This window comes from Carlito syrichta, unplaced genomic scaffold (genome assembly GCF_000164805.1).
Source record: "Carlito syrichta isolate Samal-C Ts95f unplaced genomic scaffold, Tarsius_syrichta-2.0.1 Scaffold304825, whole genome shotgun sequence".
Classification (NCBI taxonomy): Eukaryota; Metazoa; Chordata; class Mammalia; order Primates; family Tarsiidae; genus Carlito; species Carlito syrichta.
Window position 1 is genome coordinate 734,942 of NW_007248921.1, and position 72,089 is coordinate 807,030.

General features: G+C 38.6%; 1 protein-coding gene and 1 pseudogene across 1 annotated transcript; one reads left to right on the forward strand and one right to left on the reverse strand.

Annotated features, from left to right (window-relative positions):
• Window positions 1-1,524: 1,524 nt before the first annotated feature.
• LOC103263316 (putative neuropeptide Y receptor type 6) lies at window positions 1,525-2,574 on the forward strand. The gene is given in 2 exon segments (XM_008060996.2): window positions 1,525-2,531; window positions 2,533-2,574. Coding segments are annotated over 2 exon segments (933 nt in total). The 5' UTR covers window positions 1,525-1,640.
• A 37,385-nt stretch (window positions 2,575-39,959) lies between these two features.
• Window positions 39,960-41,187, reverse strand: LOC103263317 (annotated as a pseudogene).
• Between the last annotated feature and the right edge of the window lie 30,902 nt (window positions 41,188-72,089).

The following is a 72,089-nucleotide window of genomic DNA, read 5'->3' on the forward strand; positions in this document are numbered from 1 at the left end:
GAAGTTAGAAGAATGATCTGGAGGAAGAAAGAATTAGAGGAATGCTTTCTAAATAAAGTTAATTCTGTGTAACAGATCACTAGACACTGGCTGCCTTCCTTCCTTGCCCTGATCCCCAGAATCTGAGTAATGTACCCAAAAACTGCCTATGCAGAGTATGGTTTCAGCACCAGAGAGTGGCAGAAGTGAGAAGAGAAGGCACATGCTATTCCACAGCAGGCGTGTTCTGTTATTCTGGCACCCAGATAAAAGGTCAGACTTGCTCAGACCAGTAGAGCTGACAAACTATATACAACATACATGCACTGAGTACCCACTGTATGCTCTGTGTTGATGCTGAGGGACAAATTCTGTTGCATGTTCTTATTTAATCCTCACAACAACTTAGACAGATAGATATTATTTATCTCCATTTTACATATAAGAAAATTGAGGAAGGGTAATTGGCTTATGTCAAAGTCATAGAAATACCAAGTAGTGATATTCCAATTAGAACCTGTCTTAGTCCATTCGTGATACTATAAAAAAAACACCACAGGGTAATTTATAAACAATGGAAAGTTATTTCTCACAGTTTGGGAAGATGGGAAGTATAAGATCAAGATGCCAGCAGGTTCAGTGTCTGGTGAGGCTGTCATCTTCCAGAATGGCACCTTGTTGCTATATACTCACATGGTAAAAGAGACAGAAGGGATGAACTCACCTTTTCAAGACTTTTTATAAGGCACCAATCCATTCATGAGAGCAGAGCCCTCATGACCTAATCATCTCCTAAACGCCCCATCTCCTTTTTTTTTTTTGAGTTGGAGTCTCATTCTGTCACCCAGGCTGGACTGTAGCATCAACTTGCTGGTCTCTGGCGATCCTTCCACCTCAGCTTTCCAATTAGCCGGAATTACAGGCGCACGCTACCACACCCGGCTAATTTTTTATTTATTGTACAGATGAGGTCTCCCCAAGTTGCCTGGGTTGGTCTCGAACCCACGGGCTCAGGCAATCCACTTGCCCCAGCCTCCCAAAATGCTGGGATTACAGGCTGAGCCACCAAGCCCGGCTGGCCCCATCTCTTAATACTGTTGCTTTGGGGCTTAGGTTTCAACATGAATTTTAGAGGGGACACAAACATTCAAACAAACCATAGAAGGACCCAACTTCAAACATAGACTCTGGCCTCCGTAGCACAATCCCTATCCTTATGACTTTTAACGTCTTTTGGAAGAAGTAGGAGTGTACCCAGATGTTCCTAAAGAGAAAGAAAAGATAGACCTGGTAGGGGTAGAAACGTATATTGGGGCTGCTTGTATAGTTAAAAGGACACTGTTATATTTCCCTTCCTCACTGACTCTAAAGACTATACTGATGGGACAAATAAAGCACCCTGAGATGACCGGAGGGTAAGGGTACACAGAACTCCTGGATATTTCTCCTATATCCTTTCAAGGGCATTGTTCTATCCACAGAATTATCCATATTATAAAGAACTTGCATTGATATTCCTGGTTCTGTTTAATTTTTTAGGGTCTCAAGAGTGTGCTCAAGCCATTCATGTGTTTCTATCAAAAATAAGACAAAGATCAGGGAAGATTAGACCCTACTAGTTTCTCATTTGAAGCCTGAGAACAAAGTGCTTTCAAGAATTGATGGCAAAAATATCCACCCATAACACAAGTAAGCTTAGAAAATCTCCTTACAATCCTGACATAATGGACGTTTCCCTAAACCACCCAGCATCTGATAAAACCAACACAAAGAACAACAACTCTGCATTTTTTTACTTTGAGTCCTGTCAACCGCCTTCTCTGGCCTTACTCCTATTGCTCATAGCCTACGCTGTGGTCTTAATTGTGGGTCTTTTTGGAAATCTCTCTCTCATCATCATCATCTTTAAGAAGAGAGAAGCTCAGAATGTCACCAACATACTGATTGCCAATCTCTCCCTCTCTGACATTTTGGTGTGTGTCATGTGCATTCCTTTTACTGCCATCTACACCATGATGGACCACTGGATATTTGGGGATACCATGTGCAAACTCACCTCCTATGTGCAAAGTGTCTCCATCTCTGTGTCCATATTCTCACTTGTATTAATTGCTGTTGAAAGATATCAGCTAATTGTGAACCCCCGTGGCTGGAAGCCCAGTGTATCTTATGCCTACTGGGGAATCACACTCATTTGGCTGTTTTCCCTCCTGCTGTCTACCCCCTTCTTCCTGTCCTACCATCTCACCGATGAGCCCTTCCGCAACCTCTCTCTCCTCACTGACCTCTACACCCACCGGGTGGCCTGTGTAGAGAACTAGCCCTCCAGAATGAATCAGCTCCTCTTTACAACCTCCCTGTTTATGCTCCAGTACTTTTTCCCTCTGGGCTTCATCCTCATCTGCTACCTGAAGATTGTTGTCTGTCTCCACAGAAGAAATGGGAAAGTAGACAGGAAGAGGGAACATGAGAACAGGCTCAGTGAGAACAAGAGGATCAACGCAATGTTGATTTCCATCGTGGTGGCCTTTGGAGTCTGCTGGCTGCCCTTGAACGTCTTCAATGTCATCTTTGACTGGTATCATGAGGTGCTGATGAGCTGCCACCATGACCTGGTATTTGTAGTTTGCCACTTAGTTGCTATGGTTTCTACATGTATAAACCCTCTCTTTTATGGCTTTCTCAACAAAAATTTCCAAAAGGATCTGATGGTACTTATTCACCACTGTTTTGCACCTCAAAAAAGATATGAAAATATTGCCCTCTCCACTATGCACACAGAATCTAAAGGATCTTTAAGACTAGCCCATATACCAACGGGTATATAAAAGTTGACAACACAATGCTGAAGTCCTTCTTGAATGGGAGATGGAGACGTAATGACTGAGGTCAGGGCAAGATGCAGAAAGAAGAAGCCAGAACCAAAAACCTACAACTTTATGCCCAGTTTTGCTTTAGACTAAGACCATCTCCAACACATCCTCCAACACACACAGACACACACATCACCCTCTTTCCTTTTTCTTAGAAGAATAACTCTAATAATTCAAACAACCTGGTTGCCATCATTTGTGGCAGAGAATGAGAATGGGAAAGCAGACAGTGAGGCAAACAGCAGTGATGTCTAGAAAACAAAGTTCATGGATCTTTCTATTAAATGGACTAGCCACAAAAAGTATTACTTTTTTTATATACCTTGTAATAACCAAGGCTATACCTCCCTAACATTGAAGCAATTCTAATTTCAGATATGAAAACTACAACTTTCAATCATATAACTATTCAACTAATTAGCCAAGTCAGAAAATCTCCCATTATAATTTATTATAATTTAATAATTACATTTGGATTAAAGCTGAAGGAATGGTTTAACTTAACATTTCAACTAAGTATTGTAATTACAATTAGCTCCCATATCTGAATCAACTTCTCTAGTTTATGATAACCATACATTTTCTTCACTAACAATGCTATTAGAACTGGCCACAAATTCTTTAGCACTCCAATTACACTAGAAATCACTCTAACAAACTTATTAATGGCCAATGTAGATAGAGCTTTCCTCACAAAATGGCTTTTTTCCCCTAATTCTTTATGTATATTAGTAGAGGTCATTATGACTTTGTCATTGGGTCTGAGGAATTTTGTCAGTAGCACTTTTATAATTAGCTCTTGATTTTTAAAACCTCTCATATGTTTTATGACTTAAACATTTTTAAAATATCTAATCCTCACAAAGCCACTTAACGTAGGGAAGTCCGCTAGATTGTTCTCAAAAGATACTGACTGCTTAAATAGCCATTAACTCAGTGACTTTTATTAAATCATGACAGGCTTTATTGCTTCCTTGAACAAGCCTCTCTTATATCTATTAAATATGAACTGCAGCTTATTTGCATGTTAAAAATGTATTCTCTTTTGAATAAAAAGTAATGTTTCTGAATACCTGTGGTTTTAAGTTTTTTTTTTCTTCTTGCAATGAGCTTCATGTTATCCCCCTTCTGAAATTCTCTCTCCCTCCCCCCTCCCTCCCTAATCCTCTCTTTTTTCTTTCTCTTCAGAATTTTTCTTCTCTATTATATCATTTTGGGGATAAATGAACAACAAAAGCACTGCAAGACACCTAAATGAAAGAAAATGTAACAGTCTCACAGTAATAATTGCAAATAATATTTTGTTTACTTGGTAAAGAAATACTGACTTTTGTTTCCATTGCTAAAATGATTCTGATCAAACCACTGAAAGCAGAAAAGGGCATCAAACTCTAATACCCCTCCCTGGTTTCACCCACACATCCAGTCTTCTCTAACCTAGACTCCCACCCTGAGTATGCTGAAGAGATTGGCTGTATAGGTATGATTAGATATTATGGTGCTTTTCTGGTTCCAAGAACAATTTTCTTCCATAAAGTTGTTTTGTTTTTTTTCTTTTAAACTTTTCTTGAGCACTAATAAAACAAAAGTCATTAATGGTATAGCTACCAATAATAGTCTTTCTTATGTTTATATTTATCTCAAAAAGGTAGTGAAGCAAATACATTTTTTCATTGCATGCCTTTACCTTTAAGGGATTTCCATTCTGACAGGTAGGAGAACACAGGTCTGTGAGTAGCTACTTAAGAAAAGTATAATGGAAAGATAAACCAAGTGTCATGGGGGCCCAGCAGAGCTAAAACTTATATATAAGAGGAAACATTTCAGAAAATCAGCCTTCATATCCTCTGTTTTGGCAATATTCTTGCAGAGTTCACACCAATTTGCTCTACTGTTGAGTCAACTGGTAAATGAAATACATCCTCATCTTCTCATTTGCCTCTCCCCAGTTGCCAGTTCGGCCTGTATTCTCTCTTTTAGGAGACTAGAACTTCATGATGTTTGCCAGATAGCCCTGGAAACAGATTCCTCTAGTCAGTACTCCAAAAATCTTCTATCCTCTGACCATTTTGAATTGAGAGTAATTTCTCATATCTTTAAAATTGTGTCAAAAAGTCTATAAGTGGAACAAATAAGTGTTTATCTATGCCCTCAAAGAATTAGTAAATTATTCTGAATGTGTCTGTCCAATGAACCAGAGCTGAATGAGAAAATGCTAAAGCATCCCTACAAAAAGTCCCCTAAGTTTTTCTCTCTACCTGAACAGCATAGTTCATTAACCTAATGAAGAGTCAATCTCTCTTCCTATAAGTTTTGTTTTTTGTAGCATAATAAATCAAGAAAAATATATTAAGCCCTTACTATGTACTAAGCACTGTGTTAGGTATAAAGAAAGTAAAAGACCCAGCTTTTAAGACTTTACAATCTAGCTAAGGTTTTAAAAGGTTTACATATACCAGAGGAATATAAATGTCCTAGATTTGAAGACTTTCTTTGTTTTTTTAATTTACTTTTTTAAAGTTACAGTAAAGTTGGCAAATAAAAATCTTATATATTTATGGCAAACAATATTTTTTGACATTTCTACACATAATGAAATTGTTAGATCCTATCCATTATCTCACATACTTATTTTTTGTTGTGAGAACATTTACGATCTACCGTCTTAGCAATTTTGAAGAATATAATACATCATTATTTACTTATTTACTATAGTCACCATGATTATCAATAGATCTCTTCAATTTATTTCTCTCGACTGAAATTTTGAATCCTTTGACCCATATCTACCCAATTCCACCATCATCCCCCAACTCCTGGTAACCACCATTCTACTCTCTGCTTCTATGAGTTCAACATTTTTATATTCCACATAAAAGTGAGATCATGCAATATTTGTCTTTCTGTACCTGGCTTATTTCACTTAGTATAATGTCCTCCAGATGCATCCCCACTGCAAATATCAGAATTTCCTTCTTTTTAAGGTCAAATAGTATTCCACTGTATATATAAACCACGTTTGCTTTATTCATCTGTCAGTGAACACTTCGGTTGATTCTCTATCTTGGCTATTGCAAATAGTGCTGTAATAAACATGGGAGTTAATTACAGGCATCTCTTTGACATATTGATTTTAATTCCTTTGATTGTATACCCAGTAATGGGATTGTTATTTCTTAATTTTTTTAATTTTGAGGAAACGCCATACTATTTTCCATAATGGCTGTACTAATTTACATTCCCACCAATAGTGTTCAAAAATTCTGAAGAGTTTTCTTCTGGCTAGGTTGAAAGCTACCTAAGAGAAAGTTAACTCTAAAGGCAGAGTTAATATCAAAGGACTCAACTTACCTTTATATCCATAAGTGAGAATATGCTGGGGAAGAGAAGAGGAAGCCCACTAGATAAGGGGGAAAGTAGGAGTATTTCAAGATGTGATAGGTCCAGGAATCAGGAAAATCCTCCTTGAAGTCACCCATGCAATAAATGTGCTCATGCAATAAACTGGAGAAAAAGAAGATGAATATTTCCAGTGGGTTAAGGAAGCAAGGCAGGTCTCTTTCCCCTGTTTCTATGCCCAAATCAAGCTCCCTGTTGAGGTTAGAATAGTGTTTCACCTGAGGAAGAAGTGAAGAGATGTATGGTGCTGGTGACAGGAACGGTCATTGACTATTTTCCATTATTCTCTATTTTAGGTAAATAAGTCTGTTATTCTCACCTAGACTGAATTTTCAGAGATCTTGTCCCACATCTTTTATTCAGTCTATACCAACCTCCTCACTGTGCACCAGAGTGTTTAAAATAGAAGTAGGTAGGAAAAAAACATTTCATACATATAGATCTTGAAAGTTATTTCTTAAAAAAAAAACAAGTTATAAAGTAATTACTTATTGAATACTTGAGTGTTTTCAAACTTATGTTTTGCTAATTATGCAATGAGAGCACAAAGACATAATCCTAACTACACAGAGATTATAGTAATGTCAACAAGCCGTGAAATCTTGAGTCCTTGAGGATTCTGCTTAAACATTTCTCAACATTCCCCAGGGCTATTAGGATCCCCTACTCACTGCTCCAGAGTACCCTTTGTATACATAGCATGTAGTACTATGAAGACCTGTCTACATATGTACCTCTCCCACAAGACATGAGTTCCTTGAAGGCAGGAGTGTTTCTTATTCATTGCAGTGACTCCAGCACCAAGCAAGTATAGCATCTGGCACAAAGTGGATGCGGGGAGGCTCAACAAATATTTGTAAACTATAGGTGTAGAATAACATCTGGGGATTACAAATCTTTGTTTGAAAGCAGTACATGGATCTGAATAGTAAACGGGGCCTACACTCTCTAGATCTAGTGAATGCAAAAGTTCTATCTGAAATACAAGAGCTCAGATCTGCACTGGCAGGAGGACAAATGAAATCACACCTTGGTAAAGGGAGGCTCGAATATCATTTGCCAATAAGAATTGTGCAGTGAGATAGCTGGGCAGGTCCTGGGACTGGAAGAAAATGCTTTATTAACTTCTAAATAGCAGGTTCTTGGAAAAAACAGCTTTTAGAAATGAAAGACCTTCTAGGGAAACCAGCCTCCAGGAGAGTGGGCCCTTAAGATTCTATTAGAGAAATCATACTCTCTAAAAGACTAGTGCATGGCAGAACTTCAACCTTTTCAGTGAGCCAAAGTCTTCTCTAATAAGGGAACAGCCTAAAAGTAAAAGCTACTGAGTTATTGACTTGGAGGCCATTTTCTGCATCCTAAGATCCCCGAAGATGCTTTCTGCTTCTCTGTAGCAGCAGTGTACCTTTCTTCTAGACATTGTCATTAGACAGCTCTGTTTCCTAATGATTCAAGTTATACAACTTTCTATTTTCTATGAAGTTTCTCAACTTATAAATAAAGACAAATATTTTAATTGTGTGTGTGTGTGCAAGTGTGTTCAGCACCTAGGAAAATGTCTGAAAGGAAATATTCCAAAACATTAACAATCTTTATCTACAGGTGATAGGACTTTTGGATAACCTTTCTTTATTTCTTTCTTCCTCATTCCATTCTGCCTTCTTTTTAAAAATAAAATAAAATGTGATGGATATTAATCATTTTCTAATTATTTGTTGCTGGTATATAACAATGCTAGTAATTTTTATGTTGACTTGTAATCTGAACTCTTGCTACATTCACATCCTAATTCTCCTTATTCTATTTACCTATAGCTTCTGTTGCATTTTCTTTTGACATAATCACATCATTTGTAATTAATGACAGTTCTATATTCCTTTTCTATTTATTATTCTCGTCTCATCATCTAAAAGGGGTCAACAAACAACTTATTTGTCTGAAAATGAGTGTGCTTTTTTTTATTTTAGTTTTTATCTTGAAAAAAATATGTTCACTGGATATAGAATTATAAGTTAGCAGTTACTGATTTCTTTTCTTTTCCTTTTCTTTTCTTTTTTTTAAGTTGGAGTCTCACTCTTTCGCCCATGCTGGAGGATAGTGGCACATTCACAGCCACCCCAGTATCAACCTGCTGGGCTCCGGTGATCCCTCCACCTCCACCTTCCAAGTAACCGGAACTACAGGTGTGTGCTACCCAGCTAATTTTTGATTTATTGCAGAGACGAGGTCTCACCAAGTTGCCCGGGCTGGTCTCCAACCCGCGGGCTCAGGCAATCCATTCGCCTCGGCCTCCCAAAGTGCTGGGATTACCGGCTGAGCCACTGAACTCAGCTATATTATAAATGACACTATAATGAACACCATTATCCCTAAAACTGTGACTGCATTTTGGATTATTTCCTTAGGTTAGATTTCCAAAACTGAATCTATCAGGTCACTGGTAATGAACATTTTTACTATGCCTAATATGTATTATACATTACATAATGAATTTGTAAATACCTTTCGGCTCAAGGATATTATAATTCTGCTATTAAGAAATGGGATCCTCTCTGTCCAAACATTTTTTAAAGTAGGTTGGATAGTATAATTGTCAAGAAAACAGACTCTGGAATCAGACTGCTTAGGTTCAAATCCCAGTTCTATTACTTGCTGTCTGTACAGATTTATACAAGTTACTAAATACTCCTAAGACAATATACATAAAGCACAAGGTTTGACATATGGTAAGAAATCAGTAAGTGTTAATCATTATTATTGCCTTTAGATTACAAAAAAAATTAGCAAATATTTTTTCCCATTCTGTGGGCTGTCTCCCTGCTCTCTTGATGGCTTCTTTTGCTATGCAAAAGCTTTTCAGTTTGATGAGGTTGTCTATCTTAACTTTTTATGGCATTCGCTTTTGGGGATTTGGTTGCTTACTACAATATGCATAAGAGTGTTTCCTGTATTTTCTACTAGGATTTTTTTTTGAGCTGGAGTCTCAGTCTGTCACCTAGGCTGGAGTGCAGTGGCACACACACAGCCACCACAGTCTCAACCTGCTGGACTTAGGTGACCCTTCCGTCTCAGTCTTCCAAGTAGCTGGAACTACAAGCATGTGCCACCATGCCCAGCTAATTTTTTTTTTATTGTAGAGATGAGGTTTCACCAAGTTGCCCAGACTGGTCTTGAACCTGTAGGCTTAGCCAATCCTCTCACCTCGGCCTCCCAAAGTGCTGGGATTATAGATGTGAGCCACCACGCCTGACTTCTAGGTTTCTTATAGTTTGAGGTTTTATATCCAGGTCTTTGATCCATTTTGAGTTGATTTTTTAATATGGTGATAGGTAGGGGTCCTGTTTCATTCTTCTGCATGTGATCAACCAGTTTTCCCAGCACCATTTGCTACATAAGGTCTCCTCTCACCAGTGGTTGTTATTGATGACTTTGTTGAAGATGAGTTGGTTGAGAGATCGAATTTCTCCTTCCAGAATCTCTGTCCTGTTCTATTGGTCGATATGCCTGTACTTGTACCAGTACCAGGCTGTTTTTTTGTTTGTTTGTTTGTTTTGAGTTGGAGTCTCACTCTGTCGCCCAGACTAGAATGCAGTGGCACACCCTGGCCACCACAGTCTCGATCTGCTGGGTTCCGATGATCCTTCTGCCTCAGCTGTAACTACAGGTGCACACTATCACACCTGGCTAATTTTTGATCAGTTGTAGAGATGAGGTCTCGCCACGTTGCCCAGGATGGTCTCAAACCTGCGGGGTAGGGCAATCCACTCACCCCGGCCTCCCAAAGTGCTGGGATTACAGGCTGAGCCACCAAGCCCAGACAGGCTATTTTGATTATTGTAGCCTTATAGTTGATTTTAAAGTCTGGAAATGTGATACCTACTGCTTTGTTCCTTTTGCTGAGGATTGTTTTGGCTATTTGTGCTTTGTTTTGTTTGTTTGTTTATTTGTTTCCATATGAATTTCTGTATTGTTGTTTCCAGGTCTGAGAAGAATGATGCTGATAATTTGATGGGTATTGTGTTGCATCTGTAGATTGCCTTGGATAGGATGGACATTTTGACAATATTGATTCTTCCAATTCATGAACAAAGGATGTTTCTCCATTTGTTTGTGTCATCTTTGATTTCTTTGAGTAGTGTTTTGTAATTCTCGTTGTAAAGGTCTTTCACTTCTCTGATTAGGTAGATGGCAAGATATTTATTTCTTTTCTTTTGTTTTTTGTGGTTATTGTGAATGGGATTGTGCTTTTTATTTGACTCTCTTCATGTTTGTTGCAGTCTTTTACATGTTGATTTTGTACCCAAAACTTTACCAAAGTCATTTATCAGTGCAAGGACGTTTCTGATAGACTCTTGGGTTTTTGGGGATTTTTGGTTTTTTTTTTTGAGTCAGAGTCTCATTGTCACCCAAGCTAGAGTGTAGTGACACACCTACAGCCACCATAGCCTCGACCTTCTGGGCTCAGGCGATCCTTCCGCCTCAGCCTTTCAAGTAGCTGGAACTACAAGTGTGCTCTACCACGCCCGGCTAACTTTTGATTTATTGTAGAGACAAGGGCTCACCAAGTTGCCCGGGCTGATCTCAAACCCGCAGGCTCAGGCAATCCACTTGCCTCGGCCTCCCAAAGTGCTGGGATTACAGGCTGAGCCACCGAGCCTGGCCCTCTCTTGGGTTTTCAAGATACAGGATCATATCATCTGCAAAGAGGGATAGCTTAACTTCTTCTTTTCCTATTTGAATACCCTTAATTTTCTTCTCTTGCCTGATTGCACTGCAAGGACTTCCAGCACTATGTTAAACAGGAGGGGTGAGAGTGGACAGCCTTGTCTTATTCCTGTTTTTAAGGGGAATGCTTTCTTCCAACTTCTGTCCATTGAGCAATTTGTTGACTGTGGGTTTAAGATGAATCTATGATTTTAAAAAGTCAATAATGACCCTCAAGTAATAGAGTAAGACAAAAACTCCTGTACTTAAATCATAAGTAAGCAGTATCATTCACAGTGAATACTATTGATATCACTGTGGTTGTTAATTACATATATTTAAAAATAAAAACCATTTTATTGAGTACCTACTAAATTTTTTTTTTTTTTGAGTCAGGGTCTCACTTTGTGGCCCAGTCTAGGGTGCAGTGGCACAATCATGGCTCACTGCAACCTCAACCTCCTGGGCTCAGGCGATCCTTCCGAGTAGGAATTACAGATGTGTACCATGCCCAGCTAATTTTTAAATTTTTGTAGAGACATGGTCTTTCTATATTGCCCAGGTTGGTCTCAAACTCGTGGGCTCACACAATCTTCCCGCCTCAGCCTCCCAAAGTGCTGGAATTACAGGCATAAGCTACTGCGCCCAAACCTCCTACTTTCTTTAAAACTTTTACATACACCATCTCATTTAATCCTCACAACAACCTTCTATATAGTGGTAATGATAATAATACCAAAAACAACGCTAGCTCTTAGCAAGTGCTTATTATATGTCATTTACAGTTCTATGTAACAACCTATTTTCAAAACAATATGTAGTTTTATCATTATAATCATTATAAAATCCTTTGTAGTAAGACTTTTCATTTGATTAGTATCCTCATTATACAGACAACATAACTGAGTTACACAAAGTTAAATCACTTATCCAAATTTACACAGCTAACAAAGTAGACCTTAATATACCCATTTTATAGATAGGAAAACTGAAACCTATGAAAATTGCCTACAAAAATAAATAACTGGGGCAGGCTTTGGTCCAATATTTGTTGGACTCTCAAGTCCACATTCTTCTATTTTTGCCACTCGACCACCTTTATGTAAATTATCGGTAGCAGATGTTTAAGGTTGACGTCTCTCATTCATGTCTTCTTTTGCCATAGGCCAGGGTATACTGAGAATGGTCTCATGTGAACATGTGCCTCTGAGAAGAATACAATTGGGAGGGCAAACCTAATGCAGAAGCCCCATATTTTGAAATGAGACCCTTAAAACAATGCATCATGGATGATCTCTCCAGAGGTGTCTGTTGCAGTCCTTCTAGCACATATACCTGAGAGCTTCTAAGGCTCACCTTTCAGATACTTGAGGTTCCTATTCAGAGCCTCCTAACCTGTTTCTTGATCAAGGAAATACTTCTTCAAAAGCTTTTTTGAATGGATGTTACAAAGGGGTCTCTTATTTCCCTCTGCCTCAGAAAACTAAAAATTCTCTCCACTGGGAGAAACTAAGATGCTTCAAACCTCCCAAAACACCTTGAAAATACATTTTCTTTCTTTCTTTTTTTTTTGAATAGGAATCTCACTCTGTCGCCCATGCTGGGATGCAGTGACATGCTCACAGCTATAGCAGCCTCAACCTGCTGAGCTCAGGTGATCCTTCTGCCTCAGCCTTCCAAGTAGCTAAAACCACAAGCATGCACCACCATGCCCAGTTAACTTTTATTATTATTATTATTATTATTATTATTATTATTATTATTATTATTGTAGAGACAAGATCTCGCCAAATTGCCCAGGCTGGTCTCGAACCCCTGGGCTCAGGGCTCAGGCAATCCGCTCTCCTCCACTTCCCAAAGTGCTGGGATTACAGGCGTGTGCCACTGAGCCTGGCCCGAGAAGGGGGGTCTTTAAACAATTATTTAATATGAATCTGAGGGATCTGATAGAGTGGGAAATGTAGGAAGTAGCAAAGAAACAAATCCTCTTCGCCTTTGCAGAACAGAGCAAAGCAGCATCCAAAGACTATTCCTATCTTCTCCCTACTCTAACCACTAGAGACAATAGCAAAGATAGGATCCTGCTGCCACCTTGTGGTACATCAGTCAGCATAGAAAGAAGAATTTATTCAATTGGGTCCCACAAAACCCAAATTCCCCTCAAGGACACATCTTTCTCCTCTCTTACGATTGCACAGCGCTCGATAATTCATAAAACGCTTTCAACCCTATTATCTCATTTCTTTCTCCCAGCAACTATATGGGGGAGGGGATGGCAGGACAGAAGGTATAACTACATTTTACCATGAAAGAAACCAAAGCTAAGAGAGACTATGTGACTTGCCCAAGGTTACACAAGTAGTAACTGGCAATCAGGACTTAAACCCACATCTTCTGACTCTAAATCAGATGATTCTGTCCCTGCTGTGTAAAGAAGGGCGTGAAACAGGTTTAGGTAGGCTCCAAGTCTATGAATTTGAGGCAGGGAGGCTTAGGAAGAGAAAAGCTCAGTTTCTTCTGCACACACAACTGACCACAGGCTACAGTCAGACTGCATGTCTATATAAAAAAGTATCCAGATAGACTGGATTCCTGTCTCCTCCCTGGTTTGCACATGTTTGGTTACTATCTCTGGGTCTATCCAATTGTTCTTCCTCCCTCTACTCCCCCATAGGCCACAAGACTGATTTATAGTTAAATGCTAAACACTAAATGGATCCCAGGCAAGGGGGCCACAAGATCCAGAAATTACTAAAAACTACTGGGAGAGCCACTCATTCCCTGGGTTAGAGCTCATAATATTTGTGGCGTTGCCCAATTTTTCTTGTAAGTTTTGGCAGAAAGCTCAGTTAGCTTTTCCCATAATGACGCCATGCTCACTGACACCCAGGGGGCAATGTTAGGGTTTTATGACTTACCAACTAGCATACAGAAATGGCCTAAGAATTAATCTGAGAGTTTCCGGTTTCTCTAAGGTAACCATAGCTTCTCAGATAAAGAATCGCAGGCCAGGTATGGTGGCTCAGTCCTGTAATCCCAGTAGTTTGGGAAGCTGAAGCAGAAGGATCACCCAGCCTGGGCAACATAGTGAGACCTCTTCTCTACAAAAAAATAAAAACATTAGCTGGGTGTGGTGGCATGTACATGTAGTCCCAGCTACTTGGGAGACTGAGGTGGAAGGATTGCCTGAGTGCAGGAGATGGAGGCTGTGGTGGGCTATGATCATGCCACTGCACTTCAGCCTGGGCAACAGAGTAAGACCCTGACTAAAAAAAATAAATTGTAAAACCCAGGTGCCTAAATTTTTCACCACCATAGGTACTACTTTAGTTTCATTCATTCATTCATTCACTGAGTAGAGCACTTAGTGAAATGCCCATGAGTAGGGCATTTTGAGGGATAAAGCCTGCATAACGGAATAAGATGAATAAGAAATTCTTTGTGAAATCAGGATCTCAAAGAGATACCTGCACTTCTGTATTCACTGCAGCATTATTCACAATAGCCAAGATATGGAAACAATCATTGACAGATGATTGGGAAAAGAAAATGTGGAATATACATACAATGGGTATATACATACAATTCAGCTTTTTTTTTTTTTTTTTTTGAGTTGGAGTCTCACTCTGTTGCCCAGGCTGGAGTGCAGTGGCATGCTCACAGTCACCCCAGCATCAACCTGCTGGGCTCTGGTGATCCTTCCGCCTCAGCCTTCCAGGTAGCTGGAACTACAGGCGTGCACTACCATGCTAGGCTAATTTTTTGATTTATTGTAGAGAACAGATCTCGCCAAGATGTCTGGGTTGGTCTTGAACCCGTGGGTTCAGGCAACCCACTTGCCTCAGCCTCCCAAAGTGCTGGAATTACAGGCTGAGCCACCGAGCCTGGCTGATTCAACTCTTAAAAGAATGAAATTCTGCTATTTGTGACAACTTGAGTGCACCTGGAGGTCATCGTGCAAAGTAAAATAAGCAAGACACATAAAGACAAATATTGTATGATCTCACTTGTATGTGGAATGTAAAATAGTTAAATTCTGCCAGGCACAGTGGCTCACACCTGTAATCCCACACTTTGGGAGGCAGAGGTGAAAGGATTACCTGAGCCTAGAGGCTCAAGACCAGCCTGTGCAACTTGGTGAAACCTCATCTCTATAATAAATGGAAACAATTAGCCGGGCGTGGTGCTGCACATCTGTAGTTCCAGCTACTTGGAAGGTTGAGGTGGAAGGATCACCTGAGTGTAGAAGTTCAAGACTGTGGTAACCGTGAGCATGCGACTGCATTCCAGCCTGGGCAACAGAGTGAGACTCCAGCTCAAAAAAAACATTAAATTTATAGAAGCAGAGAGTAGAATGGAGGATGAAGGCTATGAAGTGATGTTGGTCAAAGGGTAGAAAGTTTTAATTATACAACATGAATAAATTCTGGAGATCTAATATATAGCATGGAGACTGTGAGTAACAATACTGTACTGTATACTTAAAATTTGCTAAGAGGTTAGACCCTAGAAGTTCTCACCACACACCACACACACACACACACACACACACACACACACACACACACACACACACACACACAAAAGATAACTACGCAAAGTGATGGATATGTTAATGACCCTGATTGTGATGATTATTTTATATATATATCAAATCATCAAGTTTCGTACCTTAAATATATACATTTCTTTTAAATAAATAATTCCTTTGAGTAAGACTTTGTTGCCCCACTTATACACTATTGGTGGGAATGCATAACCCTTTGGTATATGCCCAAAGTAAAATAAATCATTCTAGCAAAAAGACAACTGAACCCATATGTTTATTGCAGCGCTATTCACAATAGCAAAGACATGGAATCAGCCTAGGTCCCATCACCAGTGGATGGGATAAAGAAACTGGCACATATATACTATTGAATACCATGCAGTCATAAAAAATAATGAAATCATGTCCTTTGCAGCAACGTGAATGCAGCTGGAGATTATTATCCTAAATGAAGTCACACAGAAACAGAAAACCTAATACTGCATGTTCTTACTCATGAGTGGGAACTGAACACTGGGAAAACACAGACATAAAAATGGGAACAATAGACAGTGGGGACTCCCAAACTACCTGTTGGGTACTATGTTCACTATTTGAGTAACAGGCTCCATAAAAGCTCAGACCTCATGCAATATACTTATGTAACAAACTTACACATGTACCCCCTGAATATAAAATTAAATGAGACTTTGTTATCTCATGGTGAGCAGAAGGAAATAAGGAAAAACACAAAGTACAAGTGCACTGAGAAATAAATACTAGGTTGTTAGAGGTTAAGAGGGAAAAATAAGATTCCCCTGGCTTGAGAAGGGATTCGAGAAAAGAAATGGACAAAGAACAATTTCATGGAATATGAGGTCTGACAATTAAGTCTGCAAACTTGCCACCGTGCACTTATGTTGGCAGCACTGTACAAATAACTCAGTAAGGCTTCATAACCTTGTTATATATCAGTGTCTCACAGCTGTCTTCATGTTGACAAGTGGCGGTGTCTTGCTGAGTGGCATTCATTATTGTGTTGCATGTTTTTATGTGCCAAGGATGTCAGAGCTTGAATCAGAGCAATAAACAAACATACATTTCTTGTTAAACTTCAAGAGTGAAAGTGAAATCAGGGACATATTAGTCCAAGTTTATAGGGATATGGCAATGTACATATAGATTGAATGTTCTTCTGAGAAGAGATAAAGCATCGCTGATGAAGAAAGGTCAGGACAGCCAGTAATGAGCAGAACTGACCAAAACATTGCAAAAATTCATTGAATTGTGCATCAAAATCATCACTGACTGTGAGAAGCATAGCAAACCAACTAAACATTAACAGAGAAACAGCTAGGAAGATCTTAACTGAAAATCTTGACATGAGAAAGGTGTGCAAAAATATGGTTCCAAAAGAGCTCTTGCAGCATAACAGCATACCAGCTCATGCAGCACTGTCTATGAGAGAGTTTTTAGCCAGTAAACAAATAACTTTATTGGAGCACCCTCCCTACTCACCCAATCTGGCCCCAATTACTTTTTTCTTTACCTGAAGGTAAAGGAAATATTGAAAAGAAGACATTTTGATGACATTCAGAACATCAAGAGTAATATGATGACAGTTCTGATGACCATTCCAGAAAAAGAGTTCCAAAATTGTTTTGACAGGTGGACTAGGTGCTGGCATCAGTACATAGCTTCCCAAGGGGAGTACTTCAAAGTGATATTCAGCAATGGGGGGGGAGCTTTTTCTAGAATGAATTCATGAACTTAACTGTCAGACCTCGTATAACACATAAAACCCCTCACAAGTCTAGCCTCCTGTTACTACCTTGTTCTCTACCACATTCCGGAATTTAAGGATTAATTTAAGGATTCAAGTGATTTAAGGATTAAAAGTGTAGGTTTTGAAATCAGACAGGTCTTGGCGCTAATCCTAGTTTTCCCATATTAAACAACCTTGGGCAACTTATGGAACTTTTTCCCAGGCCTCAGTTTCCAGTTCTGTAAAGTAAATATCATAAAAATAGTCACTAAAAAAACTTTTTGTGATAGTCAAGTGAGATAACATATGCAAAACTTTATGACTGACTATAGGACAGATTCAGTAAATAGCAATTGATATTACTGTTAGTTATCCCCATGTCTTTGATCATATTTCGTGTGCCTGAGACTCTCTTCACCTTCTCGAAACTGTTCCACTCCTATTTCTCCATCATGCTCACCACAAAGATCTCTCTTCTTGAGTGCCACAGGTCCTGGTAGCCATTCCCTACTGAGTACTCAGAATCTTTGTTCACACCTTCTTTACTGAACTTACGTGATATCAACTTGTATCTGCTTGCAAGTCTTTCTTTCAGGTCTGCAAGGCTGCAGAGGGCAGTCGCTAGGTCTTATTCACTCTAGCACAGTATATGACTCATGGTACCACTAGAGAAATGGTTGCTAAACAAATGAGACTATATTTGAGCTGGGCCTTAAATAAATAAGTAGGAATTAAAGCATAACTCGGATGGTCTTTTAAATGTGAATGTTAACTTATTCATGCTGTACAATAAGTCATCAGAATCTACTGATGACCAAGGATTGGCCTTTAAGATGAGCTGACAGGCAGGATCAAAGTGAGTCAAAATTCCATTAGGGGAAGCTGGAAGTGGATGCAGGATGAATGAAAGGAACCTGGAATCCTGGCAACAGTTCAGGAAACAGGTACAGGACTTCCTAGGGTAGCAAGGGGCGCTCTGGTGGTACAGTGGGTAAGGGAAGGGAATCACTTTAAGAGTGGATGAGAGATTTAAAGATAAAAAAAGAAAACCAGCCTGGCACGGTGGCTCAGCCTGTACTCCCAGCACTTTGGGAGGCCGAGGCAAGAGGATTGCCTGAGCCTGGAGGTTCGAGACCAGCCCAGACAACTTGGTGAGACCTCATCTCTACAATAAATCACAAAAAACTAGTCGGGTGTGGTAGCGTGTGTCTGTAGTTCCAGTTACTTGGAAGCCTGAGGTAGAAGGATCACCTAAACCCGGCAGGTCGAGGCTTCAGTGGCCATGAGTGTGCCACTGCACTCCTGCCAGGGCAACAAAAAGTGAGATTCCAACTCAAAAAAAAAAAAAAGAAGAAGAAAAGAAAAGAAAACCAATTAACTCAGGGCCCCTAATTTTAGGAAAAACCAATTTTAAGAAAGGAAAACAAAAAGACAAACATCACAATTTTTCTAGGATGATCCTAAGGGGAAGGCAGCATAAGTGTCACATAGAAAGTCACCATGTAGTCTTAAAGGATTAGATTGTAAGTTATAGTTTTCTACCTGCTAATCATGAAACAATTATCTTTTTGTTTGTTTGTTTTGTTTTGTTTTGTTTTGAGTTGGAGTCTCACTCTGTCACCCAGACTGGAGTGCAATGGCCGCTCCCGGCCACTACAGCCTCGACCTGCTGGACTCCGGCTATACTTCCACTTCAGCCTTCCAAGTATCTGGAACTGCAGGCACGCGATACCACGCCTGGCTAATTTTTTGATTTATTGTAGAAATGAGGTCTCGCCAAGTTGCCCAGGCGGGTCTCGAACCCTCAGGCTCAGGCAATCCACTCACCTCAGCCTCCGAAAGGCGCGAGATTACAGGCTGAGCCACCGAGCCCGGCTTGAAACAATTATCTTTATATGCAGAGAAGCAATCCTGTCTTTTTATTACAACAGAAAAAAAAAATTCTCCAAGTCCTGTTAAGGTACTTGGAAATTTTTCGGCCATTATTTCCACAAATATTTTTCTGATGCCCCTACCCTTCTCCAACTTGACTCGTGTGTTAGACTATTTGCTGTTGTCCCACAGCTCACTGGTACTCCACTCATTTTTCCTTCCAGTGGTCTTTTTTCTCTGTGCTTTATTTTGCATAGTTTCTATTATTAGGTCTTCAAATGTACAAATCTTTTCTTCGACTGTATCTAATCTGCTATTAATCCCTTCTAAAGTACTTTTTATTTCAAATTTGCATTTTCATCTCTAGAAATTTGATTTGGGTGTTTTTTTATGTATCATCCATTTCTCTTCTGGTATGTTTATGTTTTCCACTACCTCTTGAATATCTAAAGCATATTTATAATGGTTGTTTTAATATCTTTGTCTCCTAATTCTATTATTTATGCCATTTCTAAATTCTGTTTTTATCAATTGAGTTTTAGACATGTTATGGGTTATAGTATCTCATTTATTTATATGTTCAATAATTTTTTTATTGGATACCAGACATTGCGTTGTTTCCCTTCCTTTAAGCATCACCACCCTGTGACACCTGTTAGTACAGTGTTTGAAAACCATTGTTTTATATATCTTGTTGGGATGTTTTAGTTGTTTAAGTTGAGAGAGTAACTTATATTACTGATATTTCATTATGATTAGCAGTGGAAGACCTTGCAACCTCTAATAAACTAATATATCTAAACACTAAACATCAATAATTGCTAACATTACAAAAAGAGAGATAACCAGACATTGTGTGCCTGCTGGTGGGGAAACAAAACATCACAACATCACCTATTAAGTGGTCTTTCAAGAAATAAAACAAAAACAAAAAACCTGAATCTGATCAAGATTCAGCAAATCTAGATTCGGCGATCCATTTATGGGAAATACAGAAGACAGAAGAACATCTTAAACTATACCACTGGTACATATATATGATGGAATATTACACAGCCATAAAGAAAAACAAAATTATGGACTTTGCAGCAACTTGGATGGATTTAGAGTCTTTAATACTCAGTGATCTATCACAGAAACACAGAACTGAGTACCACATGTTCTCACTCACAAGCGGACTCTGAACGTTTACCATAATACCATAAGAAAGGGATTGACTGCAGCGGATGCTGTCAGGGGAGTGGGGAGGGCACATAACATCAATAAGGGTTCCTGATCTCAAACCAGGCGAAGTGGGGATCAAAGGGAGGCTCAAACTTCATCTGTACGATGACCACTTGTATACCTAATCCTGAACTGTACCCCACGTTTTTAAAAGAAAAAACAAAAGATAGAAAGAAAACAAAGCTATACCACAAGGATATAATCAACAAACTCAAAATTGCAGGAACCTCTATAGGACAAACAACTAGTTTTTTCAACAATTAAGTTACAAAAATAAAAAGTGGAGGGAAAGCTATAGATTGAAAGAGATTTAAAAGATTTATCAATCTATTGTAATGTGTGAATCTTACTTGGATACTGGTATTCAAGCAAAGAAAAAGTCGTGGCATTTATGAGACAACTGGAAATTTGAGTTCATTGATAGTTGACAGTATTAAGGAGTTATTGATTTTTAGGTGTGATGTTGGTATTATGATTATGTTTTTCCTAAAAGTCATCTTTTAAAGAAACATTTGATATAGTTATAGGTTAGATAATGTGATGTTTAGTATGTGCTTCAAAATAATATGGTGCAGTGAAGAGATTAGGGGTATTTATGAAATAAGATTAGTCATGAACAGTTCATTGTAAAAGCTGAGTGATTTTTAGATATACATATATTTGACATTTTCTATTATAAAACGTTACAATAACATGTTTTAAGAGACATAAAACTGAGATAAAAGTTCTAAAGCTAGCACTGACATCATTTTGCTCTGTGCTTATAGACTAATAATTTATCTTTAGGCCTTAGTTTTCTCTATAAAATATGGCATATAAAACCCATTCTGATATTATACCTTCCATGACACCTTATGAGCTATTGACATGAGAAAGTTAATCTTTTTATACTTCAGTTTCCTAATCTCTAAAAGTTGATGGAAATAGTAGCTATTTTTTAGGACAGTGGTGCAGAGTATTTTGGACATTGTATATTAATGCCCTCATCATAGTGCCTGGCACAAAGTAAGCAGTCAATAAATAATGCCTATCGTTATTATTTCTTGCTGCACTAAGAAATACCAGTAGCAAATTCTGTGAATGCTTTTAAAATGAGAAGCCTCTATAGTTTATGATCCTCTCATCCCTTCCTTCCTCCTTGTCTCCTTGATTTAGGACAAAGGCAAGAAAAATCTGAAAGTTCCCCTCTAAAATTCTGTGAAAGAACATGCCCAATAGCAGAGCCAGGAAAGAAGGAGCTTGGCTCTCCTTCCCAGTGAGAGTCATTTCTGTGGGTCTGGAAAAACAGAGGTGCCACTTTCGTCATTTTCAGAATATAGTATGCAGCTGTTCTCCTGGTATGCCACATATCCTGAGGGTGCTCCAATGGCTAAAAACAGAACTCAGGCAAACAGCCCAGTGCAGCCAAGCTCATTCTTTTTAAGGTGGTCCTAGTTCAAATAAAGGGGGCACTCTGTATGTCCGCCTTTTCTAACCAAGAGTTGGTCTTCCCCACCAGACTGTGAGGTCTTTGAGGGCAAAACTAGTATATCTTTTTAGTTTATACTCCCAGAAAGCACCTGAAACATAGCAGTACTCAATAAATGTTTGTTGAATGAAGGAATTAATTGTTTATTCTTTTGTTTTATTTGGGGTAGAGTAGGAGTGGGAAAAGAACATTGGTAGGCAAACAAAGAACCCGTTGTTGGAGGGATCTTTCTAACAATTTTTGTCAGGAAGTACAAGCTTTTTCACAACTTCCAGTTCATCATGGCTCCCCAAATACACTCTGAATATCCCTCCTTCTGAGTCTGGATTCACACTATTCCCTCCACCTGTTCATATCCTTCTCTTTCTCTTGCTCCCTCTCACTCTCACACTTACTCCTGCTCCCATTCTCACTCTCTTTCATTCTTACTGTATGCATCCTGGTGGCTCAGCCTGTAATCCAGCACTTTGGGAGGCTGAGGTGAGTGGATTGCCTCAGCCCGTGGGTTCGAGATCCGCCTGGGCAACTTGGCGAGACCTCATCTCTACAATAAATCAAAAATTAGCTGGGCGTAGTAGCGCGCGCCTGTAGTTCCAGCTATTTGGAAGGCTGAGGCAGAAGGATCGCCGGAGTCCAGCAGGTCGAGGCTGCGGTGGCTGGGAGCACGCCACTGCCCTCCAGTCTGGGCGACAGAGTGAGACTCCAACTCAAAAAAAAAAGAAAAGAAAAGATTTGGCTCCAGTACCTCGTCTTCCAAGAAACTTTTCTCAGCCACCATCGCTGAAGGACTATCTTCATCTTCATTTCCCATAATACTTTACCTTTAGCTTAAGGCACGCATAATATTCTACCAGATGCTATGGTTAGTTCTATTTGTATGTTTCATAATTTTTATGGGATTGGGGCAAAAATATGTATCTTTTAATATCTTAGGCATCTGGCATAGTGCTTTGTACACACCTGACATCTGAGGCGTGTTCAGTGCATTTATTGACTAAACTTTGAAGAATGAGAAATTTAATCAACTCAACCCAATTTAAAGTATGAAACAAGTGCGCCTTAAAAAGTGTGTTTTATCCCTAAGATCTTTTTCTTATCTTACATGAGTCAGGTAAGATAGCGTGCTCCTGTAGTCTCAGTTATTCTGGAGGCTGAGGCAGGAGAATCACTTGAGGCCAGGAGTTTGAGGATATAGTGCACCATGATTGTACCTGTGACTCGCTACTACACTCCAGCCTGGGCAACATAGCAAGACCTTTCTCAAAAAAAAAAAAAGTTAACACAATGTCACATTGTTTGGAAGTTTTGCTACCCCATTATTATGTTTTATTAAGCAACATCCTCTTTGGAAACCTAAGGAAAAACTGTCATAAGGCATATTTTTTTTAACCAAGTGAATTTCAAAGAAAAACTCATCAACATTAAACATAATATTTTTGCAGCATTTTCTTTAAATTTTGATGTAAGATAGACCGGGCATCAAAAACCCAAGATTGATCATCACTAAATAACTGTAGAAGCCGGGCTTGGTGTTTCAGCCTGTAATCCCACACTTTGGGAGGCTGAGGTGAGTGGATTGCCTGAGCCCGTGGGTTCGAGACCCACCTGGGCAACTTGGCATCTCTACAATAAATCAAAAAAATAAATCAAAAAAATTAGCCGGGTGTGGTAGCGTGCACCTGTAGTTCCAGCTATTTGGAAGGCTGAGGCAGAAGGATCACCGGAGCCCAGCAGGTTGAGACTGTGGTGGCCAGGAGCGCCCACTGCACTCCAGTCTGGGTGACAGAGTGAGACTCCGACTCAAATAAATAAATAAATAAATAACTGTAGGGCCATGGTCAAGTCCTTGGTTTTCCCAACACTATCCTCCCAAAACCACTTCTCAGCATAGTTGTGGGCACAAATAAGAGGAAAGCGTTGAGCAACTGTAACATATTAAGTAACTTTAGAGTACTATATTTCTCAAAGGAAGGGGTTAGTATAGAAGCAAATCTCCTTTCTTTAAATTAGGGGGGAACTAGGGTTTTCTTGTTACTTGGATAATTGCCTTATTTTCTCTTCCAGGTGATACATCCCACCACTGCCATCGCATATTGTCTACTTTTCTCTTTTTTCATTCCCTATAAAGATTAAAATATATAAACCAATGATACTTTCACCACCCTTACCCCCACAAACAAGTTCATTATGGCCTTATCAGTGCTATTTCTTAACGTCATCATATTGCGTTGCTGGAGCACATAGATCATCTAGTTCAACTTTTTTTGCTGTTTTACAAATAAGGAGTCCAAATTCAAGACAGTATATTATTTGTACAAGGTCACCCAGCTACCATCAGACCCCATAATATAATCTTGTTTTCCTAACTCCCAGTTCTTAAGTTTATACCAAATGAGTGTCTGAACACACAGATGGCCATTAATAAATATTTTGTTGAACTAAAATGAATTTAATGTTTTCTTCTGTATTTAATATTTTCTTCTGTATTTAATGTTTTCTTTGTTTGAAAAAAATAATGGCGCACTCTGTAGAATGTGGAAGGAAGCTGTTCTGAACACTATGGTTTAAGAGATATAGGATATGGACTGGAGCAGGATGCTTGAGTCCACTACCGTCCATCAGCATGACCTTGAGAAAATTGCTTTACATTTTCTTAGCCTCAGTTTCCTCATTTGTAAAATGAAGAAAATTACAGTAACCACCTCAAAGGATTGTTTATTCATCCAATAACATTTGTTAAACATTTGCTTTGTGACAGGATTGTGTTATCCTGGGGTGCAACAATGGACACAGAAAAAACAAAATTCCACCCTTAGGAACTGGCCTTCTTCTAAGATTAAAGGAGATAATTTATGTAAAACATCTAGTAGAGTCCCACACCTAATAAATGTTAGTTATTGTTGTTGCTATTGTTATCTTTATTTTACAATGTACTGTATATCCATATTAAAAAAGCAAATAAGCAAATAAATCCCACTAAGAAACAACTCTATGCAAGATTTTAGGGTATAAAATAGTTCACATAGCAGTGCTTGCTTCACAAGGATAGATATGATCACCATGGCAACATTTTTCTGAGTTCCTTAAGAGCATTTGCTCGATAATGGGGAAGATTCAGGCATGGTCTATAAAAACATCATGTAAAGAGTGTCACAAAGGGATGGAAAAAATTCCTTCCAGTTTATCTCCAAAACAGGTAACGTAGGCTGGGCACAGTATCTCACATCTGTAATACCAGCACTTTGGGAGGCCAAGGCAGGCGGATTGCTTGAGTCCAAGAGTTCAAGACCATGGGCAACATAGTGAGATTTCATCTCCAGAAAAAAACAAAAAATTAGCTGAATGTGGTGGCACATGCTTGTGGTCCCAGCTTCTTGAGATGCTGAGGCGGAAGGATTACCTGAGCCAAGGAGGGCGAGGCTGCTGTGAGCCATAATCATTGTGATCATGGCACTGCACTCCAGCCTGGGCAACAGAGTAAGAACCTGACTCAAAAAAAAAAAAAAAAAAGAAAGAAAGGAAACTTTATCTATAGGGATCACTTTAATAAAAGTTAATATATAAAATCTTAAATTAAGCCGGGCTCGGTAGCTCAGCCTGTAATCCCGTGCCTTTGGGAGGCTGAGGTGAGTGGATTACCTGAGCCCGCGGATTCGAGATCCACCTGGGCAACTTGGCGAGACCTCATCTCTACAATAAATAAAAAATTAGCTGAGCGTGGTAGCGCGCGCCTGTAATTCTGGCTACTCGGAAGGCTGAGGCGGAAGGATCGCCAGAGCCCAGCAGGTTGAGGCTGCGGTGGCCAGGAGCGGTCACTGCACTACAGTCTGGGCGACAGAGTGAGACTCCAATTAAAAAAAAAAAAATCTTAAATTAAGAAGCATAAATTAGGGAATAATAACTTATGTTATTGTCAGAGTCATCAAAGATTTCTTTTGAAAAGCCGACTTTTCAAAAAAAAAAGATATGATACATTGTTCAAAATTCTATAATTAACAAGTGCATGGAAAAATGCAGAACATCACTAGTCATTAATGAAATACAAATCAAAACCACACTCATTAACGGGTATAATTTTTTTTTGAATCAGGGTCTCACTCTGTCACCCAGGTTGCAGGCCACAACCTCATGGGCTCAGGCAAATCCTTCCACCTCAGCCTTCTGAGTGGCTGGGTCCACAGAAATGTAGCACCACACCTGGCTAATTTCTTTATTTTTTAAATTTAATTTAAATTTTTTATTGTAAAGATGTGGGCTACAATTCAGGGTCAAATGTTCATTATGCAGATACCCTTGTTGATGAGGTGTGTTTCTTTATTTTTGTAGAGACAAGGTCTCACCATGTTGCCTAGGCTGGTCTCAAACTCCCAGGCTCAAGGAATCCTCCTACCTCGGCCTCCCAGAGTGCTGGGATTACAGGCATGAGCCACTGCCCCCGGTCTGGGTATAATTTCAGAATGGAAAATATTGAGGATTGGTGAGGCTATGGAAAAATTGGAACCCTCATACACTGCTGGTGGGAATGTAAAATAGTTCAGCCTCTGTGAAAACAGTTTGAGGCTGGGCACGGTGACTCACACCTATAATCCCAGCACTTTGGGAGGCTGAGGTGAGAGGATTGCCTGAGACCATGGGTTCAAGAACAGCCTGGGCAACTTGGCAAGGTCTCATCTCTACAGCAAATAAAAAAATTAGTTGGGCATGGTGGCACATTCCTGTAGTTCCAATTGCTTGGAAGACTGAGACAGATGGATCGCCAGAGCCCAGCAAGTCAAGGCTGCAGTAGCCGAGAGCATGCCACTGCCCTCCAGCCTGGGTGACAGAGTGAGAATCCAACACACACACATGGAAAAGAAAACAGTTTGATGGTTCCTTATAAAGTTAAACGTAGAATTACCATATGATACTATAATTCCATTCCTTGGGATGGTACCCAAAAGAATTGAATCAGGTATTCAAACAAATAATGCACAAGTATATTCATGCCAGCCCTTTTTTCAATAGTCAAAAGGTAGAAGCAGTCCAAATATCCATCAGCAGATGAATGAATGAATAAACAAATTGTGGTATATACATACAATGGAATTCTACTGAGCCATAAAAAGGAAGTACTATGTATGCTATAACATAGATAGACTTCCCAAACATTATTCTAAGTGAAAGCAGTCAGACACAAAAGGCCACATATTGTATGATTCTTTTTATATGAAATATTCAGAATAGAAAATTCCATAGAGACAATACAGATTGGTGGTTGCCAGGGGATATGGGAAGGAGGAATGGGGAGAAACTTCTTAATGGGTAGGAGGGGTAAGAGCTTTTACTTTGAAGTAATGGAAAGGTTTTGGAACTAGATAGAGGTGTCATTGCACTACATTATGAATGTACTTAATGAACTGTTCACTTTAAAATGGCTAATTTTACGTTACATGAAATTTGCCTCAACATCTTATTTTTTTAAGACGTTACCCACATGGCCAATAAACATATAAAGATGTGAGAAACAAATGACAACTGATTGCTTAGCCATTTCAGGAATCCACGGAAATAGTGCCTCTACCTATTCATAGAGAATTAAATGTCAATTAAATTTTATAGGAGGCCACTGTTTTGAGCTAAGCTCTTATACTAAGACCCAAAAGACAAAATCAAAGTGGAGTCATTCATGTCAAGTTGATTTAGATCAACTCTAATTTTTAACAAAAAAGAAAAGCACTTACTAAAATCCTGGCTTCTTCCTGCGAAAGGGTCACTTTTAAATGTAAAATTATAACTATCATACAGATACAAAATGAATACATATCAAAGTTTTTATTTAACTCATTAATTAAAGAGAGAACCAGTATGCCAGAAAAAGAAAAAAAGGACATAAAAATACAGAAAAGTAAATGGTATGACATTTAAAAAAAAAAAAAACCAACTTAAATTGACCTTTAGGGGCACACACATATTTATATGAATGTGTATAATGTAAGTTCATGTGTGTGTTAGAGTGTCTGAACATTAATCTGTGTGGAAACTTAAAGACAAAAAAAAAAGAGAGAGAGAGAGAATCAGTAAGATTTGGTTCTGGTTAAAACTGGTTCCAGAGGCAATTAGAAATGAATTTGTTAAAAAATCTGTAAGGGGTAGTAAGGATCAATAGCATCTCCACAAGACAAAATTTATTTGCATGTCTATAGACAAGAAAAATGTATAATGCCCTCAGGGTTCAAAGACAATGAAAGGTGCAGATCACTACAGAATCAGATAACCTGGAAGTGTTCACTAATCAATGGCCAGTATTCTGAAGGACATCCAGTCATTTTATTTTCCAAATTTTTCCTGACATTTCTCTGGCGGTAACTCACAACCTTGACAAATAACTTATCTTCTCTGGACTTCAGGTCCTGTGTTAAAGAGGGGTAGCCTTTATTTAACTTTGTTAAAGAGTAGCCTTGGATAACCTCAAGCTCACCTTGAGCTCTGACAGCCTGCTAAGAACTTGCTTTCAGGAGCCAAATGCTGAGTCACAGATTCCTACAGGTAACAGAGCCCTTTAGGTCATCAGTACTCATGATCGCATCACATAAATTTTCTTCTCTAATGATAGAACATGCCATCCTTTGATGAGAGAGGCCATGTTTCTAATGAATCATTCTAAAACAATTTGCCCTTTTTTGCACTACTACTGGAAACGAGATAATACTGACTTCTCCAGCTTCTGCCATGACCAACAAGCATCATGTGGTTTTTATATGATGGGCTGAAACTAGTCTGAAACTACAAAACAAAACGAAATAAAGTAGGTAACCTACATGAGATGCTCAAAAAGTACTGAATGTGTTGAATGGCTTTTGAAATGCTTACACCATGCTCTATATACTTAGTTTACTATACATGTAGTAGGTCATTTATGGTTTTTCTTTCATTTGATTTTCTATCACTCTCCAGCTGCTCAGTACTGGGTAGTACAGTAGGTCCTAAAGCAAAGCTTGCTATTTCTATAACTTTTACAGAGAGTGGAAATACTTGTCAAAAACAATTTTAAACTTATTCATGATAACAGGAAGTTTCTCTATACAGGTCACACATACCTAATCCGAAATCCACGATGCTCCAAAATCCAAAACTTTTTGAGTGCTGACATGATACTCAAAGGAGCATTTAAATGTCGACACATATTCCAAAATCTGAAAAGATCTGAAATCTGAAACACTTCTGGTTCCAAACATTTTGGATAAGAGATGCTCAATCAGCATATTGAACCTAAACTCTTTTTACTGCATTTGAAATGTATTGCTCAATTCAGCACAATCGAAAGCACATCTACAAACAGAGCATAAAACAGTAGTCTTAAGCTTCCAAGAAAAAAGTGCCATTTCACAACTAAAAATACCTCTCCATAAAGATCTACAACATTGCATAGATCCTCCACCAAAGTCAACACTAAGATTAAGATCAGATTTCTAAAATCAGTAAAATTGTAATTTTGACCCAAACAACTGCGAGCTATCTTCTGTCCTGAGGACTGTAAGAAAGGGCAGCTTGGATTTCCTTCAAATGCCAATACCAAAATTCTTTACATTCCAGCTAAAAATGCTTTGCTCACCACAAGACTTTGGATCCGCCCTGCCTTTTATCTCCTCATTCCCATTTAGATTTAGATTTGATGTGGAATTCTTAATGGTTAACTCAGGGTCACATATTTTCTGTCTTCCCGTTGGGGGAATGAGCGCTCACCAAGTGTGGTAAGTTGAAAGCTGGAACTGCATCGACTTCAGTGGAATAGGGAGACCCTTTCCCAACCCTTCCAGTTGATACCTTAGCCTCCTTGCACACAGCTGTCACTCCAGTTTATGCCCCTTCTTGTCACAGAGCAGGAATCTGCCTCAAACAAACACAGCCTTGAGGGGCTCTTTCTGTGGGGACAGCAGGAGCAGAAAACCAGACGGACAACGTGGAGGCTGTGAGTAACTTTGAAAGCAAGGCTGCTGGTTGACTGGGTTTTTTCATATCATATTTTGATGCTACAGATGAGGAAAATAAAATGTTCTTAATTCCTTGGGAGCAGGACAGAGAATACAATCCTGATGACTCTAACTTAGAGGAAAGCAATGCAGTGGCTTCCCACTTCTACTCACAGGACGAAGCACCTTCGCTCACTCACTCATCAATAAACACTAAACTAATGACCATTATTGAAGAACTAAGCACAATGCAGGAAGGGATTCAAAGATACACTGGAACTCAAAAAATACCCAAATATCTGGAGCTGTTGTCGTCCCTGCACTTCCCAACACTCCTCTCTTTGGTCAATGTATCTTCTGAGAAGCCAGTGCCAAGCTGGATGAGTGGGAGACTTGAGAAAGCAGCATCTTCCATATTTGTCCTTTCATTCTCTTCATTGTTGTCTGGGCCTTGGACTGTGTCCTGGGGAGGCAGAATCTGCTGGTGACTTTAAGACTGAAAATGACAAACAGCAGGGAAAGATAAAGAGAAAATGTACTGATACAGCTAGAAAGAAGGAAAGAATGCTGTGTGGAAAGAGAGAGAGAGAGACAGACATGAAAGGAGAAGAGTTTATAGCTGATGTCTACCAGGGATGGCAGGAGGATTTTGGCTTATTTCTTAGAGCTCTGAAGGCCTACAATACCTGCCTGTGAAGGATCCCTAGAGGAGGAGGCTGAAGTAAAATGTCTGTTATGTGCATTATGCTAAATGCAGGGAAAGGGGTACAAACAGACTAAATACCTATCGATCTTTCCTTTCATCCATAGACTCAGTTTAAAAAACACTAAGGAAACCCAAGGAATTTGTGTTTGTGTACTGGTCTGGATTGATTTTTTTCCTTTTCTTCCATGTTTTCCAAGTTTTCTAGAATGAAAATACATTTTTTTGTAGAAATAGTTAGATAAATCAGTCTACAAAAATAGAACAAACCTCCCAACTTGGAGAGGGTCAGACTGGACACTATTGAAGTAGACTATGAAATCCCAGAGCTCCCAGGGCTCTTAGCACCAACCACTGCCAAAGTCTGAATCTGCTGGCTTTTCTAAGGCTAGCAGTCAACAAGCAGATAAGAACATCTGCCCTCCTTACAGGCTTGTTCTGATCACAAGATAAATGTGTGAAAGCATTTAGTGAGTATCAACCACTCAATCAGTATGAGATACTATTATTCCAGTTTAACTCAACTTGCCATAAAACTAAAAGGTAGAGATACATATAAAGAAAGTAGTTCACATGAGACCCATAGATTAATTCCGACTGGCAAAGCCTTTCTGCTCAGGATCCAAAGTAATAACAGAAAAGGAGTTCAGCAACAAGAATCCTTACTCCATGACAGGTGACTTGCAACACCATGAAACCTTCAGGAGAAGATTTCCCTTGGAGGAGGGAAACTTTGAAACCCAATTGGCGGAAGGGACAGAGCAAAAATGTATTTGAAACTAGAAGAGATCAAATGAGTTCCCCTGAGATTGGCCCTGACTTTCGCTCTCACCTTGATATACTAAACCACCTCCTGGAGAAGTAGGAGGGACTAATTAACTTAGCATGGCAACAAGCAACAATGGGTACATCAAGACAAGGGCTAAGGACTTTCACTGACACTAGCTCGTGGCCAAATCTGTTTCTCATTCTGGCTCCTATTTACACAGTGCATTAGGAGAATAGATGATGTCAACAGCACCAGACAGACAAGTTATCTCAATGCTCAGCTCCTGGCAGAAGAATTTGTGCCCCGATTTATTTTTAGTGCTTTTCTACCTTAGTAATCCAGTCAGCTGAAGAAGAGCCAGCAACCTGACTATTCTCTGAGCTCACCACATTTATTTATTCCTTAGCAATTAGCAACATGTTTGATCACCTGGGAAAGAATTTACTGGGAATCTGGGGTCCCATCATTTGCAAGCTTTCAGAGGCCACACAGGGTTATGATCCCAAGCGAAGCAGAAATGTGGGCCTCACTATCTCATTGGTAGCAACATTTTACTCAAGGGAGAAAGACAAAGAAAGAAAGGTTGCTAACCAAATCAGGTATGTATAGCCTATCATGTTGTCAGCAGGGTGTAGGATGGGGTGAAAAGCAAAAACTCTGCTTAACCTTTTATAAAATGTCAGACTTTAAGTTAGGGCACATTTAGCTTATCTGAAGCTTAAAATTGGACTGCTGCTAGGAGTTCACAATGAAGAGCGCCTTTTACCAGGTGCAGAGAGTGAAACATCAAAAGATTAATCGGTTATTTCCATGTCTGTGCATTTGGATTTAACCCCAAATATTTAATTTTATTTCAAACTCATACAGCTTGTGAGGACAGATATATCCAACACCAGCTGTTCTCATGTTTCAAAGCCACACTGCAAAGATAAAATTAGAACCAAGTGAGGATCATGGTCCTCAGCAAGAATCCTGCTCTATATCCCACCAATGCCCCGAGCCACCACTGACAAGTCAAATTACCAGCATTATTGTTGCTTTTCTTGGATACTTCCTAAGCAGCCATTGCATATAGAAAACTGTATAGATCCCAAAAAGAGGCATGAGCCCTAAACTTATAGAGTAATTCCCATGGGTACAAATTTATTTCCAAGGTTATTTCTCAGCAAAGTGGGAGGAAAGTGTGTACTGTTTTGACAGAGTCGGGAGTGAGTGAAGTTAACTTTCACAAACCACCTTTTTATTTTTGCTGCTTTCCACTTCAGGAATTTTCCAAATTTGCATGAGGCTCAAATTAGACTGAAGTCTGGATAAAGCACAACTGTTCATTAAATCAAAAAAAGAAAGACCAAATGCCATCATCTTGGTGTTAGATATTAAGTATGACAATGCATGTGATAAAAATGAAAAATAATCTCAAGATTCTAAACTGTTATTTGGCTTTTTGAAACTCTTTTTCTATTTATTTATTTATTTGTCTGTTTGTTTTTAGAAACAGGGTCTTGCTCTGTTGCCCAGGCTGGAGTACAGTAGTACAATCATAGCTCACTGTAGTCTCCAACTCCTGGGCTCCAGTGATCCTCTTGTCTTGGCCTCCAAGTAGCTGGGACTACAAGCAACACACCACCATTCTTGGATAATTTACTTTGGTTTTTTTTGTACAGATGGGAGTCTTGCTATGTTGCCCAGGCTGGTCCCAAGTTATCCTTCTGCCCAGTCTCCTAAAGTGCTGGAATTACAGGTGTGAATAATCACGCCAGGTTCTCAAACTATTACTTGTTAAACATTCACCTTGAATGAAGTCTAATTGTAAAAATATAGCTGCTAAAAATACATTGTTAATGTTCTATGTCCAGTTTAGAGGTATTTTACAAGAGGGGAAAATGTTCAGTTCTCAACAGACATTTTACAAGATGGGAAAGCAGAAGTGACCAACAAACAAAAGATACACAACCTCATTTATGATTACAGAAATGCAGTTTATGAAACAATGAGATATAAGAATTATGAGAAAATTATTCTCAAATAACTATTGAGAATGTACCATTTTAGGAAGGGCAATTTGGCCATACGTATATTAAAATTTAAAGCACATAGACTTTTTTCTCCTGTAATTCCACTGCTATAGACATACTTTACAAAAGTATATATACAAAATTATGTTTACAAAGATCTTTGCTTAAGTATTTTTTCAACAACCTACATATTCTTCGACAGGGAACTAATTAAATAAGCAGTAAACTGTTATAAACCATATTAAAAACTATTATATAGGAATTTAGAGGATTAAATTAGATGTTTATGTACTGTTATCAAATGATAACCCAGATATATTAAATAGAAAAATAAGGTATAGAATAATATGTGTAGCATGATCCAATTTATGAAAAAATTACAATTATATACATAGTTCTATATGCAGATACATTCTCTGGAAGGGTATACAAGAAACCATTAATAGTAGAAACTGGGAATTTAAAAAGATCAGCTTTACTTTTCGCTTTATAGCTTCTGTATTCTCTGAACGTTTAGAATTTTTGCCTTTAATCATCTACTACTTTTTTTTTTTTAATCTCTTAGCACTAATAGGCTTGTTTCAATTTTCTGGAAAATTCATTTGTGTGAAACATCCAAGAACCTAAAAATACCTTATGTATCAAAAAAATTAAATTATACAGCACTGACTGTATATATGTAAAATCTGTATCCTAGAATCAGTCAGAACTCCATTCACTTACTGAGACAGATAACAAAGAAGGAATTGTTTTCATACATCATTTTTATTTTGAAAGTGAATTTGACCTTCCAGGATATATTTATTCATACCTTGATATCATTTCAATAATTAGAAAAGACTTCATGTCATAAGATCTTATATCAGGCAAATATTAAGCACAATACTGTGAGCACTTAAATTCCTCCAGAACATTCATTCATAAGGGGATCTCTGGCCTCAGGTTCAAGAGTCCAAAGATGTAACACTGAGGAAATGGCAGGCAAGCATATTTTTATGTGTGAAAGCACTGTGTAAATAATAGCTATGTAGACTGTTAGTGTATTTTGTTGGAGCTGCCGACTTACCTGATCTCATTAAGCCTCAGATTGGTCATAGGGTAACAACTTGAACTACCTACATTCTTACATTACAATTAACAGACAAGCCCTCAAAGTACTAGACTGATGTTGCAACTTTAATTTCCTTCTCTCACTTTTGGCAGATCCAATACACAGGACAAATTCTCCATGATATTTCTTTTAGGTGTGTTTATGTAGGTTCTTTTTAATAGACCTCGGGTGCATAAATAATTACATCTTGGATTATTAATTAACATGCATGGCACCTCTTCTACTTCATTTTTTAAGATTTTAATAATATAACAAATCCTATGAACCCATCACTCAACCCAAGAACTGAAACTATACGAATAATTCATACTACCTTTGTACTCCTTTCTTTCTTTTTTTTCTTTATGTCAATAGCTTTCAGGGGTACAAATGGTTTTTGGTCTGGGCAATATAGCAAGATCCCCATCTCTTCACCCCCCACTTGTGCACATCGTATCCGATGGGTGATTTGCCATCACTCCAACCCTTCCCCACTCCGCCTTCTGAGTCTCAGGTGTCCATTATTCCATTCTCTATGTCTTTGCGGACTCTTAGCTTAGCTCCCACTTATAAGTGAGAACGTAGCGTTTGTTTTCTGTTCACTTCAGGTGATATTCTCCAATTCCATCCAAGTTGCTGCAAAAGACATTATTTCATTCTTTTTGATAGCTGAATAGTATTCCACAGTGTACATATACCACATTTTCATAATCTATTGTTTGGTTGAGGAGCATTTAGGTTGATTCCACAACTTTGCAATTGTGAATTGTGTTGCAATGAACATGTGAGTGCATGTGTGTTTTTCATATAATGACCTCTGTCCCTTTGGGTAGGTACCTAGTAATGGGATTGCTGGATCAAATGGTAGATCTACTTTTAGTTGTTTGAGAAATCTCCATGCCAATTTCCATAGAGTTTGTACTAATTCATACTCCCATCAACAGTGTATAAACATTTCCTTTTCTCTACATCCATGCCAACATCTGTTGTTTTTTGTTTTTTTAACGATGACCATTCTGACTGGTGTAAAGTTATAGCTCATGGTTTTGTTTTGCAACTCCCTGATGATTTGTGATGTTGAGCATTTTTTCATATGTTTGCTAGCCATCTATCTTCTTTTGAGAGATGTCTGTTCATGTCATTTGTTCACTTTTTAATGGGATTATTTGCTTTTTTCTTATTGATTTGTTTGAGTTCTTCATAGATTTTGGATATTAGTGCTTTGTCAGATGTATCGTTTGTGAATATCTTTTCCTATTCTGTAGGCTGCCTATTTGCTCTGTTGATTATTTATTTTGCTGTGCAAAACCTTTTTAGTTTATTTAAGTCCCACTTAATTTATTTTTGTTTTTGTTGCATTTATTTTGGGGGCTTTAGTCATAAATTGTTTGCCTAGGCTGATGTCCAGAAGAGTTTTTCTTAAGTTTTCTTCCAGGATTTTTATGGTTTCAAGTCTCACATTTAAGTCTTTGCACCATCTCAAGTTAATTTTTGTATCTGGGGAGAGATAGGGATCAGGTTCTATTTCTCTGCATGTAGCTATCCAATTTTGCCAGCACCATTTGTTGAATAGGGCACCCTTTCCCCAGTGTATGTTTTTATCTGCTTTGTCAAAGCTCAATTGGTTGTAGGTATTTGGGTTTATTTCTGGATTTCTATTCTGTTCCATTGGTCCATGTGTTTGCTCTTGTGCCAGTACCAGGCTGTTTTGGTTACTACATCTTTGTAGTGAATTTGAAGTCAGGTAATGTGATGTTTCCAGCTTTGTTCTTTTTGCTTAGGATTGTTTTTAGGATTGTTTTTTCTAATTCTGTGAAAAATGACTTTGTTCATTTGATAGGGATTGCATTGAATCTGTAGATTACTTTGTGTAATATGGTCATTTTAACAATGCTGATGCTTCCAATCCATGAGCATAGGGTGTTTCTCCATTTGTTTTTGTCCTTTACAATGTCTTTCATCAGAGTTTTGTAGTTCTCCTTGGAGAGATCTTTGCCTTCTTGGTTAAATATACTGTATTCCTAGGTATTTTCACTTTTTGGCTGCTATTGTAAACAAAATTGAATTCTTAATTTGATCCTCAGCTTGGTCGCTAATGGTGTGTAGCAGTGCTACTGATTTGTGTGTTGATTTTGTATCCTGAAACTTTACTGAATTCATTTATCAGGTCCAGGAGTCTTTTGATGGAGTCTTTAGGATTCTCTAGATACAAGATAATATCATTGGCATACAGTGATAATTTGACTTCTTTTCTAGATTTGATACCCTTTATTTCTTTTTCTTGGCTGATTGTTCTGGCTAGGACATCCGGTACTATGTTGCATAGGAGTGGTGAACGTGGGCATCCTTGTCTTGCTCCAGTTCTTAGAGTTAATGCGTCCGTCTCTGTTCAGAATGAATTGGCTGTGGGTTTATCATATATGGCTTTTTATTACTTTGAGAAATGTTTCCTCTATGCCTATTTTGCTGAGAGTTTTTATCATGAAGGGATGCTGGATTTTATCAAATGCTTTTTCTGCACCTATTGAAATGATCATATGATTTTTGTTTTTAATTCTGTTTATGTAGTGGGTCATGTTTATGGACTTGTGTATTGAACCACTGTGTATCCCTGGGATAAAACCCACTTGGTTATGGTGTATTATTATTATTGCTATTATTTTAATGTACTGTTGAATTTGGTTTGCTAATGTTTTGTTAAGGATTTTCATGTCTATGTTCATAAGGGATATTGGTCTGTAGTTTTTTGTTGTTGTTGTTGTGCCTTTTCTTGGCTTTGGTATCAGAGTGATATTGGCATTGTAGAATGAGTTAGGAAGGATTCCCTCCTGTTCAATCTTGTGAAATAGCTTCTGTAAAATTGGTACCAGCTATTCTTTGATGTTCTGGTAGAATTCAGCTGTGAAGTCATCCAGTCCTGGGGTTTTTTGTTGTTGTTGTAAGACTTCTAATTACTATTTCAATCTCGCTACTCATTACTGGTCTGTTCAGAGTTTCTATTTTTTCCTGATTCAAGGTTGGAGGGGTTTTTTCAATAATTTATTCATGACTTCTAGATTGTCCAGTTTGTTTGCAAAGAGGTGTTCATAATAATCTTGTATGATCTTTTGAATTTCTGTCATATCAGTTGCAATGTCTCCATTTTCATTTCTGATTGAGCTAATTTGAATTTTCTCTCTTTGTTTCTTAATCTAGCTAGTGGTCTTTCAGTTTTGTTTCTTTTCAAAAAGCCAGCTTTTCATTTCATTGATCCTTTGTGTTGTTTTTTATTTCAATTTCATTTAGTTCTATGCTGATCTTCATTATTTCTTTCCTTCTGCTAGACTTTGGTTTGATTTGTCCGTGTTTTTCTAGTTTCCTAAGGTGTGATGTTGGGTTGTTGATATGTGATATTTTAGTCTTATTAATGTAGGCCTTAATTGCTATAAATTTTCCTCTAATCACAGCTTTGGTTGGGTCCCCAAGGTTTTGATAATTTGTTTCATTGCTGCCATTGGTTTCAAGAAATTTTTAAATTTCCATCTTGATTTCATGGTTGACCCAAGCATCATTCAGAAGCAGATTGTTTAACTTCCATGCTTTTGTTTGGTTTCATGAGTTCTTTTTAAAGGTAATTTCTAGTTTTATTCTACTGTGGTCTAAGAAAATGCCTGATATGATTTCAGTTGTTTTGCATTTATTGAGATTTGATTTGTAGCCTATCATATGGTCTATCTTGGCGAATGTTCCATGTGCTGATGACAAAAATGTATACTCTATAGTTTTGGAGTATAAAGTTCTGTAGATATCTGCTAGTTCCATTTGCTCTAGGGTCCATTTATCCCCCTTTTTTTTTTATTCTCTCCCTTAATGATCTGTCTATTGCTGTAAGTGGAGTGTTGAAGTCTCCCACTATTATTATATTGTTGTCTATCTCTTTTTTAGGTTTAGTATAATTTGTCTTATAAAGCTGGGGGTTCTGGTGGCATATATATTTTAAATTGTCATAGCTTCTTCTCATTGAATGATCCCTTTATCACTATATGATAACCATCTTTGTCTTTTTTCTGTTGTTAAAGTCTGTTTTATCTGATATGAGAATGGTTACTCCTGCTCTTTCTTGGTTTCATTTAGATGGACTGTCCACCTCCCCCCCCACCGCCCCCGCCTTACCTTGAGTCTATAGGAGTCTTTTGTGTTAAGTGGGTCTCTTGGAGAAAGCAGACATTTGGGTGGTATTATTTTTGTCCATTTTTCCAGTCTATATATTTTTAGTGGGGAATTGAGGTCATTTACAGTTGAAGTTAATAATTATATGTAAGGTACTATTCCATTCATCATATTGGTTGTTATCTGGTTATTGTATTTATTTGTTTGTTTGTTTTCTCTGTTGTGTTGGTGTTCCATAAGGCTTGTGAGCTTCATGGTTGCTAGCATTTTACTACTGCTGTATTTCAAAGTTTTGTTTCAGTATTTAGAACTCCTTTGTGTATTTCTTATAGAGTTGGCCTAATGGTATCAAATTCCCTCAGTGTTTGCTTGTCTGAGAAAGACTTAATTTCTCCTTTATTTAAGAAACTTCATTTTGTGTTATAAAAAATCCTTGGCTGACTGTCATTGTTTGAGGAGATTGACGATGGGGACCCAATCTCTTCTGGCTTGTAGGGTTTCTGCTGAGAAGTCTGCTGTTAGTCTGATAGATCTACCTTTGTAAGTTATTTGATGTTTTTGTTTTACTGCTCTTAAAATTCTTTCCTTCACATTAACTTTGCATAACCATATGATTATATGCATTGTGGTTGACCTTTTTGCAATGAATCATCTGAGGTTATTTGGGCTTCTCATATGTGAATGTTTAAATCTCTGGCAAGGCCTGGGAAGTTTTCCTCCATTTATTCTCTCAAATAGGTTTTCCAAACCTGTTGCTTTCTCTTCTTTCTCAGGAACACCTACGACTTAAGTTTAGATGTCTTACATAATCTCACATTTCTTGGAGATCTTATTCCATTCTCTTGATTCTGTTTTCTTTTTTTCTTTTTTTTTATTTTTTTGTTGTGAAAGTCTTTAAGAAAAAAATTTAGTGAACAAAAAATTTAACAAGTTTCACTTAGCAAAATACACCCAAAAGGAAATCACAGTACAAAGAAAGTCAAAGCCTCACCAATTCCTACAGTATTAGTATTGTGTCTCAAAACTAACTTTTAAAAAGTTTTAGCTTAACCTAAAGGATCTTAAATGAAAATATAGACTGGAATGAACAAACATGAGATATATTTCTTTGAATTAGGGAGATAGCGCCTTTGAATTTTCCAAAAAGCCCGTCTCCCCAGTGTTCACTGTGATGTGGTGTAAAAGACTCACACTTAACATACTTAAACTACTTAAACTCGGATAACATCACCCTGAAATATGCTACCAAAATGTTAATTGAGAAAAGCTTAAAATAGTTTTAGTTTACTCAATATCACCTGCTAGAAGAAGAGTTTGCATGAGGAAACACTGAAGAGGTAATTTTTAAATCCAGATTTCGCAAACTCATGGTGCAAAATGGGTCCCACAGCTTCCTCTAGAGTTATAACTGCTTCTCACTACTTGTTGGCTGCCTGTGAAAATTTGATTGAAATAACTCAAATATTATACAGCTAGTCATATCCGTCCATGCTGATCTGACCACTGTAGCTGGCCCTGTAACAGCCACTCACTGTTTGGCTCTCCAGGCCACTATAAGTGTCCTGGGCTGCTGATATACCCACGACCTGCATCATCACCTGGCTGCTGTATGCCCCACTGCTGGGTGCTGTGGTTGAATTCAAAAAGAGTTCTATGTATCTGTGCTGCATGTTGACTCTGTCTTTAGACATAGCTGCCACAGCTTCTTCATGAGTAGCAAACTCAACATCTGCTTCGCCCATCACTCCTCTATCTGGGCTAATCTCAATATGAACTCGCACAGGGTTGAATGGAGAGAAGTTGTAGATGTTGTTCTCGATAGCTTTGTGTGGCAGCTCCCTCATGTGGACACAGTGGCTGGTGGTGCTCTGCACTGTGAACTTGCTGTCTCCATATCTGTGGTCATACATTCCAGAGAGACAATAAATGAAGTCTCTCCCAAACAGGTTGGTGGTGAAGCCATAGCTGTCACTGAGGCCACTGTACTTTTCATAGCCCCTGTAGTCATTGCTACAGGCACCGGGCTGCATCCTATCTAGGCTTGCTTGCTTCACAATGTCTATGTACCTCCTGGCTGTGCCAGGCTGATCAAAGGGTCCTGGCCACTGCACAGACATGAACTTCAGAGGGGATACAAGTATGACCTGACTTCCTCCTGACTGCTCTTGAAACCTCAATATACCTGTGCTCTATCCTCTTCTTGTGCTTCCCTAGAGCCTTCTCAAATAACTCCTGTGAGGCAAACTGCACGAAAGCCTCCCTATAATCTTGCCCTTGGGGTTCACAGGCAATGTGATCTGTTTGGCACAATTTCCAACCCTAAGAAGAACTGAACAATTTCTTCCTTTGTGCATCCAAATGGGAGTCTTGGAAGTCACATGAAGCCATCTTGGCACTGTTGGGATTACTGTGCTTCAACACCCAATCTATCTCAATTCTGTGGGACTTGAACACCTCGATGCATTGGTGTCCCATGCTTTCCCTGTCTTATTTCATAGTCATTTTGACATCATCTTCTGATTCATGTTTAACAAAGGCCTCATCACTCTGGCTACCCTCTCTAGTATAGATGAAATGGACACCAGCAGCCCCATCGTGAATTGTGCAGTCGGAGAGGAAGTTCTGCACATCCTCAATAGAGCAGGACCAGAGCAGGCCACGGAGCTTGACCACAAAGCCCTTACCTCCCTTGGGGCCTGGCATTATGGATACTTGACAGGGCAGATGTTAGACGAGTTTGGGCACAGCTTTTTTTGTGGCTTAAAACAACTGCAGATGCCTTCAGTGGGACACACTTCTGGTAAGAAGTGAATTGTCCACAGGGGAGAGCAGGACTGATTTCTATTTCTATCAAGCAAGTGCAGCTTATAGTCAAAGGCCCCCAGATTCCACTCAAAGCTTAACAATGCAAAGGGCTCTGGAGAAAGCCCAGGTGCATCTTCTTTTTGTTCCTAACCCCCACTGGGGTCAGGCTGTCGGGACCCAGGTGGTGCAGTGTCTGGAGTCCAGGAAGCAAAGGTAGCATGATAAGAGGCCAGCAGGCTGACGTGGGTCATTGGGTGCAGAGGAGAAAGTGTTACCGCCGCCTGCCAAGAAGTCACCAATGGGAAACACGTGCCTCTACAAGCAGGAGACCAACACTACAACCGGCACTCAGCCAATTCTTTTTTCTTTACTGTTGCCTGCTTGGGTTAATTCAAAGGCCTTGTCTTCAAGTTCTAAGGTCCTTTTTTCTGATTGTTCTAGTCTACTGTGAAAACTTTCCACTGCATTTTGAACTTCCCTTAATGAATCATTTCTAGATTTTTAGCTTTTTTTTTTTTAGGTGTCTATATCTTTGAAGAATTTTTCATCCATGTCTTGAATAGTTTTTTTTAAATAACAAATTTATTAAGATAGAATTCCCATACCATCCAGTTCATCTACTTAAAGCAATCGATTATGAGTATATTGAGTTGTGTGATCATCACTTGAATAGTTTTTAAAATTTCTTTATGTTGGTTTTCAATTTTCTCCTGGAGCACATTGACTGATTTTATAATCAGTCTTTTGAATTCTGTTATAATTAGCCTGTTGAATTCTATGTCTGGAATTTCAAAGATTTCATTTTGGTTAGAGTCCATTGCTGAAGGGTTAGTATGGTCTTTGGGAGATATTGGGGAAGTCTGTTTTTTCATATTGTCAGAATTGTATTTCTGGCTCCTTCCCATTTGGGTAAACTGTTCTTATTGGATGTTGGCAGGAGGCTGATGTAGGCATAGTAGCGTTCCCTTCATCATATATAGCCTTGGTGTGGTGAGTTTCTTGGCTACCAGCTGTAGCAGTCCTGTACTGGGTACATGCGCTAGCTCATGGCATCCTGAGTGGCCAGGAAAGCGGTGTTAGCTGGGGTCTGGAAATAGGCCTTCCCTAAAGCTTAGGTATAATAACTGATGTGGTGGACTGTGCTGTTGGCCTCTGGCCAGGAGGTAGTGCTTGTGGGAGAAAGCCAACTGCAATGATGGCTGTGAGGTTTCACCTTGGTAAGAATTGCTCCAAGGAAATGCCCGGCCAACCTAGGTGGAAGGTGAGGCTCTGGGGATTACTCTGTTTTGAGCCTTTGAGGGGAGTTTGGGGGAGAGAAGCTCAAGCATCCCACAGTTGTGCACTCTTGGCTACTCTAGTGTAGATGAGAAGGGAGTCCTGAACCACTGGAGTAACACTGTCGTGCAGGGCAGGCACAGAAGAATTCACACAGAGAGCGAGAGGCTGCTGTGGCATTGTGTCCCACCTGGCTTCCTGCCTTAGTCTCAGGTTGTTTCCCTTTTGAATGTCAAAGTGCAGCTGGCCTCAGGGCCTCAGGTGTTCTCACAGCAGTCTTCCCCAGCCAGGACCTGGCTGCTGCTGTGGAGTTTGCCCTTGAGGCCTGTTCACTCCTTGGGGCCTGTCCCCACCCAGGCCAGCTAGAAAGCAGATGCCAGCAAGGGTTGAGTTCTTGGAATATGGCAGCTGGAGCAGCACCACTCCATGTGGGTTTCGGCAGAGCACAACTGTGGGTAAGGCAGTTTCCCTGGAGGCACAGGAGTCACACAAGGCTCAGGGTGCCCTCCAAGTCCACAGCAGGAGCACAGAACTTGTGAATTCCCCTCACTCACCTTTCCCACTGCATCTGGGGGAAGCTGGTGGTCTGTGATCCAGGTGAGAGTCTAGTTAGTTCTAGCTCAGGTCAATGGATTTTTCTCTTCTTTGCACTATGTGATTATTATCCCTTTTTATGATGAGTCGTGGGGTTGGTTCTAGTCTCGTTCCTCTCTGCTAGTCTTGTTCCTCTACAGCTCTCTCTGCCTTGGTTTACCCCAAAGGAGAAACACACTCTAGCTGCCTCACATTGGCCATCTTAATCCAGAATCCTTTTTAAATTTTATTTTATTTGAGAGTTGTGGGGTATAAGTGAAACTTTACTACATAAGAAAGTTGCTTGCAGGTGAAGTTTGGGCATCTAGCTGGCCTACCCTCCCCAAAAGTGGACCAGGTACCCAGTGTATTGCCACATGCCCCCTCCCTCCTCTCTCCCTTCCGCCCTCAGCAGTGTCCAGCATCTGCCAATCCCACCCTTGTGCTCTTGTGAACCAGTGATCAGGACCCATCCTTACCAGTGTTAGGTGGCATCTCATTGTATTTTGAGTGAGAACATGCGATATTCAGTTCTTTGTTTCGGTGATAGTTCGCTTAGTGTAATGGTCTCCAGCTGCATCCATGTTACTGTGAAGAGCATAATTTTGTTCTTCTTTATGGCTACGTAATATTCCATCGTGTATATGTACCACATTTTCTTTATCCAGTTCAGTCTCAATGGACTTCTGGGTTGGTTCCATGTTTTTGCTACTATGAAAAGTGCTACAATAAATATGCGGTTTTTTGTAGGTGTCTTTTTTGTAGGGTGACTTACGTTTCTCTGGGTATATTTCCAGAAGAGGGATTGCTGGATCATATGGAAGCTTGGTTTTTATTTTTTTGAGAAATCACCACACTGCTTTCCACAAAAGTTGAACTAGCTTGCTTTCCCTAGTTTAATGATGTAGGAGCATTACCTTTTCTCCTCAACCATACCAGCACCGGTTGTTTTTTGACTTATTAATCATGGCCATACTTACCAGTATTAGGTGGTATCTCATTGTATTTTGATTTCCATTTCTCTGATTAATAGTGAGGTTGAGCATTTTTTCATGTGTTTGTTGGCTGTTTGCATGTCTTCCTTTGAGAAGTGTCAGTTCATGTCCTTTGCCCACTTTTTAATGGGGTTTGTACTCCTTTTTTATCTCTTCTTCTAATTGTAACAAAATTGTATCCTATATTTTATGTTTATCTATCTTTACTTTTTTGTGTGTGAGTTGAAGTCTCACTCCATCGCCCAGGTTGGAGAGCAGTGGCACGCTCACAGCTACCCCAGTGTAGACCTGCTAGGCTCCAGCGATTCTTCCGCTTCAGCCTTCCAAGTAGCCAGAACTACAGGCAAGTGCTACCACACCCGGCTAATATTTTTTTTAATCTTTTGTAGAGATGAGGTCTTGCCAAGTTGCCCAGACTGGACTTGAACCCGCAGACTCAGGCAATCCACTCACCTCGGCCTCCTAAAGTGCTGGGATTACAGGCCGAGCCACTGAGCCCAGCCCTGTCTTTGCTTTTTGTTTTATTTATTTATTTATTTATTTATTTATTTATTTATTTTTGAGTTGGAGTCTCACTCCATCTCCCAGATTGGAGTGCAGTGGCAGCTCCCGGCCACCGCAGCCTCGACCTGCTGAGCTCCAGTGATCCTTCCGCCTCTGCCTTCCAAGTAGCCAGAACTACAGGTGCTCGCTACCATACCCTGCTAATTTTTGATTTATTGTAGAGACAAGGTCTTGCCAAGTTGCCCAGGTGGGTCTCGAACCCGCGGGTTCAGGCAATCCACTTGCCTCAGCCTCCCAAAGTGCTGGGATTACAGACTGAGCCACTGAGCCCGGCCTTGTCTTTGCTTTTTAAATACTCTCATCAAGGATATATCATTGTATATTAAGTTAAAATAGAAGAATTAAGCAGAATGAATTCTTTCATTCACCATTACCATTACAAGGACTTTGCATTAAATGCTCTGGGAAATACAGGGATGCCTGAGATAGTGCACCATATTTGGCACTCAATATATTTTTGTTATACTGGATCTAGTAGAGAAATTTATCAACCACATATTTTATGATTGCATCCTTAAATAAGCAAGAGATCTCTTGGAATTTGAGCAGAATAAAGAGATATGATGCAATCAACTCCTTAGCCTTCAACCTAGGGCCAGTGTGTAAAGCAGGTAGCTTCCCTACCGCCAGTCCCCTCCTTTTTCCTTTCTGCAACTTCTTCTTATTTGACATAAAATTTCTACTCCAACTGTCTCATACATGTTGACAGATCCATCTCCCGTAAGTACAGGTCTTATCATGTCTTTCTCTACCCAGTATAGAAAACTGTAATGACTCCTAAGTCATACCTAAATCCATACCTTGGCATTCAAAGATCTTTGAGATCTGATCCTAACCAATCTTTCCTGTCAAACTGATTTGCTACTCCTTAGGTATGCCTCTCATTTTAACCAGTGCAAGACCTTGTGCTTCTATTTGCCAAAATGAAACCGGTGGATCTGCAGCATCAGTTTTACCTGGGAGTGTGTAAGAACTGTAAGATCTCAGCCCCCTCCCAGACTTATCAAATTGGAATCTGCATTTTAACAATATTTTTGGGTGATGCACATACATGGTAACTTTTGAGAATCACCATAAAACTATCAGTGCTTTTCCATGGTATTGAGTGGCTGTTATTATCATTATTTATTTCCCTACAGAATATATGAGCACTTACAAAGCAAATGTTATCCAAATCATATTCCTAAGATATGCAATCCAGCCCTCAAAAACAAAGTACACTGAGTGGATACTAAGCACATATCTCTATATTGACTAATTTTGCTCCAGATCTGCAGCACAAAGGTAACTAAAATCACAATCTTTCACTCTACTGTCTGAAAAATCAGGCCCAACAGACATAACATTCCCAGAAACACACATGGACATACACACAGGGTCTTTCATAGATAGAATTTTTAGCAGGAAAGCAAATTGCAAAAGAAAGTGATGTTAAAGCCTACCATGAAAAACAAAGCTGTTTTTGGATCAACTGAACAATCACTCTAAGTTTCCTTTAAACTAATATTGAGTAGCTAGATCCACTCCGACTCCAAGTTTATTTGGGGCTCTAATATTCAATGATTTATGGCTTTAGGGGATGTCACTCTTGCACTGTCCCAGAAGTAGCTGAAAGAACCAGGGACAGCCCTGAGATTAAGTGTGAAGCTGCAAAGCCTGACTTCCTCTTTCAGTACTCTCTAAACCCCAGTTTCTCTATACCCCTCAAAAAGCTCCTGCTCTCATGTGTATATACTACCATGACTCTACTCCCAATTTTTTGTTACTTCAAACTGTTCCTTGCCTCCATGAGCTTATCACTCTTCCACTTCTCTCCCCTGTTCTCTGGCTCAGCTTCTCAGTATCTCACAGTGCCAAAAGTGGCAATGAGCTAAATTAAACTGCACTAATAGAAGAGAGGGAAGAAAGACATACTGTTAACCTGTCCTAATCATCCTCTTTTCCACCCCTCCCCCTTGCATAATTCTTTAGTGACTTTCTTGAGAGAACTGAAGTGGGATATCACTATTCACATTCTGTAGTGAGGGAGCTGGACATTATGAGATTTTTCCCTTTGAGTATCCTAAATATCTTTAAGATATTTAAGGGTCTGTGGCACACTTCCAGTTCTGCCTCTGCAAGGCCTCTAATGTGAGTCTTTGGGACTTCGACCCAAAGCTATTTCATATCCAAAAAATGGAATCAACACAGTTACCATACATCTCTCTCATATACTGAAAGGAGCTTTTTACACACTGTCCAGTTCAATTAACTTCAGCACCACTTACATTTTCTTATACATCAAGCAATAAAAATTCTCAGAGTTTAGTTTCCAACCCAGGGTTCTGGGTATGAGGTTATTGGTGGTCATCTCTGTTCACATCCTTACAAAGGTCCTGCCTAAACTCAAAGGCTGTTATAAAATAGAACTTCAGGCTTTTCATTAGCACCTTGGTCCCCTTTTCCCCTATTTCTCAAGAAGTACACATAGTGAGATTTATTCACACAGGCCAAGAAAGCACACTTTTTATAGCAGAGGTTAAGAGCTCTCTACTCTAGGGATGAACTGTGTGAATTTTAGTTCTGGTTGCATCACTTACTGGGTATGTGATTTGGGGCAATTTGTATAACCTCTCTATGCTTGTTTCCTTATTGTAAAATCAGAATAATTATATCCTACATCTTGGGGTTATTGTAAAGAGTGAGTGAGATTATGTATATAAAGTGGTTAGTAAAGTACCTGGGTGATTAACTTCATTTTACAGTTATTAAAATCAAGCCCAGAGAGGGTTGTTGTGGGTTTTTTTTCTTTTTTCTTTTTTTTAATTTGCAAAGCCAGCTTAATGCTACTGATTCTCCTCTCTAGGACTCTTCTATTTACACATTTACACATAACTCAGCACTATTTACACATATTTACACAAACTCAGCACTATTTACACATATTTACACAAACTCTTCTATTTACACATTTACACATAACTCAGCACTACATGGACAGCAGCACATGCTGCTGTCCATGTAGTGGGTAACCTGACTCCCAGCTAATGACAGTATAAGGTCTTAGCTGTCCTTGTGCACAGAGTATTATTCCTGGCAATAACTCTGCATGTGTGTGTTGGGCAAACAGAAATGCAACAACCCCTACTAAAAATTAGCATGATCTCATCAACAAGGGTACCTGCATAATGAACATTTGTATACCTAACCCTGAAGTGTACCTCACATATTTAAAATTAAAAATTAAAATAAATAATAATAAAAATTAGCACAATCTTGTAACATAAAAATTTATGTACTAAAGTCACTGACATAAAAAAGGACAAACATCTTTCTATTTTAGGTTAAATATCAAGGAAATTAAAGCTTTAGGGTTAACTATCAAAGTGTCTTCTTCATTCAGCAGGATGTAAAAGACATTAAAAGGGATTTAATCTCTCCATCTCCCAGATGACTTTTTTGCTTCCAAATGCCACCACTGGAGAGGGTATCATCAGGGTGAAAACAATGGTTTTTCCTATTTAAAGACAAATGAAGGGGTGAAATGTGTTCATGAAGAAATTTGTGCCTTTGTCTGAACCAGTTTATCAGAGGATTTGAATAAATCAAGTCAGTGTTGACGTGGGCTTCAGAAAGTGACAGGCTTTGAGGACTAGTTCTAGAGGAAGAAAACATGATGATGTGTGCGTGAGAGAAGGTTTTGGGAAGAGGGCAGACCAAACAGGAAGAGAGTTGGCCAAACTTTGTCAATTTAGCAGTTCTGCCAAGAGCTGAATTCAAAGTTGTTTATTGCTTCCAAAACAGTAAGGCTCTTAATTCCAGGCAACTTTTCTCCTGACATATCTCATCAGCATGACCACTGCAGGTATTGGAGAATGAGACCCAGGAAGTATTGTAGACCTGGAATCTGGGCCTCTCCTACCTCTGCTCCTTTGCTCTAGGACTGGTTCAGTTTCAATATTTCACCCTTAAATAAGAAAAAAGATCCTAAACCAAACTTAAACTAAATTCTCTGACAAAACAAAGTGAAAAGTAGCTTGCAATATAATTCAACTATTTTAGTTTGAACCCTAAGGCCTTAATTTTTTATAAAGAAGAATTCTACACATGTGGTCTTTTAGAACTAGTTCCTGTATTGCTGTAATTGAGGGTCTGTACCATTAACCCGGCTTAATGATTAAGAAACTACAACAAAACAAATGGGGGAAGTTTTTTCTTTAAAAGAAAGAGATGGCTCTTGGAACATTTGCTTTTGGAGCCCTAAGCCTTCATGTGAGAAATCCAGCTACCCTGAGGTCACCATGCTGTGAGAAGCCCAAGCCACATGGAGAGGCCTTGGAGGATGAGATACCACGTAAGGGGAGCAGGGAGGGATCGACCAAGGAAGTGCCAAGGTGCCAGACACATGAGTGAAGCAATCATCTGGGAAATGTATTCTCTAGCCCCAACTGCCAACACTTGGATCAGAGATGAAATGCCTGGCCAGCTCTTCTTGAATTCTTGACCTAAAACATCAAGCCACAGGAGAAAGACCATATGCCCCACAAGAGCCTCCCCACTCATACCACCCCACCACACCCACCCCCTCAGTGGGCAAGAGTTCTAAGACACATCCCAGTTGTTTTCAACTCCACTAGGATCTCAGCATCAAGGGAGGAAGTAGTAACATTTATAACTCATGACCAGGCATCACATCCTTTGATAGAGAAACTGTCTGAGAAAGATCATGAGCAGTGTGAACCTCGACAATAAGAAAACAAGTACAGTAAGGGTTCAGCTCACAGAAATTTCTATAGTGAGTCAAAGTTTGTATGCTGGTTAGAGTGTAGTAACTATCTTTTTTTAATAACTTCATAGGGTAAATGGTTTTATGTCAAAATACTATTTAGATACTGGAAAACTATGAGAACCAGGACAGCAAATATTTTATTCTAACATGAAAAGACAGATCATTAATAACAGACAGACCTACTCCTTAGCACTGCGTAAAATCAAAAAAGACAAACCACTGACAAAGAGGCAAACTCTAAGCGTGAACAAGTAAAATTTCCAGTCATGTAGAAAACAATAATTCACCCTTCACACTAGTTTAATGTGTTGAAAAGTTTAAAAAGGTGGTTTCTTTTTCTGAAAACCAAGGGGGAGAGAGAAAGAGAAAAGAGAAGGAGAGACAAATGTGAAGGCTGCATCATAAAGAAATAATTAAAATCCACTGTTGCTAGAAAATGGTCTAGATAAACTGGGGACAAAATAGTAAGGTGTATCTTTAGAATTCCCCATGTACCAAAACCTCCTTAAGAACTTTCAAAAACCATCATCAAAATACTCAATTGAAAAAAAAATTCAGTTGATGCCAAATATCATCTTCTCTTTGAACAGCTTGAGTATGTCTACCAGACAGATTCATTTATTTTTGCAGGGATTGACACTACAGTCACAGTGATGACAATGGGCTGAAACAGTAGACCACAGAAAACAGAAAACTGGATTTGTTCAGAAAGTGACGGAAACTGTCAAATATATACACAACTCACAACTTCTTTTATGATTTAATTCATGTACCTTTCCTCAACTGTTTCTTTTTTCCTTCCTCTTGCTGTTAAGTGTAATAGAAAATAAAAATTAGCCAAGTGTGGTGACATGAGCCTATAGTTTCAACTACTCTAGAAGCTGAGATGAGAGAATTGCTTCATCCCAGAAGTTTAAGGCTATAGTGTGCTACAATTATGTCTGTGCATAGCCACTGCACTCCAGTCTGGACATCATGGAAAGATTCAATCTCTAAAAAAAAATTAAAAATTAAAAGAATTAATTTAATTAAATACAAATATCTTTCACAATATCTGTTACTTTGTGGACACTCTGAATTAATTATCTTTATGTGAATAAAGCTGTTACCAAGTAGGAGATAAATAAATATTTAAAATAAACACTAAGTCATAAAATAGGCAAACATTCAAAAATAAATAAACTCCACCAAATCAAATAACTTAAGTAACATTTAAAAAGAAGACATCAAGCTTAGCTGAATGTGTGAATTTATTCCCCCAATGTGACATTTAAAAACACTTATAATACAGTACATTGCTAAACCTGCCGTACCTCACACTTCTTTTCCCCCCTTTTTTTCCAGATGAAGCTACTATCCGATTCTGCAGCTATTCACTCTTAAATAGATCTAATGATCTAGTTTGCAGACCACAGAACCTGCATAATATCCATGAAGCTAATATCTCTACAGACATCCTAGCTATTCAAGCAATAAGGATATCAGCATTGTTCATTTGTATGATCTCTATGTATCTTGTCATCTTTCCAGGGTAAGACTGCCAAGGTCTTGGACTCTTCATTTGGTAGAGTCTAATTCTGTTCTCCCACAAAGAGCTAGGGTTACACTCAGCAAAGGTTACCATTTACGTGAGACATGAAGCCTGCTAGCATAACTCATCACCAAAGTAAAATCTCTGTCTATTTTTTCCCTCAAGGACATCCCCAGTGCTACCTAAAATCAGGAAGGAACACTTCAGGACAGGTCACATGTAGGACCTGCACGTACTGTGAATCACATTTTCATTTTTATACTCTGGAGTATAGTATTTTCATAGCAGTCAAACAAAAGAGTTTTGTTTTGTTTTAGTTTCCTTTTGAAACGCCTTCTTTTCTATCCCCTGGAGGGAAATACACGGGAACCAGATTTAAAGACTACAGTGGCTTTAGCAAGAGAACTCAATATTTAAGGGTGAGCTTTCTTTTAGAAATTATTCCTTTTCATCTTTGGTTTTATTTTATCATTTACTGAAATGAGTTCTAAAATATTTTTCACAAACAGATAATGTTTTTAATTGTTTAAGTAATTTCTAAGGCTCAGCTCATTATCTTTTCAAATCTCTATATTCTGGAGTGGCATTTTAAGCCATTGCCCTAAGTGCTTTTGCTTTTAATGCCAACATTCATCTTTCTCTTATCCTCTGATGGAAAATCATCTACACTGGTAATTCTGAAAATCAGAGACTTGGAACCATGATTAGACCCTGAGATTTTTTTTAATATTTAAAAAGAGCAAATACTAGATCTAGAAGAAACTTTAGGGACCACCTCACTTCTCATTAGATATGAGATAACTGAGACACCAAAGGTCTTGCCCAGAGTCATAATTAATTGATGACAGATCTAAAACTATAATCTAGATTTCCTTAATCTTGAATTAGCACTCTCTGCCCCCATACTCCCTGGCCTCTCTACATTTTTGTCTATTTCTACAGGATCTTCAGACATGGATTATGTAATTCAGTGACTTGCCCAAAGTAAGACACAGAGCATTTCTTGGTTACCGTTTTTTGGCTATCACTGTCTCCTTTCATTGCATGGAAGATCACAGACAGGAGATGGGAAGCGCTGCTTGGCCTCTGCACCCCATGGATTAAATGATAGCATGGGTTGCCTAGTGCCTTGCCCATGAATTTTGACTGTTAATGCTTAGAACAGGAAGCACATGGAATGTTAAGAAGCCCAGTATAAAGGCCTTTCCCTTTATAAGGATCAAATTTTCCTCTTTTTTGTTCTCAGTAGCCTAGGAACATAACATAATTTCAAGGTGTCAAAACCTGAATCCCACCCACCACCAAAACTATTCTGCTAATGTTTTCCAGCTTCTCCTTGAGATGTGGCAAGGGGCTTAGAAGAAATTTTATCCCTTTGCACCAACTGATCTTATATTTATTTATAAAGTATTAATATGTTTCTTCCAAGAAGTTCCAGAAGTCTCATATGTACGCTCTCACTTAATCCTTCTCTTCCCATGGGGGGAAGCATTTCATTTTTATCTTCCTGCCATAGTCAGAGTTTCCCTGTTATTTATAGGGTTTCTCTCCAGAGCTTGATTCTTAAAGGTTAGACTCTCTGGAAGTTACAAACATGATCAATTGAAGTCTCAACCAATATTGCTAACAAAGCAAACTCTTCATTCATTTAGCAAATGTTTTTTGAGTATCTCCTATGTGCCTGGCACTATCATAGGGATACGAGAGTGAACAAGACAGACTAAGTCTATGACTTCATGGAGCTTATATATAAAGTAAAAGGACTGTTCCATTACCCAGTTAATTCAGAACCATAAATATACTCTATCCTAATAAAAGAAAAAAATCAATACAGTCTCAACTACTCAGACTACTATTCACAGTTTCAAATCTATCTGGTAATAAAGAGTCCATTTGCTATAGGCCTGCATGGATTGCACCAGAAGACAGGAGACTTGGATTCTAATCCAGAGTCTTCTACCAACAGACTGCACAACACTGGACAAATAACATAACTTCTCTGAACCTCACTTTTGTTATCTGAAGATGTTAGACAAGAATATCTCTCATGTCTTCTCTTGGTCAGCAATTCTAAGATTGGTTGAATTCGCCTAAGATGACTGGTGTGGTGTTCGGACTTACTGCCAAGATCAAATGAGAAGGAACCCACAGTCATATTCTGAAGCTGGCATGGAGTGAGGTTGAGGGAAATTGCACAAAGCAACATGCACCTCCTAAGAAAATGTAATATCCCCCTAAGCAATAATCTTTAAGATCAACTCTACACCTACCACTGTGTTCAACACTAGACTAAAAATTTAGGATGGGAAATATATGAAAAGATTCCTATCTTAAGGAACTTCCAAAGAAAATACTTAATAAAAAATGATTAAAAGCAAAAGTATAATCTAGAGGTTCTAAGTTCACATGAGAAGAAAATATCGAGGAGGCCTAAATTAGAAACCTCTGAGGAAAGGTAGAACCTGGATCTCCATATAAAAACCACCATCACAATAATAACAGCAATTAACATTTATTGAGTGCTTAATATACACATATATCATACATAAATTAAGTGCTTTTGGAGGCTATCTCATTTAATCCTCAAAACAATCCTAGAAATAAACACTATTACTATCGTTGTTCTACAGATGGGGAAACAGACTTAGAGGGAAGCCTAATGTATCTAATGGTAAATACAGGCAATCTGACCCCAGAGTATTCCACACCATTTAATAGTCATGGACTGCTTTCCTCACATGTGATATAAAGGGATAAGCACTGGCATAGAGTTTAGTGCTCTATAAATGTTACATACTTCCCTTTTTTATCCATCTACCACCGCCATTCATCCCAACCCTCATCTCCAACTCACAGATATATATATACCTTACCTTTTCCAATTCTAAACATTCTTCAGATTTCAGTTGAATGTCCACCCTGGGCTGGAAGTATTCTTAGACCAGTCAAGCTTCTGTCTTCTTACCTACTTCTAGCATTTACCTCCTATAGCCTGCCGGGTGATCATGTACTATCTGAGATGTCACTGGCACTATTTAATGTCTGAAGATATTAATGTTTCTGGTGTCTTATGGTATTATTAAGATAAACCTGTATTATTATTATAATGATGCATTTTTGTACTATTGAGCTTTTCATATAATTTAACTGTGTCAACTAACTCCAAACCCCCTTGTTTTGGCATAGGTCTTGGCATAGTACAAGACTCCTGGGTCTTGGTATAATACTATGCCAAGAGGCATCAGGAAGCATTCACTGCTTCAAGAATTTCCATGTTTGTAAAGTTTTCACTTTTTAGAAAAATGGTCCAATCAAGCAAATGCAGCTAACACATAAAGGTTTTATTCTACCCTGTTTAGGGAGTCTGTAGGCTTTTTCTGTTTGTGACTAATTCTGGACATAAAAGTAATCTATGCAAGTTTACAATACCTTTATCTTGTGCATATTCACAGAGCTAAATCTAACTTCTTCTGACCTGCTAAAGAATAATACTATCTGTTTCTTTAAAATGAAAAAAGCAACTAACCAACTCTTATAAAACCAAAAGGCAGCTGGGCTCGGTGGCTCAGCCTGTAATCCCGCACCTTTGGGAGGCTGAGGTGAGTGGATTGCCTGAGCCCGCGGGTTCAAGACCCGCCTGGGCAGCGAGACCTCATCTCTACAATAAATCAAAAAATCAGCCGGGCGTGGTAGCGCGTGCCTGTAATTCCGGCTACTCGGAAGGCTGAGGCGGAAGGATCACCAGACCCAGCAGGTCGAGGCTGCGGTGGCCGGACGCGGCCACTGCACTCCAGTCTGGGTGACTGAGTGAGACTCCAACACACACACAAAAAAACAAAACCAAAAGGCAGCTTCAGTTTGGATTTATTTTAATCTTATAAATTTATTATAAAGTACTGTATACGTAGTAAGGCCAGGCTGATTTCATGACTGTAATCCCAGCACTTTGGGAGGCTGAGGCAGGAGGATTGCTTGGGACTAGGAGTTGAACAGCCTAAGCGATATTGTGAGACCCTGTCTCTACAAAAGATTTTTTTAAAATTAGGTAGGCATGATATGCACACCTGTAGTCTCAGCTATTTGGTGGGCCCAAAGGTGTGGAGACTGCAGTGAGGCAAGATCAAGCTACTGCACTCTAGTCTAGGCAACAGAGCAAGATCCTGTCTCTAAAAAAAACTATATGGATAGAAAAGAGTAAACATGGAGATTGGATTAAGGTGGCCAATGTGAGGCAGCTGGAGTGAGTTTCTCCAACAGAGTAAACTAAGATAGTTTCCTCAGCACCCAGAGCAGAAGAGGACCAGAGTCATGCCCCACAACTCTTCAAAGGAGTGAAAATAACCATAAAGAAGAGAAAAAAATACATCTACCTGGGATGGAACTGGTCAGACTCTTGTCTGCATCACCACAGTCCACTGGCAGCCTCCAGACACAGTAGAAAAGGTAAGTGAGGAGTCCCCTGAGCCCTGCAGAATCCCAATCCCCCATAGGAGACTGCCTTACCCATGTGCTCTGCAGAAGCTGATGTGGAATGGTGTAGGGAAAAAGGAAGCCTTGAGCAGCACCAGTCATCATTTCCCAGGAACTCAACACTCAATACATGCAGCTACTTTCTATAATAGCCAGCTGGGAGGGGATGGGTTCCTAGGGCAAACTTCGAGGCTGCAGACAGTGCCCAGCTGAGGTGGGTTGGCCTGTGAACACCTGAGGTCCTGAAGCCAGCTGTACTCTGACATTCACAAGGAAAACAGTCTAAGGAAAATGCAAGGCAAATACCATGAAGCTAGGGTTGAACAGTTGGGAATTATTGCCATAGTAACCTCTCACTCCCCAAGTAAACTCTTCTGTGCCCTCCTTGCACAACAGTGTAACTCCAGTGGAATAGGACTTCCTTCTAATCCACACTAAAGTAGCCAAGAGTATACAATTGTGGGGTGCTTGAGCTCCTTGAAGCCTCAAAACAGAGAATGTGGGTAATCCCCAGAGCCTTGCCCTCCATCTATGTTGGCTGGGTTCTTCCTTGGAGCAATACTCACCAAAGGGAAACCCCACAGGCACCATTGCAGCTGACTTTCCCCCACAATCACCACCTCCTGGCCAGTGGTCAACAGCACAGTTTACCACATTGGTTACAATGCTTCAGTTTTGCAGAAGGCTTATTTCCAGACCTCCAAGCCTACTCTGGCCACCCAGGACACCATGAGCTAATGCAGGTACCCGGCACAGGACTGCTACAGCTGGCAATTGAGAAACGACCAAGGAAACACTACAGTGACTACATCAGCCCCCTGCCAACTTCAGGTAGGAAGAAATAGTCTACCCAAATGAGAAGGAACCAAAAAAATAATTCTGACAATATGAAAAATCAGAGTTTTCCAACACTACCAAAGGATCACACTAACTTTTCAGCAGTGGACCCTAATCAAAATGAAATCTTTGAAATTCCAGACACAAAGTTCAAAAGATTGATTATAAAATCGATCAATGAGCTCCAGGAGAAAATTCACAACCAACATAATAATTTTTAAAAAACTATTCAGGACATGAATGAAAATTTATCCAAATAGACACCTTAAAAAAAAAGATGAAATTCTAGAAATGAAAGAATCATTCAGGGAAGTACAGAAGACAGTGGAACATCTTAACCATAGACTAGAACAAACAAAAGAAAGGATCTAAGAACCTGAAGACAAGGCTTTTGAATTAACCCAAGCAGATAACTATAAAGAAAAAAGAATCTAGAGAACAGAACAAAGTCTTCAAGAAATGTGGGCTTGTGTAAAATGTCCAAACCTAAAAGCATAGGTGTTACTGAGGAAGAAGAGAAAGCAACAGGCTTGGAAAAACTATTCGAGGGAATAATAAAAGAAAACTTCCCCAGCTTTCGCAGAGACCTAAAAATTCAGATACAAGAAGCCCAAAGAACCCCCAGAAGATTCATTGCAAAAAGGTCATCTCCAAGACATATAGTCATCTGTTATGCAAAATTAATGTGAAGGAAAGAATTTTAAGAACAGGGAGACAAAAGCATCAAATAACTTACAAAGGTACACCTATCAGACTAACGGCAGATCTCGCAGCAGAAACCCAACAAACCTGAAGGGACTGGGGCTCCATCTTCAATCTCCAGAAACACAATTACAGTGAAGGATTTTGTATCCTGCAAAACTAAGCTTCAAAAATAAAAGAGAAATGAAATCTTTCTCAGGAGAGCAAACACTGAGAAAATTTGTCACCACTAGACCAGCTCTAAAGGAAATACACAAAGGAGCTCTAAATATCAAAATAAAAGGTTGAAATATACCACTAGAAAAATGCTGGAAATCATGACGCTCACAGGTCTTATGGAATAGCAACACAATAGAGAAAATAAATAAACATGTATATATAATATATAAAAACCAGAAAACAACCAGTATGATGAATGGAATAGTACCCTACATATATTATTAACTCTGAATGTACATAGTCTCAATGCCCCACTAAAAAGATATAGACTGGCAGAATGGATTTTAAAAAACACATACACACATACAACCCAAATGTCTGCTGTCTCCAAGAGACCCACTTAGCACACAAAGACTCCTATCCTACAGACTCAAGGGATAGGGGAAAAATATTCCATGCAAATGGAAACCAAGAATGAGCAAGAGTAGCCATTCTCATATAAGGTAAAACAGAATTTAAACTAACAATGGAAAAAAAAGACAAAGATGGTTATTATATAATTATAAAGGGATCAATCCAACAAGAAGATGTAACAATTTAAAATATATATGTGCCTAACACCAGAGTCCCCAGCTTTATAAAACAAATTCTACTAGACCTAAATAAAAAGAGATAGGCAGCAATACAGTACTAATGGTAGACTTCAATACTCCACTGACTATAACAGGTAGATCCTTAAGGCAGAAAATCAGCAAAGAAACAATGGAGTTAAACTGGACCCTAAAGCAAATGGAACTAACAGACATCTAATCTACAGAACATACCCCCAAACTATAGAATATACATTTTTTCATCAGCACATGAAGCATTCTCAAGTTAGACCATATGATAGGCTACAAATCAAGTCTCAATAAATTCAAAACAATTGAAATCACATCAAGCACCTTCTCAGACCACAGTGGAATAAAACTAGAAATTAACTCAAAAAAGAACTCACAAAACCAAACAAAAACATGGAAGTTAAACAATCTGTTTCTGAATGATGCTTGGATCATCAAAGAAATCAAGATGAAAATTTAAAAATTACTCAAAACCAATGACAATAATGAAACAAGTTATCAAAACCTTTGTGACACAACCAAAACAGTGCTCATAGGAAAATTTATAGTACATAAGGAAGGCCTACATTAACAAGATGGAAAGATCATATATCAACAACCTAACATCACACCTTAAGCAACTAGAAAAACATGAATAAACCAAACTCAAGGCTAACAGAAGAAAAGAAATAATGAAAATCAGAGCAGAACTAAATAAAACTGAAATTTTAAAAAATAGAGAGCCAGGCTTGGTGGCTCAGTCTGTAATCCCGTGCTTTCGGAGGCTGAGGTGAGTGGATTGCCTGAGCCCGCGAGTTCGAGACCCGCCTGGGCAACTTGGTGAGACCTCATTTCTACAGTAAATCAAAAAATTAGCCAGGCGTGATAGCGCATGCCTGTAGTTCCAGCTACTTGGAAGGTTGAGGCGGAAGGATCCCCGGGAGTGTGCCACTGCACTCCAGTCTGGGTGACAGAGTGAGACTCCAACTAAAAAAAAAAAAAAAATAGAAAAGATCAATGAAGCAAAAGTTTGGTTCTTGGAAAAGATAAACAAAATTGATAGACTGTTAGCTAGATTAATTAAGAAACAAAGAGAATATTCAAATTAGCTCAATCAGAAATGAAAATGGAGACATTACAACTGATACGACAGATGTTCAAAAGATCATCTGAGATTATTATGAATACCTCTATGCAAACAAACTGGACAATCTAAAGGAAGCAGAAAAATTATTGGAAACATACAAAGCCCCAACCTTAAATCAGGAAGAAATAAAAACCCTGAGCAGACCAGGAACGAGTAGCAAGATTGAAACAATAATTAGAAGTCTCCCAACAACAACAACAAAAAGTTCAGGAGCTGATGACCTCACAGCTGAATTCTACCAGAACTTCAAAGAAGTTCAACTTCAAAGAACTTCAAAGAAGAACTGGTACTAATTTCACTGAAGCTATTCCACAAGATTGAAGAGGAGGGAATCCTCCTTAACTCATCCTCAATGCCAGTATCAGTCTGATGCCAAAGCCAGGAAAAGGCACAACAAAGAAAGAAAACTACAGGACAACCTCCTCAGGTCCCCTCCCACTGTGGGGACTTTTCTGTCTTCTCAATAAATCCTGCCTTCTAAAAAAAAGAAAAAAAGAAAAAGAAAACTATAGACCAGCAACCCTTATGAACATAGACATGGAAATCCTCAACAAAATATTAGCAAACTGAATCCAACACCACATTAAAAATATTATATATACCACAACCAACTGGGTTTTATCCCAGGGATGCAAGGGTGTTTCAACATATGGAAGTACACAAATGTGATCTACTACATAAATAGAATTAAAAACAAAAATCATATGATCATTTCAATAGATGTAGAAAAAGCGTTTGATAAAATCCAGCATCCCTTCATGATAAAAAAAAACCCCTCTGCAAAATAGACATAGAGGGAACATTCCTCAAAATAATAAAAGTCATATATGACAAACCCACAGCCAATGTCATCCTGAATGAAGAAAAGTTTAACTTATTTCCCCTCAGAGTGGGACAAGGCCAGGCTGCCCACTTTCACCATTTCTATTCAATATAGTACTAGATAGAAGTCCTAGTCAGAGAATCAGGCAAGAAAAAGAAATAAAGGATATCCAAAAAACAAGAAATCAAACTATCTCTCTATGTTGACGATATGATCTTATACCTAGATAATCCTAAAGACTTCTCCAAAAGACTTCTTCAGTACTTGATAAATGAATTCAGTAAGGTTTCAGGATACAAAATCAATACACAGAAATTAGTAGCACTGCTATATACTAATAGTGACCAAGCTGAGACTCAAATTAATAACTCAATTCCATTTATAATAGCAGCCAAAAAGCTAAAATACCTAGGAATATAGTATATTTAACCAAGGAGGTGAGAGATCTCTGTAAGGAGAACTACAAAACTCAGATGAAAAAATTGTAGAGGACACAAACTAATAGAGAAACATTCCATACTCATGGATTGGAGAAATTGACATTGTTAAAATACCATATTATGCAAAGTAATCTACAGATTCAATGCAACCCCTATCAAACTACCAACATCATTTTTCACAGAATTAGAAAAATAAATCCCAAAATTCATATGGGACCAAAAAAGAGCCAGAAAAGTCAGGCAACCCTAAGTAGAAAGAACAAAGCTGGAGGCATCACATTACCTGACTTCAAATCATTCTACAAAACTGTAGTAGCCAAAACAATCTGGTACTGGTACTAATGCAGACACATGGACCAATGGAACAGAATAGAGAATCCAGAAATAAACCCAAATACCTACAACCAACTGATCTTTGACAAAGCAGACAAAAAACATACACTGGGGAAAGGACACCCTATTCAACAAATGGTACTGGCATAGCTATATGCGGAAAAGTGAAACTTGACTCCTACATCTCTCTATATACAAAAATTAACTTGAAGTAGATTAGACTTAAATGTCAGATCTAAAACCATAAAAATCCTAGAAGAAAATGTAGGAAAAACTATTCTGGATATCAGCCTAGGCAAATAATTTATGGCTAAAACCCCAAAAGCAAATGCAACTAAAAGAAAAATAAATAAGTGTGACTTAATTAAACTAAAAAACTTCTGCACAACAAAAGAAGTCATCAATAGAGTAAACAGGCAACCTACAGAATGGGAGAAAATATTTGCAAACTATATATCTGATAAGGGACTAATATCCAGAATCTACAAAGAACTCAAACAAATCAGCAAGAAAAATTAAATAACCCCATTAAAAAGTGGGTAAACAACATGAATAGACATCTCTCAAAGGAAGATATACAAATGGCCAACAAACATATTTTAAAATGTTCAACATCGCTAATCACCAGGGAAATGTAAATCAAAATCACAATGAGATATCACCTTACACAGACAGCTATCATTAAAAAAATAATAATAATAGATGCTGGCACAGATGCAGAGAGAAGGGAATGCCTATACACTGTTAGTGGAAGTGTAGATTAGTACAACATCTATGGAAATCAGTATGGAGATTTCTCAAACAACTAAAAGTAGATCTACCATTTGATCCAGCAACACCACTACTAGGTATCTACTCAAAGGAACAGAGGTCGTTATATGAAAAACACACCTGCACTCACATGTTCATCACAGCACAATTCACATTCACAAAGTTATGGAATCAACCTAAATGTTCATCAATCAATCAGTAGATGATCAAAATGTGGTATATATACACTATGGAATACTTACTATTCAGCTAACAAAAAGAATGAAATAAAGTATTCTGCAGCAACTTGGATGGAATTGGAGAACATCATCCTAAATAATCAGAAAATCAAACACCACCTGTTCTCACTTGTAAGTGGGAGCTAAACTAAGGATTCGCAAAGACATAGAGAATGTACAAGGGACACTAGAGACTTAGAAGGTAAAGTGTGGAAGGGTTGGAGTGATGGCAAATCACCTATCCAGTACAATGTGCACAGGTGGGGGTAGTGGGTGCACTTAAAGCCCGGACCAAAAACCATCTGTTATTGAAATGTTATATACATATACACAATTGAAATAATAAAATGTACATTCTGTAGCCACTATCTACCTTAAGAAATGAAACATACAGTAGTACCAGCAGATCTTTATGTCCCTTAAATTTTAGTCTGAAGAAAATTAAACCTGATATGGGTTATAAAACTTCAAGATGACAAAGAATTTTTAAAGACTGAGCCAGAACCACCAAGTGTCAAGGAATTTTTATAGTGTGACTGGGAGATTATACAGATCTAGTCCTAATGATTGAATCAAACACTATATATAAAAGACTTTTAAGTGGGAACTAATCTTTTTTTATTAAAGCATTTTAGTATAAAGTAAACTTATGGCCTGAATTTTCTAGAATAGTTAAAATTTTAGATATTCTATTTCCATAAACCAATGGCTTTCTGGAAATTATATTATTTTGTTATTCATGCTAGTCTACATCTTTCAATCTACCTCTTCTACCTGGAAATAACAAGTTTTACTGTGGGGCTGTGAGATCTAAATGTTGGTCTGGGTAAATAAACTATCATAGATACAGTGGGGGAAAAAAGTATCAGGCTACAAGTTTAGGAAATCTTAACTCTAATCTCTCTTGAATTATTGACTCTGAAGTGAGCTTTAAACTTTCAAGTAGCTAACACTGATAGAAACACAATCAATATTAAGATTCATAGTGTCTATGAGGTAAAACCAAACTAGTATCATGGGAGAAGCCCAATTAATCCTGGTACTAACAACTGAGATACATTTCTCTAGCAAGTCATCATAGAGATAAGATGAACATGGACTGCATCTGCTATAGTCTAGATGCTGGTGTTCCCCAAAAACTCGTATGTGGGAAACTAATACTCAAATGTGATAGTATTAAGAATTGGGACCTTTGGGAAGTGATTAAATCCTGAGAGTTCCAATGTCAAGAATGAGATTAGTGCCCTTTTTAAGAGAGACTTGAGGGAGCTCCCTTACCCCTTCTGCCATGTGAGGACAAAGTCACAAGACATCATTTCTGAAGGAGAGAGCCCTCGGCAGACGCCAAACCTGCTGGCACTTTGATCTTAGGCTTCCCAACCTCCAGAACTACAAGCAATACATTTCTGTTGTTTACAAATTACTGAGTCTAAGGTATTCTGTCATTGTAAACCCAAACAGACGAAGACAACAGTCTTCCTTATAGTAAGCACAGTGATATGTTCCAATAGATTTCTTGCCATAAAAAAACATGCTGAAGATTTCAAGCTAAAACACAAATTCAAACTTTAATCTATGATCTCTGAAATGATGTTCTTAGGAAATAATTCAATACTTCCTCTGGGCACAAGTATAAAGTACAACTCTGTAAAGGTAAACATCTGGATTTCTATAAAGAATGTTAAGTAGTTTCATTCATAGTTAAGAATTCAAAGGATACAGATGTTCTGGACTAACCTGCTGTCTGTAACTAACTAACTTGCTGGTCCTCATGTGAATATAATACACTTGAACCAAATTGTATTAAAACCCAATGAGATTTAGACAGAATTTCATTTTTCTCTTTCTTGTAGGTACCCAAGGAAGTAAGAAAAAGTTTTACCTCTGGGATTGTGCTTGGAACATGCTACAGAAATGTCAGAGTATGTGCAGAATTGTATGTGGATGTGCATTTGTCATGTATAAATAAAGAAAAAATTCCACTTTAAAAAAAAAACCCTAAGAATTTGTAGATAGGCAACCCCTTCAGGTCCCTTCCCATTGTGGGAGATTTTCTGTCCTCTCAATAAATCCTGCTTTCTCAACAACAACAACAAAAAGAATTTGTAGATAAATTTTGAAGTAATTATCTGCTTTATAAGTTATTTCTTCTGAACCATGACCTGCTTTATAAGTTATTTCTTCTATTTTGTTGCAGCCCACTGATTCACAGGCTGAGATGAAAGAAATTTAAATTATTAGGAAACATAATCCACTAATAATTGGTTAAAAGGGGGGGAAAGCACTTAAATTATTACACAGATATAAATATGAGGGGCCCTCCAAAAAACAAATTATCTTTTGGAGGGTAGGCCCCTTGCCATAAGGCTTCCCTCACTAAGTAAGTGTTCTAGGAACCCTTTGGTATTAGTGTACCAGCTGCATCGTTGTGAGAGGCTGGGTTCAACTTCAGTGAATTTTTTTTTAGATTCTTTCAACACATTTGCTCACTTCATGGTGGGTGATTTATAAGCATACCTGCCCACACTGCACTGAGTGTTCAGCAGTTTTTGATCAAAAATAGCATGACCCCTTGTGCCTCACTCTCCCTATTCACCCGATCTTGTCCCAAGCCACTTTTTTGTTTGTTTGTTTTCCTGAATTTAAAAAAGTCCTCAAAGGGAAATGTTTTGCCAGTGTGGAAGAGGTGAAACCAAAAATGGCAGAAGCACTAAAAGGCATCAAAATTGACAAGTTCAAAAACTGTTTTGAGCAGTGGAAAAAGCATCTTGATAGGTATATTATATCAAATGGAGAGTACTTTGAAGGTGACTAAAGTTTAAATATGTAAAAATAGCCGGGCTCGGTGGCTCAGCCTGTAATCCCGCGCCTTTGGGAGGCTGAGGTGAGTGGATTGGTTGAGCCCGCGGGTTCGAGACCCGCCTGGGCAGCAAGACCTCATCTCTACAATAAATCAAAAAAAAAATCAGCCGGGCGTGGTAGCGCGCGCCTGTAATTCCGGCTACTAGGAAGGCTGAGGCGGAAGGATCGCCGGAGCCCAGCAGGTCGAGGCTGCGGTGGCCGGAAGCGGCCACTGCACTCCAGTCTGGGCGACCGAGTGAGACTCCAACTCAAAAAAAAAAATAATAAATAAATAAATAAATATGTAAAAATAAATACACAATTTTTAATAAATAAATTCTGAGGTATTTTGGGTCCCCACTCATATGAGAATTATAGTAAAAATATGTGCTACAAATGTATATAGTGAGTGAGGCATTTCTATCAAAACTGCCTCTTATCTTTCTTTCACTGGATTGTGTTTGGTTTTGTTTCCCCCACAGGATAAAGAAGAAAATCACCAGAGTTTCTCTGACTATCAGTTCCCCAGTTAATGAATCCTCCAACATCAGATCAAGTTATTCTACATTAGTTCAACCATTATGTATTGACCCCCAGAGGGTAGGTTCCATCTTAAGCCTTCTGAGAGGGTTCCGGTAATGGAGACATAGGCCCAGAGAAGAAGGAATCAATGCGGTTTTCTTACAATGAAGAAAGCCTCTAGCTGCAAAACCTAAAAAAAACACAAAAAAATTAGAAAAAAATCCATGGGTCTCAGAAATAACTCCATTTCATCTCTATGACCTGGCCTCTTGTTTGTGTGCCATAAGGGACAGTTGGTTTCTAGGAGCACAGTCCCATAAAAGAGTATTCCAACTATCTAAGGAATGAATTCCCTCCTAAAGGAAAAAGAAAAAAAGGAAGGAGATGCTTTTTTTAAAACCTAAAAGATCCAACAAGAGCAACTATATGGAGGAAGAAAAAAAATGTAGGCAGTAAAATTCAGCAGTTATTTAAATCTTTAATATACAGTCTGTAAAAACTTGCCAATATCATTTCTCAAATATAATTGCCCAGTGTGGTATTACACCATCTCAGTTGATGGAATCCTGGAAGAGAAAGAAGAGTGGCATTGGAGCAAACATCCAAACTGACATTTAAATTAGAAGCACCATCCTTTTCAAAAAGGAAGCCTAGGTATAGTCAGTAGCAGCTAAAACTTAACAGTCGGTAACAGTTAAAACTGATCTAGTTAGTTCCTGGTCACCAAGTTTTGGGACTTTGACAGTATGGATGATAGTATCATATTCTCTTTTATTACTTAAACCAGATGCAGAGTCCCTGTAGCAGCCTATCAGGATCCACTTGTGTCGCAGTCCCTGTGTTTACCAAGGTAATCTATCCATGCTGCATGATGGAGCTTAGATTTTGTAAACTGTAGACATTGTTGAAGAGATAAGAAGAAAAACAGGGGAAACCAGAAAGGACTTCAGAGATAATTACCGTTTTAATATATGAGGAAAACTGAGGCTAAGAAAAGGTAAAATGATCTGCTTACTATCACAGTGCAATTCATAGTTTAGCTGGTGCTCTTTAAACTTTTGCTCTGTGTCAGGCCTCCAGCTGTGGAAAGCAATGCTTAGGTTGTACTGTCCAGGGAGACATGCTCTGCCTGACCTCAAGATCCTGTCAAATTCTCCTAACTAGCCATAAGAGGCCCTTCTGAAGAAGTCAATAAGCACAGCAATATCTACTTCCTGCTTAGGTCACAGTCGGAGAACACTATCTCTATCACTCACTGGAAACAGTATTAATTCAATTACCAAGGTTAAACTAAAACTAGGATTGAGTCTACTCTGAGCTCTCTGTCTGCCAGTCACCAACCTGACACAACTGGAATCGGTGCCAACAGCTGGTCCAAAGTATGAAATGCAGGGCAGGGTCTAAACCTATAATAGATGTAGGGTGAGAGACAAAGAAAACAATGTAATTAAGAATAAATAGCACTGCTACTTATTCTGAAAACTTGCTTTCAGCAGATGCTGTCAGGAACACGTGTGTTATTTCCACAAGTCTCTCATGTTGCATTCCTTCCCTGTAAAATGCATCTCTGGGCATCAGGCCTCAAGGGTTAGGCTGGTCCTTATATCTGACCTAGGTTTCACCTGATGGAAGGTCCTCAGATACTCCCTCTCTGGTCTCACGGCCAAGTTATAATCTGAAATATACAGAAGGTGCTAAAAAAATTATACACATTTTAAGAAAGGAAAAAACTGTATTCAAGTTGTAGTACTCAATATATACTGATAACAAAAGATGAATACAGGTCACATTTGACATCTGCAATTACAAGAGGTACTCAAAGTGGTTACCATCAGCGTCCACACACTTCTGATTATGGTGAACTAAAAGTAATATAATAGATAACATCGCCTAAAATATGTATACATTTTTTGGTCACCCCTGGTAATTCTAGATTCTAAGGGACTCTGGGGTTGCAGGTAGGGAAGGGAGGGAGAGCGCAATAAATTTACCACAAATGCTACCCACTCCTTTCTGCATTGTGACTAAACTAGCTATAGTTAAAAACAAACACTTTTATATATCAATATAGCTCTTATTCCTTACAGAAAGTTTTCAGATTATCTGAAATGAGCCTCAAAACCTCAAGATAGGCTAAGCATTTTGCTAACCCTATTTCACAGATAAAGAATCTGAGTTCCAGAGAGGTTAAGAGTCCTTTTCAAGTTCTCTTGACCAGCTTCAATCAGCTAGTGGCAGAGTTAAGATTTTGGCCCAAGTTCTCTAAACATGATTCAGGGTTCTCATCAAATTACAGTACAGCAGTCACCCTCTTAACCAGTTTTACCTTCTGCAATTTCCATTACCCATGGTCAACTGAAAATAGATGAGTACAGTACGATAGGATTTTTTTTTTTTTTTTGAGTCAAAGTCTCACTCTGCCACCAAAGCTAGAATGCAATGGCATGATCACAGGGCTCACCGTAGTCTCAACCTCCTGGGCTCAGGCAATCCTTCTGCTTCAGCCTCCCAAGTAGCTGGGACCACCATGCCCGGCTAATTTTTTTGTTTTTGTTTTTGTAGAGACGAGTTCTTGCTTGTTGCCTAAGCTGGTTTCGAACTCCGGAGCTCAAACGATCCTCTCACCTCAGTCTTCCAAAGTGCTAGTATTACAGGCATGAGCCACCGTGCCCAGTTAAAAAGATATTTTGAGAGAGAGAGACTACGTTCACATAACTTTTATTACAATATATTGGTATAATTGTTCTATTTCATTATTAGTTATTTTTGTGAAACTCTTACTATGCCTAGTTTATAAATTAAACTTTATCATAGGTATGTATGTATAGGAAAAAACAGTGTATATAGGTTTCAGTACTATCCATGGTTTCAGGCAATCACTGGGGGTCTTGGAACATATCTCCTACAGATAAGGAGGCATAACTGTACTACCCATGCTACTATGACTAATAATAAAGACTAAGTCTGTGACTAGATATGTATTCAACAAAATAATCAATACAACAAAATGAAGAATTTTCAATTAACCTGTTTTCTAATTTGAAAAATGACTTTTGGAAAAGTTAAATAACTTTCTTATTAAACACAATTCTATGAAGTTAAGATAAAAATAACATATCTGACTGTAAAGCACACTATAAAGCCCAAAAGAATATCCAGCAGCTCCTTGTTTTGATTAAGACCGTCAGTTATCAATAATTATGATGAAAAACCATGCAAACTTAATGCAAATGACATCGCAAATCATTGTATATGGTGTAACAGTTTCTTTTATTCTATGAATTCTATGTTTGTTCTTCAGCATCTTCAAGACATCTCCACAACCAGAGGTCAGTTTGTCGTGTTTGAATGCCGAATCCAGGCCACAGCCACAGTTCAAGTTCACTGGTACAGAGAGAAAGAGCAGATAGCCAACTCAGATGACTTCCGGATTCTGAGGAAAAGTATCATAATAAGTTTTTCAAATTGCTTTTAATTCCAATTAACCTTGAAATCGAATTCATGCTTTAAACTTTAATAGCAGATTTGTTACAGGCATAAAGATTTATATTATTAAACAATTATTATTTAAAATCCAAATGATTTATCAACAGCATTAACCAAAAAAGAATAGATAACTTTTTAAATCAAAGAATAATTTTAGGACATGGTGGTGTGCACCTATAGTCCTAGTAATTCAGAATGCTGAGGTGGGAGAATCACTTGAGCCCAGGGGTTCGAGGATGCAGTGAGCTATGATTGCACCACTGTACTCCAGCCTGAGCAACAAAACCAGACCCTCAACTCCAAAACAAAATTTTTTTAGAGAATAATTTTAATAACTGAAAAAAGACTGGTTTATTTTCATAAATTAATCTTAATATTTTCCCAGTGAGTTCTTGACATATAGACAAAAATTAATGTTAGACTAAACATTTCCTAAAGGGCAAAGCAAATGAAAACTGATGTATAACTTTCTAAATACTCTTTTTTTGAGGCAGGGTCTCACTCTGTCACTCAGGCTGGAGCACACTCATGCTCACAGCTTACTGCAGAAAAATTAAAAATTATTTTTAAAAATTACTTTTTGTGTATTTCTCCACAGTAATACTACAGTATCTTTCTGGGCTCAGACAATCCTTCCACCTTGGCCTTCTAAGTACCTAGGACTACAGGCATGCACCACCATGTTCAGCTACTATTTTTATTTTTTGCACAAAGTCTTGCTATGTTGCCTAGGCTGGAACTTTCTCAATAATTTATTGTGTAATTTTCCTACAAAATAATTAATGTATGGAAGTGTAACAAGCATGATAATCTATAGGTATAATGTTTACCTATAAAGCTAAAGACTGAATTTATGCTTTGTAAACAATTTCTCATGTAATCCTGTCATAAACATTTTGAGGTATATGATCTCTATTTTTCAGTACAAAAACAAACTAGAAATACAAAAAGCTTTGCTCAAGATCACAAAGCTAGTAAAAGCTGAAACCAAGATTCAAATCTAAAATAGTTCTTATGCCAAATGAAGAAAATATATGCATTTAGATATCAATTCAAAATAACAGCTGGGCTCGGGTGGCTCAGCCTGTAATCCCAGCGCTTTGGGAGGCTGAGGTGAATGGATTGCCTGAGCCTGCAGGTTTGAGACCCGCCTGGGCAACTTGGCAAGACCTCATCTCTACAATAAGTCAAAAAATTAGCCGGGTATGGTGGCGCGTGCCTGTAGTTCCAGCTCCTTGGAAGGCTGAGGCGGAAGGATCGCCAGAGCCCAGCAGGTCGAGGCTGCGGTGGCTGGGAGCGGCCACTGCACTCCAGTCTGGGTGACAGAGTGAGACTCCAACTCAATCAATCAATAAATAAATAAATAAAATAACAATATTTGCACATCACATTTAGAAAAAACATCTCTTTATTACACAAAGGACAGGGTATTTCTTTTTAAAATAATGCACTGCATCTTTTGAAAATAAACTAATCTAAACTTGTAATACATCTGGAAAATACATAACAAAGAAAATTTAAAGTTATTTTTAAGAAGTATTAAGCTTTGTGCATTTCTCTACAGTGATGCTACAGTATTTTTATAATGTAATATTTGATCATATATATATATATATATATATATATATATATATTTTTTTTTTTTTTTTGAGTTGGAGTCTCACTCTGTCGCCCAGACTGGAGTGCAGTGGCACACTCCCGGCCACCACAGCCTCGACCCACTGGGCTCCAGCGATCCTTCCGCCTCAGGCTTCCAAGGAGCTGAAACTACAAGCGCGTGCTACCACACCCGGCTGAGTTTTTTTTATTTATTGTAGAGATGAGGTCTTGCCAAGTTGCCCAGGCGGGTCTCGAACCCTCGGGCTCAGGCAATCCACTTACCTCAGCCTCCCAAAGGCGTGGGATTACATGCTGAGCCACCGAGCCCGGCTTCAATCATACTTTACTCAGACATTAAGAGAAAAGGATTCCCTTGGGAGAAAAAGGGCACCTCAGGATTAGTGTTTCAGGAATGGTTCACAGATGAGGTATATTTTTCTGCTGTAACCTCCATGCTAGGGATGAAGAAAGTTCAGAGAAGTAAAGTAATTTTCACAAGGTCACAGAGCAATTCTGTGGTAGATCCAAGACTAAAATCAAGTTCTAGCACCCTGCCAAGTGTTCACTCCTTTTCTGAGTTTCTACAGAATTTACAGTCTTTGGCTTGGATTGCAGTCAACTTTGCATGTGCCTCCAGTTATCTCTCATATACACACAGTCCTCTCTCCCAATTAAATTATCATCATTTAAGTTCTCTCTTTTTTTTTCTTGTTTACTTTTCAGAAGCTTGTTTATCATCCATTCCCGGTAAGTGCAATTTTTCAACATCTTGATAATGGATTAGCTCAAAACTAGCATCAGAAGATTTTGTCTCCTAAATCACTCCTGCCTTCATGGGCTCTTCTGAAGCTATCCTATACAAACTCTTGAAGTGATGACAGAAAAAGCAAGATAACTGAGATTTATCAGTGTATTTATTCATATATTCATTCATTCAAAATATGATTACTGACTACAGACTATGGCTAGGTTCTATTCATACCACTAAGGAGAAAGCAGTGAACCAGACTGACAAGATCCCTACCCTTAAGAAGTATGCATTCTCCCTCTAACTTCACTTGGTTTTGTGCTTGTGGCATGAATTATACCCAGAAGCCATAAGGAATTGTCCTGGCATCAACCATCCAAACTGTTGACTGTCTAAGAAGTCACACTGTAGCCATAACTGTATTAACATTAGGTCTAAGTATCATAGTAATGGTAACTTCTGAGTCAGTTCAGAAAATGTTTCTATAGGACCTTTATGCTAAGCACTAAAGTTACAAAAATCTAGAAGTCAAAGAATAAAGTGTAAACCCTGTATTCAAGGATCTCACAGTCTAGTAGAGAAAACAGTCTGACAGGCAGTTGATAAAGATCATGCTGGGAATCTTTCTGGTTGTATTTGTTTATTTACTGATACATGTTAGATGTGCATATTTTGGGGGTATATGTAATAATATAAAACATTCACAAAATCAAATCAGGATAACTGGGATATGCATTACCTTAAATGTTTATCTTTTCTTTGTACTAGGAACATTTGAATTTGAATTATTCTCTTCTAGCTATTTTGAAATGTATAGTTGATTAATGGGATTGTATTTTTAAGATTTACCTTAATGTTGTCACTCAAAAGACAACATAAAATTGAGTCAAATGCTACAAAATATCTAATCAGATTTTTTTTTTAATCTCAGTAATAGTCTATTTGTTCCTAGTACCTACTCTCCCCAGTATCCTACCACATTGTATGTTTGTTAATTTGGGGCATTCAAATACACTAAACAAGTTGAATTTCTTCTCTTTCCAGAGGAAGTCTGTACCTTGATTATCACGGAAGCATTTCCTGAAGACTCTGGGGAATTCAAATGCATCGCAGAAAATGAGGCTGGGATTGCAGCCTCTGCAGCAAAACTCTTTGTTTCCCCAGGTAATTACTCTTCAAAATCTCCTTGCTCCAATTCAGCCCAGAGCCAAGAGGAAGATTCTCTGTTTCTATCTGAACTGGTGATTAATTATATTTTTCAGAGGGAGAAGAAGTAGTGACATCAGAGAGTTCTCCAAAGTTACCCATGAGCAAATTTTCTCCAAAACTGGCCTCTTTTCCCCGGAGCAATGAAAGCTACACAAAGGACAAAAATCCAGACAATCCCCCCATAAAT